At 40.1% G+C, this 72,089-nt stretch overlaps 2 gene segments (V, D, J or C); both read right to left on the reverse strand.

Annotated features, from left to right (window-relative positions):
• Nucleotides 1-29,794: 29,794 nt before the first annotated feature.
• On the reverse strand, nt 29,795-30,346 carry LOC121438475. The segment is given in 2 exon segments: nt 29,795-30,216; nt 30,301-30,346. Coding segments are annotated over 2 exon segments (468 nt in total).
• A 20,344-nt stretch (nt 30,347-50,690) lies between these two features.
• On the reverse strand, nt 50,691-51,216 carry LOC121438476. The segment is given in 2 exon segments: nt 50,691-51,072; nt 51,173-51,216. Coding segments are annotated over 2 exon segments (426 nt in total).
• Nucleotides 51,217-72,089: the final 20,873 nt, after the last annotated feature.

Consider the following 72,089-nt stretch of genomic DNA (forward strand, 5'->3'; position numbering starts at 1 on the left):
TCGGAGAATCATTTGGTTATGCTACAACAACCTGTACTTCACAAAATTGGAAATGTAATAGAAATGGATAAATTTCTAGATAGATACCATATACCAAAGTTAAATGAATACCAGGTAAACAATTTAAATAGACTGATAAACTGCTAGGAAATAGAAGCTGAAATCAATAACTTCCAAACCAATCAAAGCTCAAGGCCAGGTGGTTTTAGTGCAGAATTATACCAGAATTTCTAAAAAGAGCTAATAACTGTAGTCCTTAAACACTTCCACAAAATAGAAACAGAAAGAACTTTGCCAAACTCTTTTTATGAGGCTACAGGTACCCTGATATCAAAATTACACAAAGACTCAACCAAGAAATAGAATTATAGACCAATCTCACTCATGAACATGGATGCAAAAATGCTCAATAAAATACTGCCAAACCAAATCCAAGAACACAACAAAAAATTCCCCACAATGACTAAGTTGACTTTATCCAATAGATCATATTAATAAACTGAAAGAAAATATTATATGATCATTTCATTAGATGTTGAAAAAGCATTTGGCAAAATCCAATAACCTTCATTATAAATGTCTTGGAGAGATCAGTGATACAAGGAACTTATCTAAGTATAATAAAAGCAATATACAAAAATACAATATCAAATTAAATAAAGAGAAAATCAAAGCAATTCCACTAAAATCAGGAAAAAAACAAGGCTGTCCACTCTTCCATATCTCTTCAATCCATTTCTTGAAGTTTTGGCTATAGCTATAAAACAACAAAAGGAGATTAAGGGGATTGAAATTAAAAAGAAAGAAGGCAAACTTTTTTGTTATTTGCAGATGATATGACAGTATAATAGGTGGCCCCAAAAAGAATCAACAGCAAGACTTGTATATTAATCCACACACCTATGAACACCTGATTTTTGAGAAAAAGCTAAAATTATACAATGGCAAAAAAGTATCTTCAACAAATGGTGCTGGCATAACTGGGTGTTAACATATAGAAGATTGAAAATAGATCCATATCTGTCCCCGTGCACAAAACTCAAGTCCAAATGGATTAAAGAACCCAGCATAAATCTGACCACACTGAACCCAATAGGAGAAAAAGTGGGAAGTAGTCTTCAATGCATAGACACAAGAGACCACTTTCTAAATATAACCCAGGTAGTACCGACACTAAGAGTAACAAAAAAAAAGTGGGACCTCCTGAAATCGAGAAGCTTCTGTAATGCAAAGGACATAGTCAATAAGACAAAAAGGCAGCCAACTAAATGGAAAAAGATCTTCACCAACTTTATATCAGACAAAGGATTAATTTAAAAAATATATAAAGAACTCAAGAAATTAGACATTGAAATTCTAAATAACCCAATAAAAATGGGATACCGAACTAAACAGAGAATTTTCCACAGACAAGTCTCAAATGGCGAAATGGTACTTATGAAACTTTTCAACATTTTTAGTTATCAGGGAAATGAAAATTAAAACAACTCTGAGATGCCATCTTGCACCTGTCAGAGTGGCTAAGGTAAAAAACACCAATGATAACCTATGCTGAAGAGAATGTGGAGTAAGGGGAACACATATCCACAGCTGGTAGAAATAAAACTTCCACAAACACTTTGGATATCAGTATGGTGGTTTCTCAGAAAATACGAAATCAAATTACATCAGGATCCAGCAATATTACTCTTGGGTATATAGCCAAATGATAATCATACTACAAAGGCATTTCTTCAAATATATTCATAGCAGCATTATTTGTAATAGCCAGAACCTGGAAACAAACTAGATGCCCCTCAACTGAAGACTGGATAAAGAAAATATGACACATTTACACATTAGAGTACTACTCAGGGGTCAAAAATAATGACATCTAGAATTTTGCATGCAAATGGTTGGAATAATAAAACACTAACCTGAGAGAGATAACCCAGACTCAAAAAGATGTTATACACTCACTCATAAGTGGTGACAAATGATATTGAGACTATAGTTCATAATCCTAGAAAAGCTAAAAGCTCAATATCCTTTGTTTATGGCTAGAATCTGCTTATGAGTGAGTTCGTACCATATTCCTCTTTTTTTGGGGTCTGGGTTATCTCATTCAGTAGAGTGTTTTCTATTTCCATTCATTTGTATGCAAAGTTCAATATATCATTGTTTTTTTTTTAGCTCCAAGTAGAACTGTAAAGTATTTAAGTGCCACACCTTCTTTATCCAATATTTTATTGAGGAGAACCTAGGTTGTTTCCTGGTTCTGACTATTACAAATAGTGCTACTATGATCATAGTTGAACAAATACTTTTGTAGTATGATTGGGCATCTCTTGGGTATATTCCCAAGAGTGGTATTGCTGGGTCCAAGGGTAGGTTGATCCCGAATTTCCTGAGAAACTGCCACACTGCTTTCCAAAGTGGTTGCACAAGTTTGCATTCCTACCAGCAATGGATGAGGGTACCCCTTCCTCCACAGCCACTCCAGAAAAGGCTATCATTGGTGTTTATTTTTATTTTTTTTTGCCATTCGGACAGGTATAAGATGGTATCTTAAAGTTTGATTTGCATTTCCCTAATCGCTAAGGAAGTTGAGCATGACCTTAAGTGTCTTTTGGCCATTTGAAATTCTTCTGTTGAGAATTCTCTGTTCAGCTCAGTGCCCCATTTTATAATTGGGTTGATTAGCCTTTTTACGGTCTAGTTTCTTGAGTTCTCTATATATTTTGGAGATCAGACCTTTGTCAGTTATGGGATTGGTGAAGATCTTCTCCCAGTCAGTGGGTTGCCTTTTTGTCTCAGTGACAGTGTCCTTTGCTTTACAGAAGCTTCTCAGTCTCAGGAGGTCCCACTTATTCAATGATGCCCTTAATGTCTGTGCTGCTGGGGTTATACATAGAAAGTGGTCTCCTGAGCCAGTGTGTTGTAGGGTACTTCCCAATTTCTCTTCTATCAGGTTCAGTGTGTTTGGACTGATATTGAGGTCTTTAATCCGTTTGGACTTGACTTTTGTGCATGGTGATAGATATGGATCTATTTTCATTCTTCTACAGATTGACATCCAGTTTTGCCAGCACAATTTGTTGAAGATGCTCTCTTTTTTCCATTGGATACTTTTAGCACCTTTATCGAGAATCAGGTGTTCATAGGTTTCTGGGTTAAAGTCAGGGTCTTCTATTCGATTCCATTGGTCGACTTCTCTGTTTTTATGCCAATACCAAGCTGTTTTCAATACTGTAGCTCTGTAATAGTTTGAAGTTAGGGATGGTAATGCCTCCAGACGATCCTTTATTGTATGAGATTGTTTTGGCTATCCTGGGTTTTTTGTTTTTCCATATAAAGTTGATCATTGTCTTTTCCAGATCTGTGAAGGATTTTGATATGATTTTGATGGGGATTGCATTGAATCTATAGATTGCTTTTGGTAGAATTGCCATTTTTACTATGTTGACCCTCCCAATCCAAGAGCAAGGGAGATCCTTCCATTTTCTGGTGTCCTCTTCAATTTCTTTCTTCAAAGACTTAATGTTCTTGTCAAATAGATCTTTCACTTCCTTTTTCAGAGGTACCCCAAGATATTTTATGCTATTTGTGAAAGGTGATGTTTCTCTGATTTCCCTCTCTGCTTCCTTATTCTTAGTGTATAAGAAGGCAACTGATTTTTTTGGAGTTGATCTTGTATCCTGCCACATTACCAAAGGTGTTTATCAGCTGTAGGAGTTCTTTGGTAGAATTTTTGGGGTCACTTATGTATACTATCATATCAACTGCAAATAACGAAAGCTTAACATCTTCCTTTCCAATATGAATCCCCTTGATCCCATTATGTTGTCTTATTGCTATTGCTAGAATTCAAGCACTATATTGAAGAGGTATGGAGAGAGTGGACAGCCTTGTCGTGTTCCTGATTTTAGTGGGATGGCTTTGAGTTTTTCTCCGTTTAATTTAATGTTAGCTGTTGGCTTGCTGTAAATAGCTTTTATTATATTTAGGTACGTCCCTTGTATCCCTAATCGCTCCAAGACCTTTATCACCAAGGGGTGTTGAATTTTGTCGAATGATTTTTCAGCATCTAATGATATGATCATATGTTTTGTTTTTTCTTTCAGTTTATTTATATGCTGGATTACATTGATAGATTTCCATATGTTGAACCAGCCCTGAATCCCTGGGATGAAGCCTACTTGATCATAATGGATAATTTTTCTAATGTGTTCTTGGATTCTGTTTGCCAATATTTTATTGAGAATTTTTGCATCAATGTTCATGAGTGAGATAGGCCTGTAATTCTCATTCTTTGTTGGGTCTTTGTGTGGTTTTGGTATCAGGGTAACTGTAGCTTCATAAAAGGAATTTGGCAATGACTCTTCTGTTTCTACACAGTGAAATCCATTAAGGAGTATAAGTATCAGCTCTTCTTGGAAGTTCTGGTAGAATTTTGCATTGAAACCATCTGGTCCTGGGCTTGTTTTGGAAGGGAGATTTTTTCTTTCTTTTTTTTTAATTTTTTTATTGAGAAAAAGAAAAAAAAGTTTTTGCCTCACCCCTGCCTCCCATTTCCCTCCCCCTCCTCCAATCCTTCTCCCCCTCCCCCCACTCCTCTCCATTTCCCTCTCCAGTCCAAAGAGCAGTCAGGGTTTCCTGCCCTGTGGAAAGTCCAAGGTCCCCCCCCCCCATCCAAATCTAAGAAGGTGAACATCCAAACTGGCTCGGCTTCCACAAAGCCAGAACATGAAGTAGGATCAAAACCCCGTGCCATTGTCCTTGGCTTCTCAGCTGCCCTCATTGTTCACCATGTTCAGAGAGTACAGTTTTATCCCATGCTTATTCAGTCACAATCCAGCTGCCCTTGGTGAGCTCCCAATAGATCAGCCCCACTGTCTCAGTGGGTCCGTGCACCCCTTGTGGTCCTGACTTCCTTGCTCATGTTCTCCCTCCTTCTGCTCCTCATGGGGACCTTGGGAGCTCAGTCCAGTGGTCCAGTGTCGGTGGACACTGCCACTAAGACAAAAAGGCAATCTACTGACTGGGAGAAGATCTTTACCAACCCCGCAACAGACAAAGCTCGGAACTCCAAAATATATATTGAGAACTCAAGAAACTAGACTTTAAAATGCTAATTAATCTAATTAAAAATGGGGCACTGAACTGAACAGAGAATTCTCAACAGAAGAATTTCAAATGGCCAAAAGACACTTAAGGTCATGCTCAACCTCCTTAGCAATCAGGGAAATGCAAATCAAAACAACTTTGAGATATCATCTTACACCTGTCAGATTGGCTAAAATCAAACCTGTCACAATGGCTAAAATAAAAAAAACTCCAATGATAGCCTTTGTCGGAGAGGTTGTGGAGGAAGGGGTACCCTCATCCATTGCTGGTGGGAATGCAAACTAGTGCAACCACTTTGGAAATCAGTGTGGTGATTCCTCCGGAAATTTGGGAACAACCTACCCCTGGACTCAGCAATACCACTCTTGGGAATATACCCAAGAAATGCCCTATCATATGACAAAAGCATTTGTTCAACTATGTTCATAGCAGTATTATTTGTAATACAAAACCTGAAAACAACCTATATGCCCCTCAATGGAAGAATGGATGAAAAAAGTCTGGAATATATACACATTAGAGTATACGCTGTGGTCAAAAACAATGACTTCTCTAATTTTGCATGCAAATGGATGGAAATAGAAAACACTATACTGAGTGAGGTAACCCAAACCCAAAGAGATGAACATGAGATGTAGTCACTCATAAATGGTTTCTAGCCATATATAAGGGTCACGGAGTCTACAATTGGTGAACCTAAAGAAGCTAAGTAAGAAGGTGAATCCAAGGAAAAACATATAGTTATCCTCTTGCGTATGGGAAGTAGACAAAATTGCAGGGGAGAAAATTGGGATCTTGGGGATGGGGTGTGATGGGGGTAAGGGGAGATGGGGAGAGAAAAGTGAGAAGGGGAGGATGAGCGAAACTTGGGGAAAAAGGATGATTGGGAAAAAGGAAGTTTCGATAGGGGAGCACAGAAGCACAATTCTTAGTTAAGGGAGCCACCTTAGGGTAGGCAAGAGACTTGAACCTAGAGTGGCTCCCAGGAGCCCAAGGCAATGTCCCCAGTTAGTTCCTTGGGCAGCTGAGGATAGGGAACCTGAAATGACCCTATCCTATAGCAATACTGACGAATATCTTGCATATCACCATAGAACCTTCATCTGGTGATGGATGGAGATATTGATGGAAGGGAGATTTTTTTATAACAATTTCTAATTCTTTGCGACTAACAGGTCTATTTAGATTGTTCACCTGGTCTTGGTTTAGCTTTGGTATATGGTACTTATCTAAAAAAATGTCCATTTCTTTTGCATTTTTCAGTTTTGTGGCATACAGGCTTTTGTAGTAAGATCTAATGAATCTCTGAATTTCCTCTCTGTCTATGGTTATGTCCCCCTGTTCATTTCTGATTTTACTAATTTGCAAATTCTCTCTCTCTCTGTCGTTTAATTAGTTTGGAGAAGGGTTTGTCAATAGTGTTGATTTTCTCCAAGAACCAACTTTTTGTTTCATTGATTCTTTGGACTGTTTTCTGTGTTTTTATTTTGTTGATTTCCACCCTCAGTTTGTCTATTTCCAGGCTTCTACTACTCCTGGGTGCGTCTGCTTCTTCTTTTTTTTTTTTTCTAGAGCTTTCCAGTGTGCTGTTAAGTCCCCAATGAATGCTTTCTCTGTTTTTATTAAGTGGGCACTTAGGGCTATGAACTTTCCTCAGAGCCCTGCTTTCTTCGCGTCCCAGAGGTCTGATGATGTTTTCTCTTTATTTTCCATCAAATTCATTAAATTCACAGAAGACTTTAATTTCTTTCTTAATTTAAATTAATTAATTTAACCGAGGTGTGTTTCAGTAGTTGACTGTTCAGTTTCCATGAGTTTGTCGGCTTTCTGGGGGTAGCGTTGTTGTTGCCTTCTAACTTTAATCTGTGGTGATCTGATAAGACACAGGTGGACACTGATATTTTTTTTGTATCTGTGGAGGTTTCCTTGGTTTCTGAGTATGTGGTCCATTTTCGAGAAGGTTCCATGAGCTGCAGAGAAGAAGGTATATTCTTTCCTATTTTGGTGGAGTGTTCTATAGATGTCTGTTAAGTCCATTTGCTGCATTACCTCCAATAAATCTCTTAATTCTCTATTAGGTTTCTGTCTGATTGACGTGTCCATTGGTGAGAGAAGTGTGTTGAAGTCTCCTACTACTAGTGTGTGTGATTTGATGTCTGCCTTGAGTTTTAGTAATATTTCATTTACATAAGTAGGTGCTTTTATATTAGGGGCATAGATATTTGGGATTGATACTTCATCCTGATGAATTGTTCCTGTTATGAGTATAAAGTGTCCATCTTGATCTCTTCTGATTGATTTTAGTTTGAAGTCAGTTTTGTTAGAAATTAGTATGGCCACACCTGCTTTTTTCTTAGGACCATTTGCTTGAAAAACCTTTTCACAACTCTTTACTCTGAGTAGATGCCTGTCTTTGTGGTTGAGATGTGTTTCTTGCAAACAGCAGAATGTTGGATCCTGTTTTCATATCCAATATCTTAGCCTGTGCCTTTTTATAGGTGAATTGAGACCATTAATATTAAGTGATATTAATGACCAGAGGGGTTTTTTTTTTGTTTGTTTGTTTGTTTTTTTTGTTTTTGTTTTTCGAGACAGGGTTTCTCTGTGGTTTTGGAGCCTGTCCTGGAACTAGCTCTTGTAGACCAGGCTGGTCTCAAACTCACAAAGATCCACCTGCCTCTGCCTCCCAAATCCTGGGATTAAAGGCGCGCGCCACCACCGCCCAGTGTTGACCAGTGTTTTTTTACTCCGGATATTCTTTTTGTTTCTGGTAGTAGAGTTCCTGTGTCTCCCTTCTTTGAGTTGTGCTGGTGAAGGGTTGCTAGATGCCTGAGTTATTGTAGGCAGTGTTGGCTATGTTGGATTCCTTGGCTTGTGATTTTCCTTCTATTACTTTCTGTAGTGCTTGATTTGTGGCTACGTATTGTTTAAAATTGTTCGTATCCTGGAATGTCTTGTTTTCTCTATTGATAGTGAATGATAGCTTGGCTGGTTATAGTAGTCTGGGTATGCATCCATGGTCTCTTAGTTTCTGCAATACTTCTATCCCAGACCTTCTGGATTTTATGGTTTCCACAGAGAAGTCAGGTGTAAGTTTGATCAGTTTTCCTTTATAAGTTACTTGCCCTTTTTCCTTTGCAGCTCTTAATATTCTTTCTTTAATCTGTATATTTTGTGTTTTGATTATTATATGGCGAGAGGGTGTTTTTTTTTCCCAGTCTGTTTGGTGTTCTGTATGCTTCTTGAATATTCAAAGGAATATCTTTCATTATGTTGGGAATGATTTCTTCCATAATTTTGTTAAAAATATTTTCTGGGCCTTTGAGCTGTGACTCTTCTCCTTCTTCTATCCCTATTATTCTTAGGTTTGGTTTTTTTATTGTGTCCCATATTTCCTGATTTTTTTGTGATGAGAATTTGTTGGCTTTGCTGTTTTCTTTGATCAAGCGTTTATTTTCTCTATGGTGTCTTCAAAATCTGAGATTCTTTATTCTATCTCTTGTATTCTATTGATTATGCTTGTTTCTGTAGTCTCTCCTCGTTGACCTTGATTTTCCATATCCAGCTGGTCCTCAGTTTGTGTTTTCTTCCTTGCTTCCATTTAAGTTTTCAATTCTTGAACTGTTTCCATTAACTGTTTGATCATTTTCTCTTGGTTTCCCAGGGCTAATCAACCCAATTATAAAATGGGGCACTGAGCTGAAGAGAATTCTCAACAGAAGAAGTTCAAATGGCCAAAAGACACTTAAGGTCATGCTCAACCTCCTTAGCTATCAGGGAAATGCAAATCAAGACAACTTTAATATAACATCTTACACCTGTCAGAATGGCTAAAATAAAAACACAATGATAGCCTTTGATGGAGAGGTTGTGGAGAAATGGGTACCCTCATCCTTGCTGGTGGGAATGCAAACTTGTGCAACTACTTTGGAAAGCAGTGTGGCGGTTTCTCAGGAAATTCGGGATCAACCTACCTCTGAACCCAGAAATACCACTCTTGGGAATACACCCAAGAGATGCCCTATCATACAACAAAAGTATATGCTCAACTATTGTCATAGCAGCATTGTTTGTAATAGCCAGAACCTGGAAACAACCTAGATGCCCTTCAATGAAAGAATGGATAAAGAAAGTATGGAATATATACATATTAGAATACTATTCAGCAGTAAAAAACAATGACTTCTTGAATTTTGCAAGCAAATGAATGGAAATAGAAAACACTATCCTAAGTGAGGTAAGCCAGACGCAAAAAGAGGAACATGGGATGTACTCACTCATATTTGGTTTCTAGCCATAAATAAATGACATTGAGCATATAATTTGTGATCCTAGGGACGCTAAATAAGGTGAACATAAAGAAAAACATATAGGCATCCCCTGAATATTAACCTTCATCAGGTGATGAAAGGAGACAGAGACAGAGACCCACATTGGAGCACTGGACTGAAATCTCAATGTCCAAATCAGGAGCAGAAGGAGAGAGAGCATGAGCAAGGAACTCAGGACCGTGAGGGGTGCACCCACACACTGAGACAATGGGGATGTTCCATTGTTAACTCACCAAGGCCAGCTGGCCTGGGTCTGAAAAAGCATGGGATAAAACCGGACTCGCTGAACATAGCGGACAATGAGGACTATTGAGAACTCAAGAACAATGGCAATGGCTTTTTGATCCTACTGTACGTACTGGCTTTGTGGGAGCCTAGGCAGTTTGGATGCTCACCTTACTAGACCTGGATTGAGGTGGGTGGTCCTTGGACATCCCACAGGGCAGGGAACCCTAATTGCTCTTTGGGCTGACTAGTGAGGGGGACTTGAAGTGGGGGAGGGGGAGAGAAATGGGAGGCAGTGGCGGGGAGGAGGCAGAAATCTTTAATAAATAAATAAATAAAATTTAGCTCATTAACAATATACCTTGATAACATTAATATATCTTAGTACCCTTTCTCATCTGCATCTTATACCAGATGATGCTGTATTCCCTGAGGTTTGATTCCACAGGACCTCAGATGAGTGATAGAAAATGGTTGTTTCTGAGAAGAACAATGAGTCTGTTCTTTTGATGAGAAAAAGGTGTCCTAACCTTTAATACTGAGTAGTGATTATTCAAATACAGTATTTATTTTTCAAAACAAGGAATATAAACTTGAAATGGTACTTTTTGTATCAAAGTTTGTTATATACTACACCAGAACTCTCCCATTAAGCTAACTTCCAGCAAGGAATGAGAAACTTTTAAATAAATGCTTAATTTTTAATTAAGTGTTTTGTTTCTGTGTGGTTGGTGTAGTGATCGTGGAGAAAAACAAGAGGTTCCTGGGTCCTCTGGACTCACATGTGGTTATGAGCTGCCCTGAGTCCAGGATTTACATTATTTAGGTTTTTATTTAGCTTCTCCACAATCTTATGGTGATCACCACAGAATCACTCCTACCTTGTGTGATGATTTGCATTTCATTCATTTCAGAGCATATCCTAAATTTAGAATGTAACTTTATTGGAGCTGTGAAAACAGCTCTGTGCTTCAGGTTCTTGCCAAAGCAAAACCATTTACTGGGATCTAAACTATGAATTCAGGTCTCTAAGACTGTAAAAAGAGCTGTGTGGCAGCCAAAGAGTTATCTTATCTGAGGGATGGTGGGTGGTGTAATCATTGGGGCTCACTGGTTCACCAGTCTAGCCATTTGTGAGATCCAGGACAGGAAATAGAAGTTGTCTTTATAAATATTTTGTAGATGGAGGGCCCTTGATAGTCTGGACTTTTTATTTGGGGACTCCTCAATAAAGAGGGACCAGGAATAGAAATACAAGACAATGGTCGGACAGTGGATGGGAATTTGGAATTCTTTATAGGTAAGGGATCTTAGGAGAAGCAGGTAACTCTGGGAACCTTTGTTACCAGTAAAGGCATCAATAAATCACAAACTAAAACTCAGATTTCATAGAACTCAGATGCTATAGAAAGGGCTGGTGACAGTTGGAGGCAGTAATGAAGCTTATACCAGTAGGCATGTACATACTAGTGCCTAAGAATTTTGTACATTAAGGGCATGCAAATATGCCTACAGAGGAATAATACCTTGAAAATTAAGGTTCATACTTATTTTTAACAAGATACATACGTTTAATATTAGAACCGTTCACAAATTATAACCAGGTGTAATCTTTTAAGTTTTGTTGGTTTAGAAGAAGGAAATATTGTATATTTCATTTTCAAATCTACCCTTAGAAAAATGTATTTTACAGAGAAGCTGCAGTTTCTCCATCACATGTTCAAAGACAAAGAGAATAAATTACAAAATATTCAAAATTTCAAAGCTTTACACTGAAATTTAAGTCAACAAGTGTCACAATTACAGACTCCTTTTGAATTATTATTTCACACACACACACACACACACAATGCATTGAATGGAATTAAGTGAAAATGTATATGTAAATCCATGGCACATATAAAATTATAGGTCAATATGTCTGACAAGAAGAAGCAAATTTATAACTCTAATGATTTGATTTGTGAGTATAATCCATTGGTTTTAGCTGGGGAAAACAGGAAGCTTGATAGACTTGAATAGTGTAAAGAGACCTCTATTGTACTTCTTTGACAGAAAGAAAAAATTTCACATTTTAAAATTAAAGCAAGAGTTCATGCAGCATAGTCTATGACTTCCATATTTCTGATGTGACCCCTATTGGTCTTGGAACTCCTGTTGGTCTTTTGCATCCCATCTTAGTACCAAGTTTCTCTGAAGAAGGGCTCTCAGCAGGCTCACACTGGATTTCCCTCACTGTGTGTTAGTCACAGTAATACATACCCATGTCCTGAGTTTGCAGAGTGTTGCATGTTAAGAAAACTTGTTTCTTTGAGGTGTCCCTGCTGATGGTGACTCAGGATTTGAGAACTGAATTATATTTGCACAGATACAGAGATGTACAGGTAGATGTAAGGGGTGACTTTGATGGTGACCATCATTTTTTTTTATTGAGAAAAGAAAAAAAAACAAATTTACTCCTCCTCCCAGCCTCCCATTTCCCTCCCCCTCCTCCCACCCTTCTCCCCCTCCTCCCACCCTTCTCCCCCTCCCCCTCTCCTCTCCCCCTCCCTCTCCAGCCCAAAGAGCAGTCAGATTTCCCTGCCCTGTGGTAAGTCCTAGGTCCTCCCCCCTCCGTCCATTTCAAGGAAGGTGAACATCCAAACTGGCTAGGCTCCCACAACGCCAGTACATTACATAGGTTCAAAACCCCGTGCCATTGTCCTTGGGTTCTCATCAGCCCTCATTGTTCGCCATGCTCAGAGAGTCCAGTTTTATTCCATGCTTTTTCAGTCACAGTTCAGCTGGCCTTGGTGAGCTCCCAATAGATCAGCTCCACTGTCTCAGTGGGTGGGTGCTCCCCTCATGGTCCCGACTTCTTTGCTCATGTTCTCCCTCCTTCTGCTCCTCATTGGGACCTTGGGAGCTCAGTCCAGTGCTCCAGTGTGGGTCTCTGTCTCTGTCTCCATCCATCACCAGATGAAGGTTCTATGATGATATGCAAGATATTCGTCAGTATTGCTATAGGATAGGGTCATTTCAGGTTCCCCATCCTCAGCTGCCCAAGGAACTAACTGGGGACCTCGGCTTGGGCATCTGGGAGCCACTGTAGGTTCAAGTCTCTTGCCAACCCTAAGGTGGCTCCCTTAACTAAGAACCGTGCTTCCGTGCTCCCCCATCCAACCTTCCTTCATCCCAATCCTCCCCCTTCCGCCAAGCTCCCCCCATTCTCCCCCTATCCCCCCTCTCTCCCCATCTCCCCTTACCCCCATCCCACCCCACCCCCAAGATCTCAATTTTCTCCCCGGCAATTTGGTGTACTTCCCTGAGCCAAGAGGACAATTATATGCTTTTCCTTTGGTTCACCTTCTTACTTAGCTTCTTTGGGATCACCAATTGTAGACTCCGTGACCCTGGTTTAGGGCTAGAACCCAATTATGAGTGAGTACATCCCATGTTCATCTTTTTGGGTCTGGGTTACCTCACTCAGGATAGTGTATTCTATTTCCATCCATTTGAATGCAAAATTTGAGAAGTCATTGTTTTTTACCGCAGCATAGTACTCTAATGTGTAGATATTCCACACTTTCTTCATCCATTCTTCCATTGAAGGGCATCTAGGTTGTTTCCAGGTTCTGGCTATTACAAATAATACTGCTATGAACATAGTTGAACAAATGCTCTTGTCATATGATAGGGCATCTCTTGGGTATATTCCCAGGAGTGGTATTGCTGGGTCCAGGGGTAAGTTGATCCCGAATTTCCTGAGAAACCGAAACACCGATTTCCAAAGTGGTTGCACAAGATTGCATTCCCACCAGCAGTGGATGAGGGTACCCCTTCCTCCACAGCCTCTCCAGAAAAGGCTATCATTGGAGTTTGTTATTTTGGCCATTCTGATAGGTGTAAGATGATATCTCAAAGTTGTTTTGATTTGCATTTCCCTGATTGCTAAGGAGGTTGAGCATGACCTTAAGTGTCTTTTGGCCATTTGAACTTCCTCTGCTGAGAATTCTGTGTTCAGTTCAGTGCCCCATTTTTTAATTGGGTTAATTAGCATTTTAAAGTCTAGTTTCCTGAGTTCTCTATATATTTTGGAGATCAGACCTTTGTCTGTTGCAGGGTTGGTGAAGATCTTCTCCCAGTCAGTAGGTTGCCTTTTTGCCTTGGTGACAGTGTCCTTTGCTTTACAGAACCTTCTCAGTTTTAGTAGGTCCCATTTATTCAATGTTGCCCTTAATGTCTGTGCTGTTGGGATTACACATAGGAAGCGATCTCCTATGCCCATCTGTTGTAGGGCACTTCCCACTTTCTCTTCTATCAGGTTCAATGTGTTCTGACTGATATTGAGGTCTTTAATGCATTTGGACTTGAGGTTTGTGCATGGTGATAGATATGGATCTAATTTCATTCTTCTACAGGTTGACATCCAGTTATGCCAACACCATGTGTTAAAGACGCTTTCTTTCTTCCATTGTATACTTTTGGCTCCTTTATCAAAAATGAGCTGTTCATAGGTTGTGGGTAAAAATTCGGGTCTTCTATCCGATTCCATTTGTCGACTTCTCTGTTTTTATGCCAGTACCACACTGTTTTCATCACTGTAGCTCTGTAATAGAGCTTGAAGTCAGGGATGGTAATGCCTCCAGACAATCCTTTATTGTATAGGATTGTTTTGGCTATCCTGGGTTTTTTGTTTTTCCATATAAAGTTGATTATTGTCCTCTCAAGATCTGTGAAGAATTTTGATGGGACCCTGATGGGGATTGCATTGAATCTATAAATTTCCTTTGGTAGAATTGCCATTTATACTATGTTGATCCTCCCAATCCAAGAGCAAGGGAGGTCCTTCCATTTTCTGGTATACTCCTCAATTTCTTTTTTCAATGCCTTAAAGTTCTTGTCAAATAGATCTTTCACTTCCTTGGTTAGATTTACCCCAAGATATTTTATGCTGTGTGTGGCTATTGTGAAAGGTGAAGCTTCTCTGATTTCCCTCTCTGCTTCCATATCCTTTGTGTATAAGAGGGCAACTGATTTTTTGGAGTTGATCTTGTATCCTGCCACATTACTAAAGGTGTTTATCAGCTGTAAAAGTTCTTTGGTGGAGTTTTGGGGGTCGCTTTGTACACTATCATATCATCTGCAAATAACGAAAGTTTAACTTCTTCCTTTCCAATTTGAATCCCCTTGATCCCCTTATGTTGTTTTATTGCTATTGCTAGAACTTCAAGTACTATATTGAAGAGGTATGGCGAGAGTGGACAGCCTTGTCGTGTTCCTGAGTTTAGTGAGATGGCTTTAAGTTTCTCTCCATTTAATTTAATGTTAGCTGTCGGTTTGCTGTATATGGCTTTTATTATATTTAGGTATGACCCTTGTATCCCTAATCTCTCCAAGACTTTTATCATAAAGGGGTGTTGAAATTTGTCAAATGCTTTTTCAGCATCTAATGAAATGATCATATGGTTTTTTTCTTTCAGTTTATTTATATGATGGATTACATTGATAGATTTTCGTATGTTGAACCAGCCCTGCATCCCTGGGATGAAGCCTACTTGATCATAATGGATAATTTTCCTAATGTGTTCTTGGATTCAGTTTGCCAGTATTTTGTTGAGGATTTTGCATTGATGTTCATGAGTGAGATTGGTCTATAATTTTCTTTCTTGGTTGAGTCTTTGTGCGGTTTTGGTATCAGAGTAACTGTAGCCTCATAAAAGGAATTTGGCAATGACTCTTCTGTTTCTATATTGTGAAATACATTAAGGAGTATAGGAATTAGGTCTTCTTGGAAGTTCTGGTAGAATTTTGCATTGAAACCATCTGGTCCTGGGCTTTTTTTGGTAGGGAGATTTTTGATAACCTCTTCTAATTCTTTGCGACTAACAGGTCTATTTAGATTGTTCACCTGGTCCTGGTTTAACTTTGGTATATGGTATTTATCTAAAAAAGTGTCCATTTCCTTTACATTTTCCAATTTTGTGGCATATAGGCTTTTGTAGTAAGATCTAATGATTCTCTGAATTTCATCTGTGTCTGTGGTTATGTCCCCCTTTTCATTTCTGATCTTATTAATTTGCAAATTCTCTCTCTGCCGATTGATTAGTTTGGATAGGGGTTTGTCAATCTTGTTGATTTTCTCCAGGAACCAGCTTTTTGTTTCATTGATTCTTTGGATTGTTTTCTGTGTTTCTATTTTCTTGATTTCAGCCCTCAGTTTGATTATTTCCAGTCTTCTACTCCTCCTAGGTGAGTCTGATTCTTTTTTTTTTCTAGAGCTTTCAGGTGGGCTGTTAAGTCTCCAATGTGAGCTTTCTCTGTTTTCTTTAAGTGGGCACTTAGTGCTATGAACTTTTCTCTTAGGACTGCTTTCGTAGTGTCCCATAAGTTTAAGTATGTTGTTTCTTTATTTTCATTGAATTCCAGGAAGACTTTAATTTCTTTCTTAATTTCTTCCTTAATCCAGGTATGGTTCAGTAGTTGACTGTTCAGTTTCCATGAGTTTGTAGGCTTTTTGGGGGTAGCCTTGTTGTTGAATTCTAACTTTAATCCATGGAGATCTGATAAGACACAGGTGGTTACTAATATTTTTTTGTAACTGTGGATGTTTGCTTTGTTACCGACTATGTGGTCGATTTTTGAGAAGGTTCCATGAGCTGCAGAGAAGAAGGTATATTCTTTCCTATTTGGGTGGAATGTTCTATAGATGTCTATTAAGTCCATTTGATTCATTACCTCCATTAATTCTCTTATTTCTCTGTTAGGTTTCTGTCTGATTGACCTGTCCATTGGTGAGAGAGGGGTGTTGAAGTCTCCTACTATTAATGTGTGCGGTTTGATGGCTGCCTTGAGTTTTAGCAATGTTTCTTTTATGTACGTGGGTGCTTTTATATTAGGGGCATAGATGTTCAGAATTGAGACTTCATCCTGCTCAACTGTTCCTGTTATGAGTATAAAATGCCCCTCTCCATCTCTTCTGATTGATTTAAGTTTGAAGTCAACTTTGTTAGAGGTTAGTATGGCCACACCTGCTTGTTTCTTAGGTCCGTTTGCTTGATAAGCCTTTTCCCAGCCGTTTACTCTGAGTAGGTGCCTGTCTTTGTGGTTGAGGTGTGTTTCTTGTAAACAGCAGAATGTTGGATCCTGTTTTCGTATCCAATCTCTTAGCCTGTGCCTTTTAATAGGTGAGTTGAGTCCATTGACATTAAGTGATATTAATGACCAGTGGTTGTTAACTCCGGTCACTTTTTTAGTAATAGAGTTTGTGTGTTTCCCTTCTTTGATTTGTGTTGGTGAAGGGTCTCTAGATGTCTGAGTTATTGTGGTCATTGTTGGACTCCTTGGTTAGTGATTTTCCTTCTATTACTTTCTGTAAGGCTGGATTTGTGGCTGCGTATTGTTTAAATTTGTTTTTATCCTGGAAAATTTTATTTTCTCCATTTATAGTGAACGAAAGCTTGGCTGGGTATAGTAATCTGGGCTTGCATCCATGGTCTCTTAGTTTCTGAAGTACATCTATCCAGGACATTCTGGATTTCATGGTTTCCATGGAGAAGTCAGGTGTAAGTCTGATAGGTTTACCTTTATAAGTAATTTGGCCTTTTTCCTTTGCAGCTCTTAATATTCTTTCCTTATTCTGTATGCTTTGTGTTTTGATTATTATATGGCGAGGGTATGTTCTTTTTTGATCCAGCCTATTCGGTGTTTTGTATGCTTCTTGAACCTTCATAGGTATATCTTTCTTTAGGTTGGGAAAGTTTTCTTCTATAATTTTATTAAATATATTTTCTGGACGATTGAGCTGCACTTCTTCTCCTTCTTCTACTCCTATTATTCTTAGGTTTTGTCTTTTTATTGTGTCCCATATTTCCTGAATATTTTGTGATGACAGTTTGTTGGACTTGCTGTTTTCTTTGATCAGAGTGTTTATTTTCTCTATGGTATCCTCAGAATCTGAGATTCTTTCTTCTATCTCTTGTATTCTGTTTGTTATGCTTGTTTCTGTAGACTCTGTTTGTTTACTTAAATTTTCCATGTCCAGCCGGCCCTCTGTTTGTGTTTTCTTCTTTGCCTCCATTTCAGTTTTCAAGTCTTGCACCATTTCCATTATCTGTTTTTGATTGTTTTTCCTTGGTTTTCTAGGGTATCATTCACTGATTTATTCGATTCGTCAAACTTTTTGTTATATTTCTCATCCATTTCTATAAGGGCGTTTTTTACATGCTGTTTCAGGGCGTCAATCACTTTCATGAAGTCAATCTTTTCTACTTCTCCTGATTAAGGTTTTCATGTCCTCCCGTTGTGAGGTCGCTGTTTTCTGGTGGCTTCATGTTGCTTTTCAGCTTGTTGGGTGAATTCTTGCCTTGGCGTCTACACATCTCTTCTTCCAAATGCTCCCTTATGGATCTTCTTTACCGGATCAGGTCTCCTTGCCTACCCAATGCTGGCTCTCCCCAATGTTGTCTCTCCCCAAAGCTGGGTCTCCCCAAAACTGGGTCTCCTGGTGCCGCGAGATCAGGCCTCTGTGCTGATGGGCAGGTGGCAAACAAAGTGCCTACCCTGCTTGGTGCAGGCAGGCCAAAGTAACAAAGGAACTCCCACCCGCTTGGGTGCCCCGAGGATTGGGACCCAGTGCCCAGACAGGCTGGGCTGGGTGATGTTATGTGCAGAAAGAGGGTAGTGGGGCAAAGTGGGGAGGGTTCTGGATGGAAGCTGGGTGAGCTAGGAAGAAACAGGAGGTATGCAGGTAGTGGGGGCCCTGCAGAGAGCTCAAGAAGGATAGGGGGCCAAGGAAGCTCTGAACTCCCCTTCCCGGGCTGGCGCCGCGGGGCCAGAAACTCACCCCAATGCTGGGTCTCCTGGCGCCTAGAGATCAGGCCTCCGTGCTGGTGGGCAGGTCACAAACAAAGCGCCTACCCCGCTTGGTGCAGGCAGGCCATAGAAACAAAGAGACTCCCGCCTGCTTGGGTGCCCCGAGGATTCGGACCCATTGCCCCGGTGACCATCATTTTTGAGTTGGTGGCACTGTAGGATGTTCTCAATTTTGAGACTATGATGAAGAGGAAATGTCAGCTTCTCAACTCTCTAGTTAGTGGGTTGCCAGCTCAGATTCTGGCTTCCGAGTCTTTAATGGGAAATAGAACATTAGAGATTCAGTTACAAACTAAATTTTGTGGAAGTGGCAGGTTTGGATCTCATTGACTCAGACATGGGCTGGCTAGTAACCATGGAGTCACAATTACTTTCTGAAACATTAGTAGCTGCAGATGCAATCACTGTGAAGGTGTTAAAAAAACAAGTTTTTATTTTATATACATGAAAGTAAAGAAGATGTTAAAATTAAAGTGAACATGGCAAAAATTAGCAGTTTCAAATGTATTTTAGATGACAAATCAAGAATCATTAAAATCACCTTAACTTAAAACATGGAGAAGCTTCCTTGTTGAGAAAAGTGAGGGGGTAGCAGTTACAAAATTTATAACCACAAAATGTTATATCTTGCATCTTTAATAGAAACGGAATGTATTTTGGCAATGGGAATCCGAACATGATATTTCAAATTTTCTGGATAAGTTTGACTCATGTGAATAAACAGGACTGTCTCTAAACTGTCTGAGAATAAGTAAAACATAAGAACTGGTGCCTAACCTTGACCAAATTGCAGCCCAATATTTACAGCATGGTCTTCTCTGATAAAGTCTGCAAATAGGACACAGTGTCCACATCCTACAATTCATTCTGAATACAAGTATTTCATTGCATTATGACAAATCCTAGGGTTTTTTTTGTCAGAGTGCCCCAGGTTGTGGACAGTAGGTGGGGATTTCAGGATTTCCCATTGGTAAGTGGCAACAAAGAGACTTAGGATGTTATCTCTGTTGCCCAGGCTTATGGAGCAGTTGGAGGTTGTCTTGCAGATGGACAATAGCAACATGAAGATTTTTATATTCCATGTATCTTTTAAATTTATTTTAAATTTACTAATAAATAAATTCAACAGATACATGATTTGTGGTTATTATCAATACCATGGGATACAAAAAGATATTGTATAAGAGATATTCCTTATGCCTGAAGACAGAGGATAAATATGAGAGCTTGGAGAAAAATAATCCATTAGAATGGAAAACACAGTGACTCAGAGAGTCTGCTTCAATTAGAAAAAAAATCAGTCAATGTCAGTTCAATTGCAACAAAGGCCAATAGCCAGTGAGCAATGCAGCGAACTCATGAAGTGAGCATAACTGTTGTAAGTAAAAATGCCCCTTGTTCACTAAAATAATCATATGAGGCAATCATGAAAGGGGCTTCAAGGGAACAATGAATAGTTTTCTTTTTCCTGTCTTACAGTATAATATTTTCATAGGTGTTTACTCACTTGAAAACTTTGCAGGATACCGATATTTGATTGCACAAATTATTATATGGCCACATTAATTCAATAAATTAATTCACAGAAAAATAACCAATGTAACTTCTGTGCCCACTTTTATTTATGGATAATTGCCATACTGAAAACAATTAAGTGAAAATTATAGGGATATGATCACTACAATCACAATTGTGGGCATTTCTGTGAGATGTGACACCTCAGGTTTCACTTATAGAGAGTCCAGCTGTGAAAGACAGTATAACAGTGGGATATGGAAATAATCATTGCAATTCAATATTCTATTTTAATTGAAAATGTCATTTTCTTCAGATTCTCACATAGAAGTGAGAATGTTGGGCATGTGTTCTTCTATACAAAATTTTTGTGGTTCACCCAAACTCCTTTACAGTAAAGTAACAGAACCATGTTCCATTTTACAAGGCACAGGGCCCATTTCTATCCATCCTCATAGCACTGTGATTTCATTCTTTCCATTAGTAAATGGGTCTTGAATTATTGGTTACAGGCAACTTATTCTTTGGCTTTATTTTTCATTTTTATGTTGATCAAAGTTGCTTGTTTTATATAACCTACTCTGCTCACATGAATTGGCCAAGATGAAAGAACCAAAGGAGAGGATGGCATGCTGGAAAATGTCAGTTCATGAGGGCATTGGAGTTATGTGCTATCCTTAGAATCAAACTTCAGACAAGTGATAGAAATGAGTTATATTTGAGAAGAAAAATGAGACTTATCTCTTGAATGAGGCAAAAATATTAGGAGTTAAAGGTCTTAAAGTTTTACTTTCTGAAATTTTCTATATGCATAAAAGGGTCATATAAACTATGGAGCACTCACATTGTTTTAAATCTTAAGAGTGGGGGAGAAATGAAATATTTTGCTTTTAATTATGTGTGTATGTTTCTGTGTGTATAGTGTAGTGTCGCGACTACCTCTACCAGCAAGGAAGATGCAACACTGGACTCTTCTTTCGGTAGTTTTTTCAGGAACCTTGAACAATCTTCAAATTTCAGGGAAAACCAACCCACTGCTAAAATAGCCTCTGGGTAGCCAGCCCCAGAAAGCTATGTGGGAAATGCGGATAGGTGCAGGTTCACAGAAGCAAGCCACATTCTCAGTCTAGGCCATATATGATGGAGGAAGGCCATTGGTTAAGTAATAAAGAAACTGCTTGGTCTCACAGGTTAAAACATAGATGGGAGGAGTAAACAGAACAGAATGCTGGGAGGAAGAGGAATTGAGCTCAGAGACAACATGCTCTCCTCTCCCAGCCAGACGCGATAGCTCTGCTCTCTGAGGCAGACGCATTAAACTCAGACCCAGGATGGACGTAGGGTAGAATCTTTCCCGCTAAGACTGATGCTACACAGATTATTAGAGATGGGTTGATCGGAATATGAGAATTAGCCTGTAAGGGCTAGAGTTAATGGGCCAAGCAGTGTTTAAATGAATACAGTTTGTGTGCTGTTATTTCGGGGCATAAGCAAGCCAGGCAGCCGGGGTTCTGGGGACCCAGCCCCGCCGCTCCTATTACTACACATATATGGGATAGTATGTGACTGAGAGCACACTCTTAGTCTTACCATATATGGGATAGTACGTGACTGAGAGCACATACCCACGAGGGGGTGGAGGGCGGAAACCAGTGCCATCTTCAAGGCACGGTACAATACAGCTCTCTACAGTCCCCCCCCCCTTTGTTTTAATGCTACAGGTAAGAGCAGTGGCCTGCTCTCTGCGAAAAAAGAGCCTTGCAATGATTTTCCCTGAGTGTCTTCCACGCAGGGAGTACCATACCAGCTCGATGCCATTTTCCAGAGGTGGGGTCTTGGGCATCAACCCACATGCAGCAAGCGTGCTCTTCTCAAGGTTGGTGGACAGCCTTCCTTGAGTGTAGTGCCTTGCATCACACCCTGAATGCATCAAATTAATGTTTCATGGTAACTAACCATGCATGTGGAGATTGGCCAGCCTCTAGGGCTGCAAAGGCTTGAATGATCATGGCTGCTTCGCGAATCTGAGAGCCTCTAATCCAACAAATACACCACAGAGAAGCCAGGGAAACTATCACCATGAGACTAGTTAATGCTCCTAAACCCGCCCATTCCTTCAAATGGTTCATCACTGCGGAGATCCAGGTAGAAAGTCCTTCAGCCATCCCTGCATCCACTAGGGTAGAATTCACGGTGACAATGGCTACCCTTAGCTGTTCCATCATGGTATCAATTTCTCCAGTCCAATTACCTAAAAGATAACTAGACAATTGTTTAGACAAAAATGCAGCACGGGTAAAATTCTCGTATTGTATGCTAGTCACACAAGGCCCAGCATTTTTCCATTGGCAGCCTAGTTGAGCCAACTGCCAAAGAACATCAATTTGCTCCTGTATGAAATCAATTCTTTGATTAATCACCATCAATCCTCCTTTTAATTGTGCATTAATGTTCTTTTGAACATCCAGGGCCAATGCAACATTGGCTGAAAGATTATTCAAAGTATGTGCAGTCTGCACAGTATGGCTCATGGCAATTGCTGCCGTGGAAGCCCCAGCCGCTGCCAAGGAAATGGCAGTTATGATGGCAGCGATAATTCCACAATCTCTTCTTTGTCTGAATAAAGTCACGGTATGAAGAGCATCCACAGGAACGGGTATCTGTCGTGGCATAGGGGGGACAACCATGTATTTAAACCAACTGGCATTCCAACATTGGGCATAAAAGCAAATATCACTATTGCAATAAGTTGGCTCTGTTTTGTTTACAATAAACATATTAATTACACACAGTAGCAAATTATCAAAAGGATTAGACACATAGTTTTGAAAAGGATCTTGATCACTAAAATTAGACCCTGCAGAACTTTTATTAAACCCGGTGCTTATCCAGGGGAAAAAGGAAAAATGTTGCACTTTGTCGACCCAAGTTACTGTGTGGAAATGACAACCAGTCCAAGGCCAGATTTAGCATCGTGACGAATTGGCATTGGTCGTGGAAACACGGAAAGAATCCCCCATCTCAGCTTCATCCATCCGTTCAGAGTCATCATTAGGATGAGCCATAGTACGATCAGCGCCAGTCTTCTGATCCTCATGGTTCTGGACTCGCCTGATCAATCGCTCAGGGATCCACACGGGATCCTGCCGGTCCTGGGGAAAAACACAGACGGAACCTCATGCCCATGCCAGCACGGGATCAGGCCCTCCTGTGCCAGAGCCCTGTTAGGATATTTTTCCATTTTACCGTCCCTTTTACAGGACTGTGGGGTTCCTGATGTCTATCAGCTGCAGAGCAACCGTGAGCATCCAAATTTTTAAAAAAAATTAATGGTAAATAAATCAAGGGAGAGTCTCTCCTTTGGGGTATGGCCGTGGCCTATTCCCCCTTTTTGTTTTAGCAGGCACTGCTTGAGTGTACGATGAGCGCGCTCCACAACGCCTTGACCATGAGGATTATAAGGTAGGCCATGAATAAGCTGCACCTCCATTTGGAGGCAAAAGGAGGAGAAACTTTGACCTGCCTAAGCAGGTCCATTATCAGTCTTTAATTGAAAAGGTTTGCCCCAAGCTGCCCGTGCCTCTAGGCAGTGGGTAATCACATTACGTGCCTTTTCTCCTGTGGGAGGCGTGGCATGTATCACACCTGAGCAGGTATCCACCGAAACATGCATGTATTTAAGATTGCCAAATTCTGAAATAGGCGTTACATCCATTTGCCAGATCTTAAGAGGTAGAAGACCTCGGGGATTTACCCCAATGCAGGGCAAATGCAAATGAATCACACATCGAGGGCAGTCTAAAACCACTTGTTGAGCATCTGCGAGAAAGACAAAATTTTTGTTGTAATGCTTTTTCATTAACGTGAAAAGTCCTGTGAAAAGCCTTTGCTTTCTCCAGAGTGGAACTCAGGAATATACATTCCTTCCTAGTCCACAGGTCCACTACATTGTTCCCCTCATACAGGGGACCTGGTAGGCCTGTATGGGCTCTAATATATTGAATGTAAAAACAATTTTTTCTTTGCCAAATTAGATCCTGCAATTGTTGAAACAGAAGGCAGACTGCACTGGAGCTTTTGATAGGACCAGCTACTTCTAGAATCCTAAGGGCATTTACCACATAAGCAGAATCTGATATTAAATTAAAGGCAAAGGGGCAAGCCTTAAAAACTTCAACTACAATTTTTAACTCTAATCTGAGATGAACCAGGTTGAAATTGATGCATTATAGGTTCTTGTTTATCTACCATATATACCCCACAGCCTGGCTTAGATCCATCTGTAAACACATTTGGGGCCATGGGAATAGGCTGTGAAGACTTTATTTTAGGAAATATCACAGGATGCTCCTTAAAAAGTCCCAACAATGGATGTTTAGGATAATGATTATCTATATTGCCATCAAAACTACATTGCAAGGTAGCCCAATCATCTATCGTAGCACACAAAATCTTAACTTGATGGCTGGAGGAAGGCACTATAATGGTTGCGGGTGCAACCCAAAATTATTGTAAACATTGCTGAATTCCGGCCAGGGCTAAAATCTCTACAGCGGTAGGATAATGTTCAAAAGATTTAGCTGGAGATATCTTAGGATAGATCCAAAGCAATGGCCCACTCTGCCATAAGAGTCCTGTAGGCTGGTAATACCAGGGAAGAATGCATAAAGCAACATCTTGATCCTCTTGTATCCTTTGTAGGAAGGCATCTTGTAACCTGTTTTCTGATGGAGGAAGGCCACCCTTATTACTACAGTTTTCCACCCTTTTTAATGCTTCTCATGACTCAGTAGTCAATTGCCTCGGGGAATCCAAAGTGGAGTCTCCATGTAAAACACTATACAGGGGTTTTAACTTGTAGTTCGGTAACTTCAAATAACATCTAATCCAATTTATATCACCTAACAGCTCTTGAAAATCTTTTAGCGTCTTTAAACTATCTTTCCTTAATTCTATCTTTTGAGGGATAATCTGTTTCTCACAAATTCTTACTCCTAAATAACTAATCCTTTTGTACCTTTTCAGGGGCTACATGCAGCCCTCTCCTTTCAAGTAGCTTAATAAGCTCCACATAGGCCTGATCTAACATTTGCTCATTCTTGGCAGCCAGTAGTATATCGTCCATATAATGAATGCATCTTAGAGTGGTAAATTTTTCTCGCAGGGGCGCAATAGCCTCCCCCACATACAGCTGGCACATAGTAGCGCTATTGGCCATGCCTTGTGGCAAAACAACCCACTCATATCTTTTGTCTGGTTCTTCATGATTACGAGACAGAACCATAAAGGCAAATCTCTCTCTGTCTTTATAAAACAAGGGAATGGAGAAAAAACAATCTTTTATATCTATCACAATAAAAGGCCAGGAGGCAGGCAAAGAGGATATCAGCGGCAACCCATGTTGCACTGGTCCCATGACCTGCATTTGATTGTTAACAGCTCGCAAATCATGTAAGGCACGGCTTTCCCAATTTTTTCTTGATTACAACAATAGGCATATTCCAGGGGGAAATGGATGGTTTAATATGGCCCAGGGTTAACTGTTCCGTTATAAAATCATTGGCAGCCATGAGCTTCTCGGAGGAAAGAGGCCACTGAGGAACCCACACTGGCTCCTCTGTTTTCCAAGTAATGGGAATTTTTTCCCCAGTGGCCCCTAGGACAAACCCAGCCCTTGTCTAAAAGAGTGTTGTCATACTGATACAGGATCCTTTTCCCCTGCAATCTCTTTCCTAATCCAAAGCTTGGATGATAGCCCATCCTTGTCATCATCTGTTGTGAGGCTGGGGAATATTCATTGCTATGCTTAAATCCCATGCCTTTTAGCAGATCCCTCCCCCACAGTGAAGTAGGGAATTCTAATACATAGGGCTGAATACTGCCTGAATGACCTTCATCATCACTCCATTGCAAATGCCTAGCACTCATGTCTGGGGCCTTAGCATAGCCCAGGCCTTGCAGGGTCTGTGAGGAGGATTGAATAGGCCAACCTGATAGCCAATCCTTTTTTGCTATAACACTTTTATCAGTGCCCGTGTCCAACAAGCCAAGTATACACTTCCCATCTATCTTGAGTGACAAGACTGGGCATCGATCCAAATCAAGGGACAGGAAAGCTAAATCCGTGCCTGAGGAGCCAAAGCCTTTCTCTCCCCTTTCCGTGGGGCAGGCTTCAAACCGTCCATGAAGGCTGGAAGGAGAATGAGCCGAGCAATCCAATCTCCAGGAGAAATTGCAGAAATGCCTCTTGAGGACTCTACCATAATTTTGACTACCCCGGTATAATCCGGGTCTATAATTCCAGGATGAACTCTTAGGCCCCTCACTGTTGTGGAGGACCTTCCTATAAGTATTCCCACTGACCCTTGGTCACAAGGCCCCCTAAAGTCTGAATCCACCAACTGGACCCCCATCTGGGGGGTGGTGGCATGGAGGTCCAGTCCTGCTGAGCCTGCAGTGGCTCTCCGTGGTCCTTCGGATGTCGGAGAGAAGGCCACACCCTCTGGTTCTTGTCTTGGTTCTGACTCTCGACCACCCCATATATTTGCGGGCCCTTGGGGCTGGGGCCCTGCTGCCCGTTTTTTGGACGGGAGTAGGAGCCTATAGTAGTTTGAGGTAAAGGTTGGCCATTTATATCTTTCACCGACTGGTACTCATTTGCCCAATGCTTCCCCTTCTTACACCTAAGACAAATGTCCGGTTGAGCTAGACGTTGGCCAGTGGGCCCCTGAGAGGAACCTCCTCTCTCTGGGCACTGTTGCTTTAAATGTCCTACTTGGCCACATTTAAAGCAGGCGCCAGAAACTGATCTTTTTCCTTGTGTTAGTTGAACTACCGCTGCTGCTAGGCCAGCGCTGGTAAGCGGCCTTCCTAATTTCCTACAAATCTTCATCCATGCCTCAAGGCCTCGGCTTTTGTAAGGAGTTATAGCATTTCTGCATTCTTTTGTACATTGCTCATATACCAGTTGTTTTATCAATGGCATGGCCTGATCAGGGTCCCCAAAAAGTCTGCCTGCGGCCTGAACCATGCGAGTGACAAAATCGGAGAATGGTTCAGTAGGGCCTTGTATGATCTTGGTAAGATTGCCATTTACTTCTCCTTTGTTAGGCAAAGCCTTCCAGGTTCTAATGCCAATTCTATTGACTTGTTCGAAAACTTGAACCGGATATCCGGTCTGCTGATTGGCAAAACGACCCTGACCCAACAACATATCTCTGTTCCAAGCAGCATTCCCTGCTGCTTGATTGGTGGCAGCCTCCTCATTTGCGAACTCTATTAAAAAAGCTCTCCAGTCTAAATATTGTCCTGGGCTCAGATTAGCACGAGCAAGTCCACTCCAGTCACTGGGAGTCATGCAATATTGATTCAAGGCTTCTACTTGTGCCACCGTAAAGGCAGCGTTAGTCCCATAAGTTCTCATGGATTCAGCCAAGGATTTAATAATCTTAAAGTCTAGAGGTTCCGCATATCTGTTTCCCTGCGGATCTAGAAACACTGGGTATGAAAATCGCAGCTCAGTTCTCACGGCCTTCCAGATGCCAGGACAGAACTTGCATCCGGAGCCACCTCAATCCCCTCCCACATAAGGTGGTGGGGCAGAGGGTGTCGATGGGCAAGGCATTAGGGCTCTCAGAACCCTTTCTTCCTTTTTTCTTTCCCTCTTTCTTAATTTTGCCTTAGTCATTTTTTTTCTATGAGCGCTTGTAGCTCTTTTTCTGACTCAGCCTATTCTGGATCTCCCTCCTCTGGCTCCTCTAAGTCTGCAAGGTCTGTGTACAGTGTTCCTCGCTTTTGACGATTCTTTTCACTGCCTGCTTTCTCTGACTATTCTGATCGTTCTTCCTGCAGCATTTCCAATGCTGCCTGTCCGTTTTCTACTGCTTCACTGCAACGCTGGTCTTCAATACAGCCTCTAACTAGTTTCCAAACCAGCCTAACCCCACCTTTAAGGGTCCCCTGTTCAAATGCAAAGTCTAGGTCTCTCCCTAGCTTTTCCCAAGACAACATTGAGAGGCTCCCTGAAATGGCGAACCAAGGGGCAACGGTAGCGCACTCGTCCAGGAATCTCTCTAAGGTACTCCTTTTAATTTTTAAATTCGTAGAACGAAGCAGCTCATTAAGAGCCAAAAAAATGGGTGCGAGTGGGAAGTGCCCATAGCTAAACCAGTATTGTTTTCTTTTAGATTCTTACTTTCGGTTTGCCTCTCCACGAACTCACCCCGCCCTCTCTTTATCTTTGGAGGAGAGCGAACTGCCCACTTTTGTCATGGATTCCCACATTTCCTGGGAACTTTCCAGCGTGCTGCCCTGACTGCAGAAAGTTCTGAGTCTTCAGTGAGAGGAGTACCCCTTACGGGCCACCACTTGTCGCGACCAGCAAGGAAGACACCGGACTCTTCTTTCAGCAGTTCATTCAGGAACATTGAACAATCTTCGAATCCCTGGGAAAACCAACCCACAGCTAAAATAGCCTCTGGTTAGCCAGCCCCAGAAAGCTACATGGGAAATGTGGATAGGTCCAGGTACACGGAAGCAAGCCACGTTCTCAGTGTAGGCCATATATGGGATAGTACGTGACTGAGAGCACATACCCATGAGGGGGTGGAGGGTGGAAACAATGCCATCTTCAAGGCACGGCACAACACAGCTCTCTACAGTGTAGTACATATGGGGACAAGTAGAGACTAGGGGTTCTCCAGACTTACAGGTAAGTATGATGTAACCATTGTGAGTGCCAGAAATTAAAACTGTTTCCCTGAAAGAATAGTATCCTCTTTGAACCTCTGAGCTACTTCTCCAGTGCACAGATAATCAGTGGCAACCTTTCCTGTCATGTTTGCTACAGCTCAGTTCTCAACAGTTGAAATATCAAACCAATCTGCATGAACATGGAGGGCCTTGTATCACTAATATCCAGGCATCAAGAGTACAAGATGACCACTTACCCTTGCAACTTAAGAAGCTCATCTTAGGAGAAGTAAAATTAGGGCAGTCTGTTCATGGCTTGGACAGCGAGAAGATTAATCAGTTAGTTGGGAAAGATTATCCCAAATAATGAGTTATATAAAAGTTGACCAAAGTTAATAAGAACACATCCTGTTCTCATATACCGAGAAAGTCAGTATTAAAGTTAGACAGATTCTGAAACAATAACTATTAGTTTAGCCTGAGGAACAACTGCTTATACATCTGATTGGAAAGCTAATTTTTACCAAGACACAAATGCATGAAATGGGATCTGTCAAAAGCTATAATCAATTCTATCCTTTTACGGGACCTTCTTGGTGTAGAAGGAAACTACAGATATTTCAGTTTCAGGGAGATGTGTGAAAATGATTTTAAATAAGGGAAGCTGTGGTTTCTCTATCACAAGTGCAAAAACAGAGGACAAATTACAGATCTTTTAAAGTTCTCTAGCTTATAACTGAACCTAACATCAACAAGTGTCATAACTGCTGACTCCTTTACAATATCTGCATATATAAGAAAATGTGTGAATATGTATGCATATATGTGTGTGTGTGTGTAAAACATGTAAAGTTATATGTCATTCTATCTATAACAAGAAGCAGATTGTTATCTTACAGGACTTGTGGGAAAAGCTATTTGTTATAGTATTTGAACAAATAGGAAGTTTATTAGACTATGACAGTAAAGAGACACCTCTAGAGAATTTTTTTTATATGTGTTTGGAGAGGAAAACACAGATTCCAATATTGAAATATATTCTCATGCAGCACAGTCTAGAATTTCCTATCTTATTAAGCAACCACATACTGCTCTTCAGAGACCCTGTTGTTCTCCAACACCCCCTGCTGGTCGTGAGTGTCTCCCTTTGGAGGTTTTTGTCCAAGCTCACAGTAGAATTCTCTCACTGTGTCTCTGGCACAAAAATACATGGCTGTGTCTTCAGTTTGCAGACTGTTCAGTTTTAAGAAAACTTGGCTCTTGGAGGTGTCCCTGGTGATGGTGATTCGAGACTGGAAAGCTGAATTATAACCTGTGCCTCCATGATTCCACATTGCTCCCATCCACTCTAGACCCTTTCCTGGAGGTTGGCGGACCCAGTGCATATGGTAGCCGGTTAATGAGAATCCAGAGACAGTGCAAGTGAGTGACATACTCTGTGATGGCTGCACTAGGCCAGGTCCTGACTCCTTCAGCTGTATCTGGGACAGGGCACCTAGGGACAAGCAACATCACCATCAGTCATAAAACCTATAGATGAAAAACCCGGGTCCCTTTCCTGAAACCCTGAAGCACTTACAGCTTGGAAATGTCACCAGGCAGAGGAGCAGCACCAGGACAGCCATGCTGTGTTGGAGGCTCTAGTCAGAAGGAGATGGGGCCTCTCAGCTTGGCCTTGGATTTCATCCTGAGCTTGAGGACTGCTTTGCATTGGGGGAGGTCCCAGAGTGGTTAAAAGGAAACAAAGGCAATGTTTTCAATTTTTCCTCCAGGAAACTGAGATTTGCTTTATGCTTCTTAGAGGTACTGAATATTGAACCTCAGTTACATTGCATTGATACTATCAGGATTTCCAATTCCAGAGAAACAGGAAATATTAAGAGTAATACTGTACAGGCCTTAGAAGCAAAACATGAAAGTGTTTACGTTAACTAGGTCTACATGCATTTTGTGAAGGCAGAAGAGGATACCAGATTCTCAATGGATTTATATATCTTTGTATCTTCATATCTTCCAGTAGAGAATTTAAATGGTATTGGTATATTGGTGATCAGAAATCCTCTTTATGGAACTACTTAAAATTCTTTCTATTGGTGTCTGTGGAGTTGTCTCTTTCTTATAAATATTCAGGAAATAACATGTGAGGAAGCAGCTCAAACACAATTCATACATGTGATTTCACATGTTTATCTGTAAGGAAATCTGTGGGACTGATTTGGGTCCCATCTTATTAGGCTCAGATTTCACATTCTCACTTAGGAACATCCTAACTGGATACTAGATTTCATTTCTCTTAATTTATGTCAGTCTATCCATGAACTTTATTTATCTTTCTCTGTCACTCTCCTCAGCTTGTAGTCATTCACAGTTTCATAAATATGATTGTTGCTTTGGTAAGTTATGGGAAGCTCAGCTACCCATAACACTTTATTAAAAGCAAGAGCATACAACCAGTTTTGAGAGTTATGGTCACTGAAGTAATAACAAGACAGAGAACTTTAAGTGATGACAAGAAGTGCACTAGAAGTCACTTATAAACATGGGGAACCCTGTGACTTGAATGATAGTCAAGGAAGAGATAACAAGAGTTTCTAGTGTCTTTTCCTTTGTCTTGGTAGTGAAATTAACAGGGAATGAAAGTGCAGAGTTAGAACCAACCTGGTCAGTCAAGACTCAGGAAATGTCTGTCTAACTTGGCATTAGAGACATCATGATTTGTCTCCATTATTTCTTTATGCATAGTCTTTTCACTTTTTACTGTGAATTTCAGTGGTAGAAACTGCTCTTCACTTTAATGAGACAGCCATCCTGTGAAAGCCCTGATCACCATATGTGGTATGAGTTCAATGTTCCCTGTGTTTTTTATTGCTTCAGGGTTATAAAAAGATTTTTTTTTAGACATAATGCTTGGTATGTTTCATCTTGGGCTTGTTTGATATTTTCATTATGGTTACAATAATCTGGAAAGGAATATCTTGGAAATAAATGCACATTTCTTATACTGTATTGGGGAACTAGGTATAAATTCACTTATTCAAATATTTTTTATCCTTAGTTAATTCAGAGATATTGTCTAAGGTTTCTATTTCTGTGAAAAGACACCATGACTCCAGCTGTTATAAGGAAACTGTATAATTTAGGGGACTTTCATGCAGCTACAGAAGTTCAGACCATTCTTATCATGGCACAAAGAAAGGCAGCGTACAGGAAGTTATGATGCTGGAGGAATAGTTGAGAGTCCAACACCTTGCAAAAAACAAGAACTCAGCTGACAGACAGGGCAGCACCCTGAGCATAGAAAGCCTCAAAATCTACCCTCCACAGTGACACATTTCCTCCAACCAGGCTGTGCCTACACCAGCAATGGCACATATCTGAAATGTGTTACTCTCTTTGAGACTATGTGGGCCAATTTCATTCAAACTCCCACAGAGAGTTAGTGTCCATATCCCATACTCTCTTTTTTTGTGGCAAAAATATTTTCCATTTATTTTAACCGAAAAAAGTTATAGACTATATATTTTTTTATTGAGAAAAGGAAAAAAAAAGTTTCAGCCTCCTCCCAGCCTCCCATTTCCCTCCCCCTCCTCCCACCCTTCTTCCCCTCCCCCCACTCCTCTCGCCCTCCCTCTCCAGTCCAAAGAGCAGTCAGGGTTCCCTGCCCTGTGTAAAGTCCAAGGTCCTCCCTCCTCCGTCCATGTCTAGGAAGGTGAGCATCCAAACTGGCTAGGCTCCCACAAAGCCAGAAAACAAAGTAGGATCAAGACCCAGTGCCATTGTCCTTGGCTTCTCATCAGCCCTCATTGTCCGCCATATTCAGAGAGTCCGGTTTTATCCCATGCTTTTTCAGTCACAGTCCAGCTGGCCTTGGTGAGCTCCCAAAAGATCAGCTCCACTGTCTCAGTGGGTGGGTGCACCCCTCGTGGTCCTCAGTTCTTTGCTCATGTTCTCCCTCCTTCTGCTCCTCATTGGGACCTTGGGAGCTCAATCCAGTGCTCCAGTGTGGGTCTCTGTCTCTATCTCCATCCATCATCAGATGAAGGTTCTATGATGATATGCAAGATATTCGTCAGTATTGCTCTAGGATAGGGTCATTTCAGGTTCCCTAACCTCAGCTGCCCAAGGAAATAACTGGGGACATCGCCTTGGGGTCCTTGGAGCCACTGTAGGTTCAAGTCTCTTGCCAACCCTAAGGTGGCTCCCTTAACTAAGAATTGTGCTTCCGTGCTCCCCTATCCAACCTTCCTTTATCCCAATCATCCTTTTTCCCCATGTTCCCCCCATCCTCCCCTTCTCACTTTTCTCTCCCCATCTCCCCTTTCCCCCATCCCACCCCACAGCCAAGATCCAAATTTTCTCCCCGGCAATTTTGTCTACTTCCCATAGGCAAGAGGATAACTATATGTTTTTCCTGGGTTCACCTTCTTACTTAGCTTCTTTAGGTTCACCAATAGTAGATTCTGTGACCCTTATTTATGGCTAGAAACCAATTATGTGTGAGTACATCCCATGTTCATCTTTTTGGGTCTGGGTTACCTCACTCAGGATAGTGTTTTCTATTTCCATCCATTTGCATGCAAAATTTGAGAAGTCATTATTTTTTTTTACCGCAGCGTAGTACTCTAATGTGTATATATTCCACACTTTCTTCATCCATTCTTCCATTGAAGGACATCTAGGTTGCAAACCGTATCCAAGAACACATTAGAAAGCATGCCATACTCTCTTACTGCTTGTGTTTCTCTTTTTCCATTAGACTCTCAAGAAGGAAGTCACTGGGATAATAGCATTTGCAAAGGGAATTCATTCATGGTGAAGCCACACATTGTTCATTATTATCTTCTATTTTAGAGCTGTATCCTTATTCTTAAGCGTTTATTCAGTCATTTGTTTAATTACGTAAAGTAGATAGATGGATACTCATTTAATGGATCAAGCAGAATTAACAATACCAGCCTTCCACCTGTGTAGTGGTCAGAATCTCTTTACATGATAAAAACTAGGGTCATCATGGAAAAAGGAACCTTATTTGGAAAAAAATACCTACATTATATTAGTATGCAGGCAAGAATATGATGTCATTGTCTTGATTAATAACTGATGTAAGGGGGCTCAGACAGATAAGACATTGCCATCCATAGGCAGGTGTTTGTGCATTTTATAAGGAAGCAGGCTGTACAACCATGGAGAGCAAGTTTATGAATTGAGATTATTTGTGATCTCTGATTCAGTTTCCACTTTCAGTTTTTTTTTCTTATTTGACATCCTAATTTTCCTCCATGGTTGTCTGTAATATTTAAGATTACACAAACCATTTCCTTTCCATGTTGCTAACTACATTCATAGGTAGCAGACTGGGATAGTTTAAAATTTTTCTGATGAGAGAATGGGTTGAGAATGGTGACAGTGTGTATAACTGCAACCATAATCACAGATACAGTCACACTTTTAGGTAGAGCCACACTCTGCATCACACACTCACAGAGAATCACACTTACGATATGGTCACAAATAAAATTATGTGGGGACAAGCCATGATAATTTAAGTCTGGGCAGGTCACCCAAAGGAAGTTCTTCCAGTCCAAATCACCTGGGACTATGACCACTGAGAAATTTAAAAAAGAGGCCTGAGTCTCAGTAGTTTACCCTGAAGCAATACCTGGTAGCAGGAAAGAACCACAAGCTGAGATAATCCAACCTCCTCCCAAGGGTAGACCATTCAAAGATAATGCCTGACATTCCAACCACTGTAGATAGAACCACCTGCCAGAGCACCTCACCAGGACACCTTTACACAAATGTCAGCCAATCAGGGGTCCTAAACCTCACAAGCCCATCACCCCCACCTCTATTGCTTGATTCTACTGCACATACTGGCTTTGTGGGAGCCTAGACAGTTTGGATGCTCACCTTACTAGACCTGGATGGAGGTGGGTGGTCCTTGGACTTCCCACAGGGCAGGGAACCCTGATTGCTCTTTGGGCTGATGAGGGAGGGGGACTTGACTGGGGGAGGGGGAGGGAAATGGGAGGCCATGGTGGGGAAGAGACAGAAATCTTTAATAAATAAATAAATTAAAAAATAATAAAAAAGAAAAAAAATTGAAGAAATAAAAAATAAAAAGAAAAGAAAAGGAAAAAAAACCCTGTTCTAATTGAACTCAAGGCTCTCTGGATAGTCCAATATCTTGGACATAAGGAGAGACAGAGTTTGGAAACTTGATTAAAATAAAGGCTAGGTCTCCTTTGTTGGCTTTTGTGGGACCCAGAGGATTTGGGCATAACAATTACACATTCAAACACACACACACACACACACACACACACACACACATGCACAATCACACACACACAAACACACACACACACTACCACCACCACCACCACCACTACCACATCCACATGTAGAAATAATTATTCATAAGCAGGGGGGCTGAATTTCTTTCTTTTTGTCTTTTTCACAGGACCACTCTGGTTGGCTTGGTCTCACTATGTAGAACAAACTGATACTGAACAATGTCCTTTGTTTCTATAGCCTGCCTGCGCCAAGCAAGGTAGGCGCTTTGTTTGCGAGCTACCCAACCAGCACGGAGACCTGATCTCTCGGCGCCAGGAGAGCCAACATTGGGGGGAGTTTCTGACCCCACGGCACCAACCCGGGACAGGGAACTCAGAGGTTCCTCAGCCCCCTGTCCTTCTTGGACTCTCTGCAGGGCCTCTACTCCCTGCATACTGACTCTTTATTCCTATCCCACCCAGCTTGCATCCAGAGCCCTCCCCACTTCAGCCCCACTGCCCTTTTTGGACACATAACATCACTCAGCCCAACCTGTCTGGGCACTGTGTCGGAGTCCTCGGGGCACCCAAGCGGGCGGGAGTTCCTTTGTTTCTGTAGCCTGCCTGCACCAAGCAAGTTAGGCGCTTCATTTACGAGCTACCCAACCAGCATGGAGAATTGATCTGGGTGCCAGGAGAGCCAGCATTGGGGAGAGCCATAATTGGGCATGGAGATCTGATCTCGGCACCAGGAGAGCCATCACTGGGGAGAGCCATACTGGGAACATACATCAGTAGGCAAGGAGACCTTGATGGAGGAAGGTCATTGGTTAAATAAAAAGAAACTGCTTGGCCCCCATTGGTTAGAAGAAAGGTGGGAGGAGTAAACAGAACAGAATGCTGGGAGGAAGAGGAAGTGAGCTCAGTCTCCACAGCTCTCCTCTCGGGAGCAGATGCCTCAGAGAGACACCATGCTCCCAGCTCTCAGGCAGACGCACACGATGAAGCTCTGACCCAGGATGGACATAGGCTAGAATCTCCCCAGTAAGCACACCTAGGGGCGATACACAGATGATTAGAAATGGGCTAAATTAATACGTGAGAATTAGCCTAGAAGAGGATAGATAGAAATGGGCCAAGCAGTGATCAAATGAATACAGTTTGTGTGTTGTTATTTCGGGCATAAACTAGCCAGGCAGCCAGGGTGCTGGGGATGCAGCCCCGCTCCCTTATTACTACAAGACCTGATCCTGTAAAAGAAGATCCATAAGGGAGCATTTGGAAGAAGAGATGGGCAGACGCCAATGCAAGAATTCACCCAACAAGCTGAAAATCAACATGAAGCCACCAGAAACCAGCGAACTCACAACAGGAGGACATGAACACCTTAATCAAGAAGAAGTAGAAAAGATTGACTTCATGAAAGTGATTGATGCCCTTAAACAGCATGTAAAGAACACCCTTATAGAAATGGATGAGAAATATACCAGAAAGTTTGATGAATTGAATAAATCAGTGAATGATACCCTAGAAAACCAAGGAAAAACAATCAAACAGATAATGGAAACAGTTCAAGACTTGAAAACTGAAATGGAGGCAAAGAAGAAAACACAAACAGAGGGCCGGCTGGACATGGAAAATTTAAGTAAACAAACAGAGTCTACAGAAACAAGCATAACCAACAGAATACAAGAGTTAGAAGAAAGAATCTCAGATTCTGAAGATACCATAGAGAAAATAAACACACTGATCAAAGAAAACAGCAAGTCCAAAAAATTCTCATCACAAAACATTCAGGAAATATGGGACACAATAAAAAGACCAAACCTAAGAATAATAGGAGTAGAAGAAGGAGAAGAAGCGCAGCTCAATAGTCCAGAAAATATATTTAATAAAATTATAGAAGAAAACTTTCCCAATCTAAAGAAAGATATACCTATGAAGGTTCAAGAAGCATACAGAACAACGAATAGGCTGGATCAAAAAAAAAATCCCCTCGCCATATAATAATCAAAACACAAAGCATACAGAATAAGGAAAGATTTTAAGAGCTGCAAAGGAAAAAGGCCAAGTCACTTATAAAGGTAAACCTATCAGACTTACACCTGACTTCTTCATGGAAACCATGAAAGCCAGAAGGTTCTGGATAGATGTACTGCAGAAACTGAGAGACCATGGATGAAAGCCCAGACTACTATACCCAGCCAAGCTTTCGCTCACTATAAATGGAGAAAATAAAATTTTCCACGATAAAAACAAATTTAAACAATACGCAGCCACAAATCCAGCCTTACAGAAAGTAATAGAAGGAAAATCACAAACCAAGGAGTCCAACAATGACCACAATAACTCAGACATCTAGAGACCCTTCACCAACACAACTCAAAGAAGGGAAACACACAAACTCTATTACTAAAAAAGTGACCGGAGTTAACAACCACTGGTCATTAATATCACTTAATGTCAATGGACTCAACTCACCTATAAAAAGGCACAGGCTGATAGATTAGATAAGAAAACAGGATCCAACATTCTGCTGTTTACAAGAAACACACCTCAACCACAAAGACAAGCACCTACTCAGAGTAAAGGGCTGGGAAAAGGCTTATCAAGCAAATGGACCTAAGAAACAAGCAGGTGTGGCCATACTAATTTCTAACAAAGTTGACTTCAAACTTAAATCAATCAGAAGAGAGGGAGAAGGGTATTTTGTACTCATAACAGGAATAGTTCATTAGGATGAAGTCTCAATCCCGAACATCTATGCCCCTAATATAAAAGCACCCATGTACATAAAAGAAACATTACTAAAACTCAAGGCAGCCATCAAACCGCACACACTAATAGTAGGAGACTTCAACACTCCTCTTTCACCAATGGACAGGTCAATCGAAAGAAACCTAACAGAGAAATAAGAGAATTAATGGAGGTAATGAAGCAAATGGACTTAACAGACATCTATAGAACATTCCAACCAAGTAGGAAAGAATATACCTTCTTCTCTGCAGCTCATGGAACCTTCTCGAAAATCAACCACATAATCGGTAACAAAGCAAACATCCACAGTTACAAAAAAATATTAGTAACCACCTGTGTCTTATTAGATCTCCATGGATTAAAGTTAGAATTCAACAACAAAGCTACCCCCAAAAAGCCTACAAATTCATGGAAACTGAACAGTCAACTACTAAATCATACCTGGATTAAGGAAGAAAAAAAGAAGGAAATTAAAGTCTTCCTAGACTTCAACGAAAATAAAGAAACAACATACTCAAACTTATGGGACACTATGAAAGTAGTGCTAAGTGGAAAGTTCATAGCACTAAGTGCCCACTTAAAGAAAACAGAGAAAGCTCACATTGGAGACTTAACAGCCCACCTGAAAGCTCTAGAAAAAAAAAAGAATCAGACTCACCTAGGAGGAGTAGAAGACTGGAAATAATGAAACTGAGGGCTGAAATCAACAAAATAGAAACACAGAAAACAGTCCAAAGAATCAATGAAACAAAAAGCTGGTTCCTGGAGAAAATCAACAAGATTGACAAACCCCTATCCAAACTAATCCAACGGCATAGAGAGAATTTGCAAATTAATAAGATCGGGAATGAAAAGGGGGACATAACCACAGACACAGATGAAATTCAGAGAATCATTAGATCTTACTACAAAAGCCTATATGCCACAAAATTGGAAAATGTAAAGGAAATGGACACTTTTTTAGATAAATACCATATACCAAAGTTAAACCAGGACCAGGTGAACAATCTAAATAGACCTGTTAGTTCCCAAGAATTAGAAGCGGTTATCAAAAACCTCCCTACCAAAAAAAGCCCAGGACCAGATGGTTTCAATGCAGAATTCTACCAGAACTTCCAAGAAGACCTACTACCTATCCTCCTTAATGTATTTCACAATATAGAAACAGAAGAGGCATTTCCAAATTCCTTTAATGAAGCTACAGTCACTCTGATACCAAAACCGCACAAAGACTCAACCAAGAAAGAGAATTATAGGCCAATCTCACTCATGAACATCCACGCAAAAATCCTCAACAAAATACTGGCAAACCATATCCAAGAACACATTAGAAAAATTATCCATTATGATCAAGTAGGCTTCATCCCGAGATGCAGGGCTGGTTCAACATATGAAAATCTATCAATGTAATCCATCATATAAATAAACTGAAAGAAAAAAACCATATGATCATTTCATTAGATGCTGAAAAAGCATTAGACACAATTCAACATACCTTTATGATAAAAGTATTGGAGAGATTAGGGATACAAGAGTCATACCTAAATATAATAAAAGCTATATACAGCAAGCCGACAGCTAACATCAAATTAAACAAAGAGAAACTCAAAGCCATCCCACTAAACTCAGGAACACGACAAGGCTGTTCACTCTCGCCATACCTCTTCAATATAGTGCCTGAAGTTCTAGCAATAGCAATAAGATATCATAATGGGATCAAGGAGATTCAAATTGGAAAGGAAGTAGTGAAACTTTTTTATTTGCAGATGATATGATAGTGTAGATAAGCGACCCCCAAAACTCCACCAAAGAACTTTTACAGCTGATAAACACCTTTAGTAATGTGGCAGGATACAAGATCAACTCCAAAATATCAGTCACCCTCTTATACACAAAGGATATGGAAGCAAAGAGGGAAATCAGAGTAGTTTCACCTATCACGATAGCAACAAATAGCATAAAATATTTCGAGGTAACTCTAACCAAGGAAGTGAAAGATCTCTTTGACAAGAACTTTAAAGCATTGAAGAAAGAAATTGAAGAGGATACCAGAAAATGGAAGGACCTCCCTTGCTCTTGTATAGGGAGGATCAACATAGTAAAAATGGCAATTCTACCAAAGGCAATTTATAGATTCAATGCAATCCACATCAAGGTCCCATCAAAATTCTTCACAGATCTTGAGAGGACAATAATCAACTTTATATGGAAAAACAAAAAACCCAGGATAGCCAAAACAATCCTATACAATTAAGGATCTTCTGGAGGCATTACCATCCCTGACTTCAAACTCTATTACAGAGCTACAGTGATGAAAACAGTATGGTACTGGCATAAAAACATAGATGTCGACCAATGGAATTGTATAGAAGACCCAAATTTTAACCCACAAACCTATGAATGAAATGGTAAAAAATAACAATGTACTGTGACATGAAAACACATTGTCTGCAACACACTGAACTGAGGAAGGCAGGGGCTACTGAATTGTGCTCTCAGTCATTGGTGTTCTGATTGTCACTTTGGATCTTAGACAGAAAGTGGATCTGGGTTGAGTTTAGAGCCTTTGTAATGGGAAGAGAGGCCCCAACTGTGCAGTCAACCCCCAAAGGCTCCTAGGGCACCTGACACCGTTTTTTGGCCCTGTGGTCAGAGGATGCTATATTGCAAACTATTAACACAGTATAAGAAATATGCCTCTTTTAAGCAAACACATAAATTCCCAGACATAGACACAAACAGACAGACAATTAACAACAGAGACAAACACAAAGGCAGATATACTAGAACAGACAGATATATGTATGTCAACATGTTATTTGAATGTCATTCATTTTACTTAAAATATCATGTTTATTTACAATATAGCTTGATAATATTGATCCATCCCAGTACCCTCTCTCTCCTGCATCCTATTCTATATGACTCTATGTTTCCTGAGCTATGTATTGTCCTGTGGACTGAAATCTCAGAGAAGTGATTGAAATGAGCTGTTATTGAGAAGAAAAATGAGACAGTACTTTTCTAAAGAAAAGTTTTCTAACCTTTAACAGTGAGTAGTGATAAACAGCATTTATCAATTAAAATGAGGAATTAATATTTGAAATGGTTCTTTTTGAGTCAAAACAACTTTTTACTACACAAGAACTCTTCCATCAAAGTAACTCCCAGCACTAGCTGAGTAATTTTTTTAAATAAATACATTTTTGTTGTTTTTTTTTCAAGACTGAGTTACTCTAACTCTCTTTGAACTGGCTCTGAAGACCAGGATGATTTCAAAATCTAATGATTAGCCTGCCTTTGCCTCCTGAGTCCAGGAATTAAAGATGTATCCTACCACCACCAGGCAAATACATTATTTTGAGTTATACATAAGTGATTCTGTATGGATGCTGTAGTGATCATGGAGACAAACAAAGGTCACAGTGTCCTCTGAACTCACCTGTGGTTACGAACTGCCCTGAGTTTAGGGTTTACAATCTCCAGTTTCTCTAGCTTCGTTCAGATCTAATGCTGATCACCACAGAATCAGTTCCACCCTTTATGACAGCTTTCATTTTGTTCATGTCTGAATACACCCTATTTCCAGAATACATTGGGGCAATGGAAATAGCTCTGCAGTTCATGTTCTTGCTGAAGCAGAATCTTCAACTGGGATCTTAATTATAAGCTCAAGTCTTCAAGGTTACAAAAAGAGCTGTGTGTCAGACAACAAGTTTTTCCATTCATGGGATGTGGAGACAGCATAATCACTGGAACTCACTAAAACTGGTCTAACCATTTGTGATCTCCAGGCCATGGTGCAGGAAGTTCTTCTGTCTATGTGTTGCTTTTGATGGTTAATAAATGAGGTGCTTTCCACCTATGATTTAACAGAATATAGCCAGAGTGGAAGAGATATATATGTAGTGACTGACGGTAGACAAAGTTAGTGAGACTCCATGTTGTTGCCAATAAGAGAAAGATATGAGCCACCTGCCTGAATCTTAAGGCATGAGCATCGTTGTAAAATATAAAGTAAATAGAAATATGTTAACCAAAATATAAGAGCTAACTATAACATGCTTAAGTGATTGGCCAAGTAGTAATTGAAATAATACAGTTTCTGTGTGATTATTTTGGGAGTCTGGGAGACTGGGAAATGAACAAAAAGCCTCTGGCAAAAAGGCTATATGATAAAGCTTGTATTTAAAATAAGGTGCAGATTGATAGATGAATGAATCACATGTCAAAATGTACACAAATACACATATATATGGAGGTCGGGTTAGACGTAGAGAAAATAAGGAAGAAAAGAACAGTATAACAAATACTTACATATAAAATATAATTTTATAAAATAAAAATGAATAAAATAATTAAAAAACACTTATCCAACTGAAAAACAGAAATTTAAAGTAATATTTAGCCACTTCAAGGATTGCTGCACACCAAACCTATAGAGAATATCCTGAGTGTGATTTGGAGAAGCAGCAGAGACACCTTTTTACCTCTCTCAACAGGCTCTCTGTGACCCAGAGCTCTGTGTGCTCTTACCGCCCCCTGCTGGTTTTTAGGTACCTGCAGGGAGGTTCGCATCTGAGCTCACAGTACTATTCATGAACTGTGTACTTTGCACAGTAATACATGGCTGTGTCCTCAGACCTCAGACTGCCTATTTCCAGGTACAGAGTGTTCTTGTCCTTGTCTCTGGAGATGGTGAATCAGATCTTCATGACATCAGCATAGTAGTTGTTGAACTATTACCACCCTTAATGCACGGAAACCACTCCAGCCCCTTTCCTCATGCTGGGCAGACCCAGTTCTTGTTATAGTTACTGAAGGTGCAACTATAGAGTCTCGGGAGCTCTTCAGGCTTTACTAAGAATCCCCAAGACTCCACCAACTGCACCTCTCACTAGACACCTGAAAGCGCACAGAAATGTGATCATAAAACTGACCAAAATCCATTTTTCATTCTCAAGCACACACGTGACACACTTTCTCATCTCTATAAATTACCTTTCAAAATAATGACAAGAAAAAGTGAACTAAGCCTCAAGTTCATGGTGAGTGGTCTGTTTTTAGTGCTAATCACTGAATGGGATGACCTGGAAATTCAGGGCTGGGCTCCTTTGCCAGAGCTGCAGGATCAGGGCAGTGCTGGTTTTCATGGGCACAGAGAAGACTTATTTGCATGTCTTCTTGGTATAGGAAGCACTGGAGTTGGATCTCATTGGAAGGCATCTCTCAGAGCAGATAATAGTCATCAAAGACAATGACGACATTTATAGAAATTGACACAGTATTGTAATTCAGTATTCATCCTTTCCTGGTTAAGAATTCATCGGCTTTTGTTCTCTTTTGTGCAAATTCACAGAACCTGAGTCCTTCCATGATATATGTCTCTTTTGTATAAATATATAATTTTTTTTTAATTTTTCCATTCAAAAATTTACACTTCCTCCCCTCCTCCCATTCTGCTCTCCCACTCACCCTCCTCCCACCCCCTTCCTCCTTAAGGCAGAGCAGGGAAACCTACCCTGTGGGACTCCAAGGCCCTTCCCACTACATACAGGCCTAGGAAGCTGTGCATCCAAACAGACTAGGGTCCCAAAAGCCAGCACATACAGAAGAGACAAGTCCCAGTACCTTTATCAATGGCTTCCCAGTCAGCCCCCATTGTCAGCCACATTCAGAGTCCAGTTTGATCACATGCTCGTTCAGTCCAGGTCCAGCTGTATTTGATGAGCTCCCTTTAGAACAGGCACACTGCCTCAGTGGGTGGGCCAACCCCTTGTGGTCACGACTTCCTTGCTTTTCTTCACCCCCCTTCTGCTCTTCAACTGGACCTTGGGAGCTCAGTCCTTTGCTCTGATGAGGGTCTCTGTCTCTATCTCCAGAGTTCCACACATATCTCTGTTTTTATACCGGAGATCATTCTTTCCCATTATCTGGACTGGACATTGCCATTCCCTGATGTTTCTCCTAGATAGGGTCAGACATTTAATGTGATCTTTGCAGAACTCCTTGCATGTTATGGGAATACTTGGAAATTTTCTGAATTTTACTCATTTCTGAGACAATGTTGTTTCCAGGCAACTGGAGACTTACATATGAGACAAGTCTTGTCATTGTCTCGCTACCACTTTGCAGTTACATATTTCTATTTTCATCAAACTCACATTCTACATCCTTATGTTCTCTCTTTGATTCACTTAAACTTTCTACCATTATCATTTTTTATGTTTACACCAAGCAATTCATGACTGCTTTTATGTTGTTTTAGCCTGGTTTTTATTTCATCCAATTAATATAATTAGCATATCCTGCGATTTTGATTAAGTTTTAGGATGACCTTGCTTTTTTTTAATTTTTAACATTTTTTTAATTCTCCTGTTTCCTCCCTACTCAGTCCCTTTCTCTCAGCACACCTCACTTTTGCTTTCACATCATCAGTATAACTCTGCCTTTGGTTCTCTTTGGTTCTCTCATAAAATATTTTCCCTTCCTAGGGTTTTCATTCTAGTTCCAAAATCTACAAAACAGAAGTGAGAACACCAAACACATAATCTAGGTTCTAAAATGATCAAAACAAGCAGTGTTCCTCCCCCATCAATCTCTATTCTACTGTTTGACACATGAATTTCTAGTGTCTTTCATGTTCCTCCTAGGCTGAATAAACACAGAGGAAAAGGAGACAAAAAGAATATAAAGGTGGAGCATTGGGGAGCAGTGCTGTGAAATCCTGTGTACTGGATGTGACATGGTAATTACACTCATGAACTCATAATCGCTGCTGTTTTGTGTATAAGCCCTACATAAGACGAAGTCTGCCAAAACCCTAGTGGAGATTATTTTTACCTCTTATTGAGGAGCTGTTGGATGTAGAACATTCCTGTAGAGGAAGAATGCTTCTCATCTGAGACAGTAGTCATCGGTAGTTTCCTATATTACAGTGATTGTCTCCATACTCATGCACATATGGCCAACATTAAGTGCCCTTCTACATGTCATGAAGTGTTGAGTGGTGAGAAACTTACATAGGGGAGGATATGGAAGGGAGTTGAGTAGAAACAGCATAGAGATGTGATCATATTTAATTGTATACAAGCAGAGTATACAATTCTTTAAAAGAAAGAAAAATTGTACCTACTGAATAACAAAATGGTTTAAAGAAGCTTTTGCTAAATGTGATATGCAGGGGGTAGTCAAGACAACCCTCAGTAAAAAGAATGATGATGAAGGTATAATACACATTATCTCAGGTACTACACTGCAGTTACCATGATAATAAATTCAGCTTGGAACCAGTACAAAATCAGAGAGAGAGAGAGAGAGAGAGAGAGAGAGAGAGAGAGAGAGAGAGAGTGTTTGGGTGAAGAAGTAGAGACCTAATGAGGTAGATGAGGTGTCAAGAGTAAAATGAGTATTAGCTACGTCACAAAATGGTTTATTTTTGCCTTCAAGGGGCATCAGGACAGGCTGAAATCAGGAAGTTGGGATATTTGGAATTCAGAAAACCAATAGAATTTGTGCAGGGTAAAGGCTAATGGCTAAGTTTGGAGAAGAACACAGGGGCCAGGAGGAAATAAAAATTTACTTCTTGCTTTTTTTTTTGCCATATCATGCAACTGAAGGACAAATGGTTGATGAAAATATAACTGTAGAGAATCTTATCTGAGAGGGCCTGACACTGAATAGTGCAGTTCAGCACTGGCAAGGGCTTTATGAGATTCCTTAGTGTAGATGTGCACAGAGTAAAATGTGCATGACCATTCATTGTATTGTTGTGCTGACTTAGTGAGACAAGTGCAGGGACCATGATAGTTTCTTCTTATTATATAGGGAATCCTCAATAGAGAGGTACCACGAAGAGAAAGTTTGATATCTACTCATTCCTTTAAAAATTGCTTCTCCTACCCAGAATTCAACATTAAGTCAAATGTTGCAACATTCACTGTATGCAGAACCCATTTATCCGTAGGTGCTGAACTAACCTTAAAAAGCCAAACTATCTTTTTGGATTCTAAGTCTACATTTTCAAAAGCTAGAAATTCAAGGAGTACTCATTTAGCCTCTGGGTCTGTTACAGCCTTACTTAATCTTTTTAAAAAGTAAGTAAATGGTTCTCTCTGTCTCTGTCTAACCATGGTATATGATTCAATTCTTGTTCATAGTTCTTGATTCTTTTCCCAAATATATAAGGCTGCTTCGTGGTATAGGGACAAGATTTCTTCTTCATAAAGTGCTTGAACCTGTGGGCCAACATAAGGGCCCTCACCAAGAATTTGATCTTGGGACATCTTAATGCCTTTTGTTTTTCACTGTTATTCCAAAATTTTGACTCCCTCTCTGAAATAAATTTTAAATATCAATAGATGTCCATCATCCAGGACTGCTGGAACTAAATGAAAAAAAAAATCACGTGGGGTTGCCCTGAATGTAGATGCCCAACTCTATCATCTCCTTAACAAATGTGGAATGAAAGCCATAAGTTTCAACAGCTTCTTAATTTCTTTTAGATCATTCATTCTTATAAGTATCCATCTATGTTCTTTGGATCCTTTTGAGCCTTTAGAACCTGATGCTTTGTAGATTTGTAGATTACAGGGTCAAAAACTAAAACGCTGGGTAAGCCATCTTTGACAGCCATTGATGATGTTGAATCCTGTCCTTGTGGCTTCTTTCTCTGTTCATCAGCTCCAATAATTTCCTTAATTATTTCAAATCTTTTTATTATTTTCTTTTGTAAAGAAGGAATCTCCTGGCCTGTACACATTTCTTATGATTTCATTGAGGCACCTCATCTCTGGTCCTCATTCTGCATATGGGATTCCAGGATCTGAAGTTTCTCCTTTAAAGGTAACATTTCATTCTTGGACTTTACTTGAATAACATGCAGATTGCCATCTTGGAGAGATAGTTTTTTTGTTAACTTATCATGACTTTTTGACAACAAATTCAACAGTATGAATTCTTTCAGATAACTTCTTAGTATACTTAATTATAGATTTAATTTTCTCTGTAATAGTATTAACTTTTTCAGGTAACCTTTGATTTTTGATGATATTAATTCTGTCAATTAGATGTTCATTATTAGTCTGCAAAGACTGTATCATTCCTAAAAGTGCCATATTCTTCCTTAATCATAGAACATGGAGAAGAAAACTTAAACCTAATACTCAATAAACTGAAGTATAGTCATAGTCATATAAGCTTTGCATAACACAATCCATAGTATTAGCCAAAAAGTTACTAAAAGTTACATCGTTAATGAAGTCTGCCATAATGATTTATGTATTACATGTTATATCCAGCAGATGTCATGGTTGCAGAGTTGCAGCTAGAAGCAATGCAACTGTTGACAACAGGAATGGTTTGGGACTTTTTTAGTTTTCATCTTGGTACTGTTTAAATACTGAAAAATATGTCTTGCTTGACAAATGAAAGGCAATTAAATCAATTACATACACAGAGCAAGAAACCCAGAACCCAGGGGCAGGGAGCAGAAACTGGAAGCCGTACAAGTCATCACATGGCAAAGAATCAATCTGGGGAATGCAGCAGTCATGTGTGCATGGGCTTCGGAAATTTCAAACTTGCCACACACAGTAAACTCTGTTATGGCAGGGATTCTACAAAAAAACACTTAGGCAAAAGCAAGCCTGTCTGGACCATGGAACCGCTAGGCTGTTAGGCCGTCCACCCGGTAGGTGTGAAGTTTGAATTCACATGGGAGCCAAGTGTGGCACAAATGCTTTTTAAGACATCCCACACTAGTTCAGAATTGAAATTAGATGGTTATTTATATAGGAGTAAACTTACAAATTTGAATTCTTTGTTTGATCGGAGAACAGAGATCGAATTCAACAATCCAGCAATCTGAAAGAGCAGCCAGCAAAAAAGAGGAAGGGGCTGATAGAGGCTCTGCATCAGCATATATGGTCTAAGAGGTGACACCTAAATAAGCGGGTAAACCATAAGCTGTAACATTTAATACAACAATGCCAGCACTATTTGTTGAAGATGGTTTCTTTATTTTATTGTATAGTGTTAAATTCTTTGTCAAAAATCAGGTGTTCATAGCTGTGTGGATTAATATCCAGGTCTTCAATTTGATTCCTTTGTTAATGTCTCTGTTTTTATGCCAAGACCAAGCTGTCTTCATTACTGTAGCTCTGCAATAGTGCTTAATGTCAGGGCTGGTAATGCCTCTGGAAGTTCCTTTATTGTATAGAATTGTTTTGGCTATCCTGATTTTTTGTTTAAGTTGATTATTGTTCTTTCAAGGTCTGCATTTCCTATTCTGGGGACTTACATTCCTTTCCCAGCAATGAGAATAGCTCATTTAAGTCTCTGAAAGTAAGAAATGATATTTGTCTAAGTGCTTAATTCCTATTTTTAAGAGAGTTTGGTTCTTAAACTGAAGACATTTCACATGGTCCCAACACACTCTACCACAGAGCTACAAGCCTAGCTTAGTCTTTTAAATATCACATTATTCTACATAAAATATTTTTTGAAGACTGCATTTATGCACTACTAACAAATACACTAGGAACCACAAATTCTTTTTCCTTGATGCCCAGCACTTATAACTGAATATGTAAAGAATCAATTTACTAAGCATGGATCTCAAAAAATATTTGGGTAAATAGGATAAATCAAAGCAAATGAAGAAAACAGAAGGAACAGGACAAGGAGTAGAGGGAAACTTCTCCCTCAGCTGGTGACCCCTATTCTGAGCCTGGACTCCATGACCTTTTCAAGACTACTGTGTAGTTGAACCACAGCATGTGCTGGAATCTCACTACTCTTGTTCAACACTACACTCCTGAATGAAAATGTAAAATAAGAACAGACTACATAGATGAGTAACAGTGTCTGTCACAGACTGTAAAGAAGAAGGTAGAGGCTGCTGAGCTGTGTTCTCTGCCTCTGGTGTTTTGGAATTCACTGGGATCTTAAAGAAGAATTGTAACTGGGATGTCTTCAGAGTCTTTTTCAGGGTAAGGAAGTCTCTGAGCCTAAAGTCTAACCCAGAATCTCAGCCTTGTTGCTCACCTGACCTCAGAGCAACTATCTGTGATCAGATGATGCTGTGGTAACCCTCACAATTTAAATTATTTATATTTGATGAGAAAGTATGCATCTCTGAAGCCAGCATACAGATACCCAGACATATGCACAGACAGACATATAACAATAGAGACAACCCTTCACAAAGACACACTTACAAGTGCAGATGGGTATATATATATATATATATATATATATATATATATATATATATATTAATATCTTATGCTATTTGAAAATTTTCTTTTTCCACCTTGCCATAATTCTACTTATAAACAAATCACAATGCTCATTTAGAATGTACTGTGATTACATTGATTCATTCCACTACGCTCTCTTCCCCTTTTTTCTCTCCGTTGACATTTCTGGCCTCTCCTACTCTCATATCTTTCTTTTTTCTCCTCCCTCATTTCCTACATTACTGAACCAAATCTTCTTTTGTCTGCTCATCCAGAAGTGAGATTACAGGGTCACATAATCTTTTGTAATTGTTTGAGGGACACCCACAGTTTTTATAATGTCTTAGTAGAACCACATTCCCATTTCCACAGCACAGGAATCCATTGCCATCTACTCCCATAACAGTTGGTCTCATTATTTCCTTGGGTAAATGACACTCATATCAATGGTTACAGGCATCTAATTCTTTTTGGTTTAAGATCCATTTCTTTGGTTATCAGAATGTTAACTTTATGCTACCTATTCTGACCACTTTCACTGGTCAATATGAAGCTTCCAATCAGGGGAAGAGGGCAGAACAATGTTTGCTCATGAGGATGTCAGCTCTCAACTCTGCATTCCTGGAGCTATCTGCTAACCTACTCTCTCAGAACTTGGGAAATGAGAGAGATGAGTTTTCCTAGAAAGAAAAATTAAGCTGTTCTCTTGGATGACAGAAGCCATGTTATAACCTTTAACAGGAAGTGGTGATGTTTCAAACACAGTATTTATTATTCAATATGAGAAATAAAATTTTGAAATATTACCACTTTAATCAAGGTTTCATATAAACTTTACAAGAACTAAACCATTGGGTTTAATCAAAACATTGAATGAGAACTTTATAAAAAATACACTGTTTTAATTAGGAGTATAAGCTTCTGTGTGGGTAGTGTATTGTTCATAGAAATAAACATATGGCACAGGGTCTTCTAGATTCATGTGGTTCTGAGCCACCTGTGTATTTTAGAGTTTATAGTCTTCTTTGTTTCCTTCTGGAATGGATGCTGGCCACTACACAGGATCACCTTGGACCAGTGTGATGTTCTGCATTTTGTTCAGGTAAAAGCACATTCTAAGTTTAAAAGCAACTATAACAGGGCTGTGAAAATCATGTTTTTGCCACACAAGGAGCCTTCAGTGGGTTCTAAAGAAAGAACTCGGAATCCATAGCTAAAAAAAGAAATGGGTGTGGTAGCCAACCAGGCATATTGTATAGGAAATATGGAGACAGACCAGTCACTGGGACTCACTAGACAACCAGACTATCCAGTCGTTGAGATCCAGGCCCATAGAATTTGATAGAATTTGTATTACTATATGTGGTATAGTTTATTAGAGAAATGTATCATATGTCAACACACACACACACACACACACATACATGGTGAGGAGTGAGAAGGAAAGAAAAAGGGAGAGAGAGTGCGACATAGACAGAGACAGGTAGACAGAAAGATAAAGGGAAACAGAAAAACACTGTAATAAATAAACACACACAACACAACAGGAAACAAAAATTGGAATTAACATTTGGACTTTCAAGGAGTACTACACTCTACACCTGTAAGGAAAATCCAAGGCTGTGCAGCCACTGCGGAGTCCAGTCTTCCTTGCTTCTCTGAGCAAGCTCTTTTCTGACCCAGTTTTCTAAGCCCCCTCAGCGCCCCCTACTGGTCCGTGTATCCCACAGCGCTGTTTTTTGTTTGAGGTCACAGTAACATCCACTCACTGTGTCTCTTGCACAGAAGTACACTGCTGTGTCCTCAATCCTCAGAATGCTCATTAGCAGGTACAGAATGTTCTTGCTATTGTCTCTGGAGATTGTGAACCGGCCCTTCAAAGAGTTCGCATAGTAGGTGGTACCTCTATTACTAATGGCTGCTACCCACTCCAGCCCCTTCCCGGGAGCCTGGCGGACCCAGCTCATGTAATAACCACTGAAGGTGAATCCAGAAACTGCACAGGAGAGTTTCAGGGACTTTCCAGGCTGCACGAAGCCTCCCCCAGACTCCAGCAATTGCACTTCACACTGGACACCTGTAACCACAAAGAATTCTGGTTAGAAAACTGACACAGAAGACATTTTTTCTGTTTCTCATGTCCACACAACACACAGCATCTCATCTTTATGAATTAACTTTTAAAATAAGGGCAGAGAAAACGAATATGAGCCGTAAGTCCATGGTGAGTGTCCTGTGTTCAGTGGTGAACCCTGACTGGGAGGATTTGGCAATCCAGAGCTAGTCTCTTCAGCCAAAGCTGCAGGGTCAGGGCAGGCCTAGCTTTTATGGGCACAAAGAAGCCTTATTTGCTTATCTTCCTTCCATAACAGGCTCTGTAGTTGGACCTGGCAGAAGGCAATACTCAGAGCAGATATAAGACATCATACACACTGATGACAGTTACAGAAATTGAAGCATTAACATAGCTCTGAGTACACATTTTCCTTCTTTGGGATTCACCACACACTATTTAGTTCCCTTTTCACCATATGCATAGAAAATATTGTGCTATGATCAAGTAGGCTTCATTCCACAGATCATATATCTTTAGGATCAATGTGAAATTGAAAAGTTCCACACTGCTGTGTTTCTAGATATTATCTCCGTCTGTCCCTTTGTCTCTGCTGGACATGGCTTCTTCTTGAGGTGGATCTTGGGTAGGATGACATCTGCCTCTAAGTGGAACTCCATTTTTATGATAGGAACACATGAGATTTTTCTGAATTTTCCTCAGTTCTGAGAGATCCTGTCCTAAGGACTCAGGATGTTTGTAAAGGAGACATTTCTTGTTGCTGTCTGTCTTCCTCTCAGTGATTGCTATAGAGACATATTTATATTTGCAGCACTCCATTGTTTTCATCCTGAAGTTCTCCCTATGATCACTTTTACTCCTCACTGTGCCTTTTCTTTTCCAAACCTGATGCCAGGCAACACATGGCTGCCTTCATGTTGACTTAGGTCAGTTTTTATGTCTGCATATTTATGTAGTCAGCATAATGGGACATTTAATAAATTTTTATAAAAAAACACAGAACTTTGGCATCAATTTGGTATTTTCAGAAGGCTCTGTTTATTTTTCCAAATTTTTATGCTTTCCACCCACTCAGCCCTTTTTTTCTCACTACACCCAAATTTTCCTATGAAAACCCTTGTATTACCTAGTGTTATTTCCCTTTTGTTCTTCACTTAAGATGTCTTTTCCTGTCTTGTCTTCCACTCTAGTTCCAAGCCTACAAAACAGAAGCCAAAACACCACATACACAGAGTCTCAATTATACAATCTGGATTCTACATAGGGCAGAAAATGTCCTTCCCCATCTTCAATATGTTGTGCGATATAAGATTTCCAGTATCATTCAAGTTCCTCCAAGGCTCAGAGAACACGGAGGAAGAGGAGGCAGGAAAAATGGAAGGAGTAGAGCACGGGGGGGGGGGTGTACTGTGAACGCTGTCTTCTGGATACGACAATCATGAACTCATAATGGCTGCTTTTGTCTTTATAAATGTAAGTAGAGACAAGTCAGCTAAAACCCTGATATAGATTGTGCTGATAATTCCTTGTCCCTGCTTATTACTGAGGAGCAGTTGGAAATGTATTTTTCTGGACAAGGGATATAGTCACTTTTTTTGAGGGTTTGGTCACTGGTATGTTTGCAATAACGCACTGCTTGAGTTCACACTCATGCACCTATGGACAGCACTAACTGTGCTTAAATACATGTAAGGTTGGTAGAGGCCCATGTTTAGAATATGCAGGAGGAGCTTGATGGAAAAATACCACATGCAGAGATCCTAAAGAATAAAGAAATATAGTAAAACCAAAAAAAAACTGAGGTTCAAAACAATAAATTTAGAAGTAAAATAATTAAGGAACACTGGTCAGATTCAAATAACTTGGTAGGCAACTTTATCGGCGACATCTTCCCATCCAACTGGTGGTGTCCTTCACTTATTTCTAAAAAAATCCATTTGCAGATAATTTTATGTATCATTTGTAAAATTCTTTTCACATTTGTTCAGCTATTACTTTATTCTAAGGTGACATTATCTCATCATCCATCAGAATTAGGAGAAAAACATATAATTCCTGCTACTATTTCAGGGCTCATGTTGCAATAACAGTTATTCTGACATTAGATTCCCTTTTTTATTAATATTATCAGTAAAAAATTAGAGGACATACTGAAGAGAAGAGAATTTCAGGGGCATCTCTATAAGCAACTGTTACTTTTTTTCTACTCCAGAGGGAAAACTTTGCCTGTGCCTATTTGTTCAATAATTTTTTACATTAATATAGATATGTAACATCTTTTAATTCATATTGGTAGACTCTCCATAAAACATTCTGGAGATTTTTGGTCAAATGTAAAATCCTTGTTATTAAAATAGAGGTATTGGTTCTGATAATATTTTATGCCCAACAAACTCATTAAGAGTTTTACCCTGTTAATCCATTTCAGGAGCAACAATGTAAGCTGATCCTCACACTGACCCTGGAAAATATGACAGTGGAACCTGTGGGTTCAACATTGTTTGCAGTATTCAATTCATGGTTATGCGTTCTGCTGTCAGGATTCTAAGGATGTAGTCAATGAGGTCTCCAAAGCTTTGTCACACACTATTGGTGTCTATGCGTAAATTTCCAGAGAAGCCTCAGCCTCAGAGGAAAAGATTCTTTTTTTTTTCCTTTTTAAACCTGCCTCAAGCTTATGATCCATTAACATGGAGCCTACAGGCAACACGGCTTTTCTGAAGGACACTTCTCTAGCTCAAATATGAGACATCAGGCTCTTCTTGTCAGTAACATCAGAGAGTGCAGAGGAGTAATTCTGAGAACAAACAAAAGTACCAACAAAAGCAGAAACTGTGAACATTATAGAACTCAGTTGTCTGTGGTAAGGGTTGGAGAGAGATGGACCAGGGACTGGAGCTGTTGTCTGCTGGGATGTGCTGAGAATTTTGTGGTCTGAATTGCACAATATGTCTATAGAGAAATCATTAGCTTGGAATTCAAGGTGCAAGCTCAGTTTTACCAAAATGTAAAGGCTCAAAAATAAAATCTTGGAACAATTTTAACAATTGTACACTTTTATAAGGTCCTATTAGTTTAGAAATAGAAATCTGTGGATGGTTCATTTTCTAAGCTAACTGTGGAAGTTAGCATCAGTTCAGGGAAGTTGTGGTTTCTCTACCACAAGTTTAAAATAAAGAGGATGAATTAATGATTTTTCAAAATTCTGAAGCTGTCTTACAAAATTTACAATCAACAAGTGTCATAATTTCAGACATCTGATGTACATATATGTATATATAAAATATATAATTAATGTGCTCATTTGTCTGACAAGAGGCAATTAGACACCTTAGAGTATTGTGGGGGAACAAAGAAGTTTAGTGTGCAATTAAAAAGCAAGATTAATATGTCATTATGAGTAAAGGGTACTCTAGAAGATTTCATTCTTTGAAAAAAAACAAATATGACATCAAACAAGTGTAAATGTGCATATTCCTGAACTTCCTAGTTTCTAAAGTGACCACCACTCTTTCTGGGAGTACCTGTTGGTCCTCAGTGTTCCATGCTGGTCTGAGTATACAGGTTTCTGTCCAAGCTCACACTGGAGATCTCTCACTTTTTCTCTGGCACAGTAATACATGGCTGTGTCTAAAGTTTGCAGGTTTATTGTTCAGGTTTATGGAAACATAGCTCCTGCAGGTGTAATGATAATGTTTGTTATATTACAAATAAAGTTTCCTGAAGATCAGACTGCAGAACAAAGACACTAGTTAGCCATAGAGGCCAGGAAACGGTGGCACATACCTTTAATCCCAGCACTAAGAAGACAGAGCTGAATGGATCTCTGTGAGTGAAACCCTAACCAGGGCTACAAGAAATTGAATCTGCTCGAAACAGAAACAGAGTTCAAACAAAGGTGATCCCAGCACCTGGGATCATATGTCTTTAGTCCTAGCAATAGGGAGGCAGAGACAGGAGTGACATGGATGGGTAGAGGAAGGACTATAAGTCAGGAGGAGACAAGAGCTCAGATGTAGTCTGAGGGCTCAGTAAGAGAGGCTGTCTGAGGTTTTGGAGAAAAAACATTCAGTGAGAACATTTGTAGAGACAGGATCTTCCCCCATTTAGTCTGAGACTGGTAGAGATAAGAACTCCCTAGGGGCATCTGATTTTAAATTTTTATCTGAAAGGAGATTCAAAGGATTGATTTTTATACACATAAGTGGTCTCACAGTATTCACCTGCCCACTCAGGAACACCAAACCTGGATATTTCCTAGTTCCTGTTTTCTGTTTGTCTGTGTCTCTGTCATTATGTTCCTTGTCTTTTTACCACTTGAAGCACATTGTAAAAGCAGGTTCCTAAATCTGATTGCTGCATTGATGAGGGATAGAGGGTCACCTCTTCATGACACCTCATTAAAAGCAGTTACATGGAACCAGTCTTCAGGCTTATGTTACCTGAAGCAACAAAAAGATGAGAACCATAAGTGATGACAAGAAGTGGAGAGGAGGACTTGCATGAACAATGGGAACTGATTGTCTTGTGGTGAAGATCACCATAGAAAAAAGGGATTTAAGGCTTTTCTCAATGCCTTGGTAATGTAAATCATCAGGGAATGGCAGAGAATAGCTCAAAACAATCTGTCAGTAAATCCCAGAGAATATCCACCATTTCTTTCACATTGGACATCCCACATATTGTATCCCTTATTCCTCTGAGCATACTCTGTACTGTGAGTAGCCATGGTGGAGACAGGTCTTAACCACGGGGAGCCTGCCATCCTGTCCCAGCTCTGTTGGACATCTACCCCTGTAAGTGCTTTGTCAACCTTGTTCAGGATGCACTGTTTGTTAGAGCATTTTAAGACATTATGCCCAGTGTGCCTCATCTTTGCTTTGTCTGATTTTTCATTGTGCTTTTTGGATCTTGCAAAAGATCACAAGAATATTTTTCATACCATATTGAAGGAGTGGTATGTGACCCCTTCCTCAAGAATTTTTTTCTATTGTCACATCAGAGTTTGTGTCCACATTTTGTTCTCTCATGCTTCTAGGAATTCCCTTCTCTATGAAACTCTCTAAGAGGAATCACTAAAAAAAGTGTTTAAGAAAATGCCTTCAGCGTAAAGGTGCACCTTACTTACAATTATCTTCTATTTGAGAGCTGCATCCTTATACTTGATTTTCTCCAGTCATTTATTCACTCATATCTCCTAGATTCATGGACATTCAATTAATGGCTCCTGTTACAATGACAACACAAGATATTTTGTTTGAATGGTCTTTGTAGAAAAATCTGATCATCTGGGAACTGAAAACCTCAGTTGGAAGAAAATGCTCCCACCAGAATGGCCTGTAGGCAAGCCACTAGTGTCATTTTAGCCACATTGGAATGATAAATTCCCTTTATATTATTGAGGAAGTAACTGGAGAATATTTTAATTGAAATAGGAAAAGGAAATTTGTTGCAGAAGCAGAAATTTTTTATAGATTTAGGCAGAATAAATCTTATTCAAGCTGATCTATGAATCAGGCATTCCTACTTCCCTCTTTCCTCTGCTATTTACTTCTAATGTCCTTCCATGGACACACCTATACTTATGAGTTTTTCTGTTTTATTATCCCCTTCTTCCCTGCTTCCTCATTTACTTTCCCCTCTTCCCTCTCACTCTTTCCCATATCTTTCTTCCATCACATCCTTCAGTTCCTTTGTTTCTTGCTACATGCATCAAGTTGTTTCTGCTATATGTACATACTTGTTATGACTACACTGTATCTAAAGAAAATACCCAACTGTATCACATTCTTCCAGAAGTCTCTTGCTACCTTTCTTGGGCTTAAAATACATAATATGTATATTTTGAGGTGAGTATTTTGTAGTCACTTATTTTCAGTATTAGGGCAGTCATAGGTACATACTTTACATATCACACACTTCAGAAAGGCTTCACTGACCAAGGCTGAGAGAAGCACTAACATATTGGTAAGAGTATAGAAGACCGTGTTAGTATATGCTCCTCGGTTAAAAACAAATAGTAGATTTTATTGTATAGGATTGTTTTGTGTATCCTGGGTTTTTTTTCCATATAATGTTGGTTAATTTTCTCTAAATGTCTCTGAAGAATTTTTTTGGGGATTGCATTGAATCTATAGACTGCTTTTGGTAGAATTTCCATTGTTACTACGTTGATCCTCCCAATCCTAGAGAACGGGAGATCCTTCCATTTTCTGGTATCCTCTTAATTTCTTTCTTCAAAGCCTTAAAGTTCTTGTAAAATACATCTTTCACTTCCTTGGTTAGTGTAACCCCAAGATACTTTATGCTACTTGTGACTATCATGAAAGGTGAAGTTTCTCTGATTTCCCTTTCTGTTTCTTTATCCTTTGTGTATAGAAGGGCTACTGATATTTTTTGATTTGATCTTGTATCCTGCCACATCACTGAAGTTATTTATCAGCTGTAGGAGTTCTTTGGAAGAGCTTTTGGGGTCACTGATGTACACAATCTTATCATCTACAAATAACAAAAGTTTGACTTCTTCCTTTTCAATTCGAATCCCCTTGATCTCCTAATTTTGTCTTATTGCTATTGCTAGAACTTCAGGCAGTATGTTGAAGAGATATGTTGAGAGTGGAAAGCCTTGTCTTGTTCCTGATTTTAGTGGAATGGGTTTGAGTCTCTCCATTCAATTTGATATTACCTGTTAGTTTGTTGTATATTGCTTTTATTATATTTAGATATGATCCTTGTATCCCTAACCTCTCTAAGACCTTTATTATAAAAAGTTGTTGAACTTTGTCAAATGCTTTTTAGCATCTAATGAAACGATCACATGGGTTTTTTTTTTCAGTTTATTTATATGATGGATTACATTTATAGATTTTATATGTTGAACCAGCCCTGCATCTCTGGGAATCAATCTACCTCAGGACCTAACAATACTACTCTTGGGAATATACCCAATAAATGCCCAATTATACTACAAAAGCATTTGTTTAATTATGTTCATAGCAGCATTATTTGTATTTTCCAGAACCTGGAGACAACCTAGATGCCCTTCAGTGGAAGAATGGATAAAGAAAGTACGGAATATATAAACATTAGAGTCCTATTCAGTGGTAAAAAAACAATGACATTTTGAATTTTGCATGCAAATGGAAGGAAATAGAAATCCAGACCCAAAAAGATGAATATGGTATGTACTCACTCATTAGTGGACTCTAGATGAAACAAAGGACATTAAGCCTATAGTTCCCAAGCCTAGAGAAGCTAAATAACAAGCAGAACCCAAAGAAAAACATATATAGATCCTTCTGGAAATTGGAAGCCAGCAAGATTGCCAGGCAAAAGTTGGGAGCTTGGAGGAAGAGGTAGGAGTGGGGCAGTAGGGTTTGTAGAAGGGGAGAAGGGGAGAGAGAAGGGAGAAAGGAAAGACTGGAGAGGGGTTGGGGAAGTGGGAGGGTGGAGATGGAGGAAGTGTGGATATAGGAGCAGAGAAGAAGATATCTACATTAAGGGAGCCATATTAGGGTTGGCAAACTTGGCTCTAGAGGGGATCCCAGGTGTCCACGGGGATGCCCCAGGCTAGGTTCTTGGACAGCAGAACAGAGGGTGCCTGAACTGGCATTGCCCCACTATCATACTGATGTTTATCTCGAATATCACCATAGAATCTTTGTCTGGTGAGGAATGGAAATAGAGTCAGAGACCCTCATCAGAGCAATGGACTGAGCTCCCAAGGTCCAGTTGAAGAACAGAAGGAATGAGAAGATGAGCAAGGAAGTCTGGACCGCGAGGGGTTGGTCCATCCACTGAGACAGTATGCCTGTTCAAATGGGAGCTCACCAAATCCAGCTGGGCTGGGACTGAATGAGCATGTGATAAAACCGGACTCTCTTAATGTGGCTGACAATGGGGGCTGACTGAAAAGGCATTGATAAAGGCACTGGAACTTGTTTCTACTGCATGTATTGGCTTTTTGGGACCTTAGTCTATTTTGGATGGAAAACTTCCTAGGACTGGATGTAGGGGGGAGGGGCTTGGACTTCCCACAGGGCAGGGTTCCCTGCCCTCTCTTAAGGAGGGAGTAGGAGGGAGGAGGGTGAGTGGGGGAGCAGAAGGGGAATGGGAGGAGGGGGGAAGTGTAAATTTTTGGACGGAAAAATAAATAAAAAAATAAATAAAATAAATTTTAAAATTATGATTTAAAAATATCACACACAAGGGCAGATAGTTATATGTATATTAGCATCACATGATACTTGAAAATATTCTTTTTCCAGCCTATGTTATTTATTCTACTTAGAAAAAAAAATCACTGTGCTCATTCATAATGTATTGTATTTTTTTGATTTATCCTACTACTGTCTCTCCTCTTTCTCTCACTTCTTTAACCCTCTGTCCTCTCCTAGTCTCATGTCTCTTCTTTTCTCTCCTCCTTTCTTTCCTGATTTATTGCACCAATTCTGCTTCTTTTTCTGCTCATTCAGACGTGAGATTAACCATGTGTAATTCTCTGAGGGGCCCCACAGTTTTCATGAAGTCTTACTAGAACCACATTCCCATTTCTACAGCACAAGCGTCCCTTCCCATTCATTCCGATAACACTTGGTCTCATTCTTTCCTTGGGTAAATGGCACTCATATCATTTGTTAGAGGCAACTAATTCTTTTGGGTTTAAGATACATTTCTGTGGTTATGAAAAATGTTACCTTTATGTAACCTCTTCTGCCTACTTTCACTGTTCAAGGTGAAGCATCCCAATCAGAAGATGGAGGACAGAACAATGTGTGCCCATGTGGATGTCACCTCTCAGCTCTGGGTTCCCAGAGCTCTCTGTTAACTTCCTGACTCAGAACTTAGAGAAGTGACAGAAAGGAGTTTTTCTTGGAAAGAAAATTTAAACTGTTCTCTTGGATGACAAAAATCTTGTTATAATTTTTAACAGAGAGTACTGATGTTTCTACTCAGTATTTTTAATAAAAATGATAAATATATTTTGAAATATTGACATTTGAATCAAGGTCTTATATAAACTATACATTGGGCCATTGGGCCAAAACACAACATTGAATGAGAGCGCTTTAAAAAATACACTGTTTTAATTAGGGGTATATGTTTCCGTGTGGGTAGTGTAGTGCTCATGAAGATAAACAGATACCACAGGGTCTCTAGACTCACATGTGGCTCTGAGCTGCCTTCACCTTCTAGGTTTAACAATCTTCTTTGACTTCATCGGGAACATATTCTGGTCACTGAACAGGATTATTTTGCTCTGTGTGATGATCTGCATTTTCTTCAGGTAAAAGCACATACTAAATTTAAAATTTTAAATTTATAATGGGGCTGTGAAAAATGAATATTTTTTTTGCAACACAAGAACCCTTCAGTGGGTTCTGAACACAGAATTCAGAATCCATAACTAGAAAAAGAAATGAGTGTAGCAGCCACGCAATATACTATTTAGGAAATGTGGAGTCAGAACCGTCACTTGGATTCAGTAAACAACCAGACTACTCAGTCATTGAGATCCAGGCCCTGTGATAGAAACTGTCTTAAATCAAGTGGTGAAGATTTTTAAAGAAATGCAACATATGTCATCACACACACAAACACACACACACACACACACACACACACATGTACACACACACACAGAGAGAGAAGTAAGAGAGATAGAAGGAGAGAGTAAAGAGGGAGAGGGAGAGGGAGAGAGACTGTGACATAGAGATAGGGATAAAGGGAAACAGGGAGAAACACTTTAATAAATCAAAACACACAACACAACTGGAACTACAAATTTAAATAATAATTTGGACAGTCAAGGATTATTACACACTATACCTTAGAGAAAATCTCTAAGTGTGATAAGGAGAGGCAGTGCAGACATAGAGAAGTCCATGCTTCTCTGAGCAGGCTCTTCTGTGACCCAGATCTCTAAGTGCTCTCAGCGCCCCCTGCTGCTTCTGTGTTCCCATAGGGAGGTTTTCGTCTGAGCTCACAGTAGCATTCACTCACTGTGTCTGCTGCACAGTAATACATGGTTGTGTCCTCAGACCTCAGACTGCTCATTTCTATGTACAGAGTGTTTTTGGCATTGTCTCTGGAGATTGTGAACCGGCCCTTCACAGCGTCAGTATACCAGGTGCTACCACCATTTGAATTAATACATAGGAGCCACTCCAGCCCCTTCCCTGGAGCCTGGCGGAACCAGTCCATCCAGTAGTTACTGAAGGTGAATCCAGAGGCTGCACAGGAGAGTTTCAGGGACTTTCCAGGCTGCACGAAGCCTCCCTCAGACTCCAGCAATTGCACCTCACACTGGACACCTGTAAACACAATGAATTCTGGTTAGAAAACTGTCACAGAGCCTGGTCTACAAGAGCTAGTTCCAGGACAGGCTCCAAAACCACAGAGAAACCCTGTCTCGAAAAACCAAAAAAAAAAAAAAAAAAGAAAAGAAAACTGTCACAGAAGACATTATTTTTCTTTCTCATTTCCACACAACACACAGCGTCTCATCATTATGAATTACCTTTTAAAATAAGGACAAAAGAAATCAATATGAGCCATAAGCACATGGTGACTGTCCTGTGTTCAATGCTGAACCCTGACTGGGAAGACTTGGAAATCCAGGGCTTGTCTCCTCTGCCAGAACTGCAGGGTCAGGGCAGGGCTGGATTTTATGGCCACAAAGAAGCCTTATTTGCATATCATCCTGCTATAACAGGCTCTGTAGCTGGACCTGGGCAGAAGGCAGTATTCAGAGCAGATATAAGGCATCATACACATTGATGGCAGTTATAGAAATTGAAGCACTAATGTAGCTCTGTGTACACATTTTCCTTGTTAGTCATTCACTACACTTTATTTAATTCTCTTTTCACCATATGCATGGAAAATGTTCTTGTTGCTGTCTGTCTTCCTCTCAGTGATTGCTGTAAGAACACACACACACACACACACACACACACACACACACACATATATATATATATATATATATTTGCAGCACTTAATTGTTTGCATCCTGAAATTCTTCCTATGATCACTTTTTACTCCCCACTCTGCCTTTCCCTTTCCCATCTCGGTACCAGGGAACACATGGCGGTCTTCATGCTGTCTTAGGTCAGTTTTTATTTCTGTATATTTATATAGTCAGCAGAATGGGGACATTTAATGCATTTTTGTAACAAAACACAAAATTTTTGTGTCAATTTTGTATTTTCAGAAGGCATTGTTTTTATTTTCCCCAATTCTCATGCTGTCTACCCATCAGTCCCTTTCTCTCATTACACCCAACTTTTCCTTTCACAACCTCTGTCTTACCCTTTGCTTTTTCTCTCTTGTTCCTTCACTTAAAATGTCTTTTCCTCTCGTGACTTTCATTCTAGTTCTAAGCCTACAAAACAGAAGCCAGAGCACCAAACACACAGAGTCTCAAATACACAATCTGGATTCTCTCTATAAGGCAGAAACTGTCCTTCCCAATCTTCAATATGTTGTGTGATATAAGATATCCAGTATCATTCAAGCTCCTCCAAGGCTCAGAGAATACTGAAGAAGAGGATGTGGGAGGAATGTGAGGAGTGAAACACAGGGAGGGTGCTGTGAAATGCTGTCTCCTGGACATGTCATGAATATTGAAATCATGGATTCATAATGGCTGCTGTTGTCTGTATGAACCCAACTAGGTTCAAACCATCCAAAACCATGGTATAGATAGGGGTGATAATTATTTGGATATATTTCTTACTGAGAGCAGTTGGAAATTTATTTTTCTGGACAAGGGACATAGTCACCCTTTTTTGATGATATGGTCACTGGTATTTTCCTATGTTTCAGTGCTTGGGTTCAAACACATGCAGATATGGAAAACACTAACTAGGCTTAAATAAGAATAAGATTGGTAGGGACCCATGATTGGAAGATGAGGGAGGAGATTGATGGAAAAATATCACATGTAGAGATCCTATAGAATAAAGAAAAATAGTAAAAGATGTATAACTGAGGCTCAAAACAATAAATTCAGAAGCCAATTAAGGGAAACTGGTAAATATCAAATAACTTGGTAGGCAACTTTATCAGGGACCATCTTCCCATTCACTCTGAACTTTTGGGGTCCTTCACTTATTTTTTAAAAAATCCATTTTCAGATAATCCTATTCATGATTTGTAAAATATCTTTCCATATTTGGTTAGCTGTTACTGTTCTCTATGGTGAAAATATCCCACCATCAATCAGAGTTAGGGGAAAAACATATCATTCTTGTCATACCCTTGAAGGGCTCATGCTGCAGGAACAGTTATTCTTGTGTTTGATTATACATATGTGTCTTTTAGGTATCAACTTTTCTTTAAAATTATCTAGAACAAATCAGAGGACATACTGAAGAGAAGAGAATTTCAAGGGCATCTCTATAAACATTTGCTGCTTCTTTTCGATGACAGAGGGAAATCTTTGCCTGTGCCTATTTGTTCAATAATTTATTTACCTTAATGTGAATATGTGAAGCCTTTTCATTTTTATTGGCAAGCTCTCCAAAAAAGTTCTGGTATTCTTGGTCAAAAGTAAAATTCTTAGGATGAGAATAGAGTTATTGGTTCTGATATAGACTAAGACTAACAAACTCATTAAAATTTTACCCTGTCCATCCATTTCAGTAGCATTTATGTACTCACATTGACCCTGGAAAATATGACAGAGGAACCTTTGTGTTCAACATTGTGTGTAGGTATTTAATTCACTGTTATGCGTTTTTCTGTCAGTATTCTAAGAATGTAATCAATGTGGTCTCCAAAGTTTCATCACACACTATTAGTGTCACAGCCTGATATTCCAGAGAATTTTCAGCCTCATATGAATAGATTCTCTTTTCCTTTTTAAATTGCCACAAGCATATGGCCTATTTACATGGAGTCCCTAGCCAACATGGCTTCTCTGAAGGACACTTTTCTTGCTCACAGATGAGACACCAGTCTCTTCCAGTTAGCAACTACAAAGAATGCAGAGGAATAATTCTGGTAGCCTTTGTATGCAACAAAAGCACAATCTGTGAAAATCATAGAATTCAGTTGTGTATGTGAAGGGATGAAGAGAGATGGACCAGAGACCCTAGGTGATTTTTGCTGGGATGTGCATATTTGTGGATGAGAATTTTGTGGTCTGATTGCACAATATGCATAAAGAGGAATCATTACCTGTGATTTTGACATGCAAGCTAATTTTTACCAAAATGCAAATGTTCAAAAATACAATCATGCAACAATTACAACAAATGTACACTTTTATCAAGATCCTATTAGTTTAGAGGTAGGAAACTGTGGATGGTACACTTTTTTAAGCAACGTTTGAAAAGTAACATCAACTCAAGGATGTTGTGCTTTATCACAAGTTTAAAAATAAAGTGGATGAATTAAAGATTATTAAAAATTCTTACAAAGCTATCTTACAAAGTTTCATAATTTCAGACTCCTATCTATCTATCTGTCTGTCTGTCTGTCTGTTTATCTATCTATCTACCTCTGTCTGTATAGATATAAATATAGATATAAATATAAATAATGTGCTGACTTGTTTGACAGAGCAATTATACATCATAGAGGATTGGGTGGGAACACAGATGATTAGTGTATAATTAAAAAAGCAAGCTTAAGAGGCTAGGACAAATATACTGTACTCTAGAGGATTACCTTGTGTAAAAGGTAAAAAGCAAAGGTTTGACATCAAACAGTTGCAAATGCTGCATATTCCAGATGACGACTGTTTCTGGGAGTACCTGTTCATTCTCTACATCCCATGCTGGTCTGAGTAGAGATGTTTCTGTCCAAGCTCACAATGGAGTTCTTTCACTGTTTCACTGGCACAGTAATACATGTCCAAAATTTGAAAATTGTTCAGTTTTATGAAAGCATAGCTCTAGGATGTGGAGTGATATTTTGTTTGTGATCTAACAAGTAAAGCATCCTGAAGATCAGAGTTCAGAGCTAAGACATTTCCTAGTTACAGAGGCTAGGCAATGGTGGCAAATACCTTTAATCTGAGCACTAGGAACACAGAGGTGGAGGAATCTCTCTGAGTGGAAAACTATACTGGGCTAAAAGAGATTTAATCTGTGCAAATTAGAAATAGAGCTCACACAAAGTTGATACCAGCACCTAAGATCATATGCTGTTAATTTCAGCACCAGAGAAACATACGCAGGAGTGATATGGATGAGCAGAGAGAGGAATATTATAGAGGAGGAGACAAGAACTCAGATGCAGTCTGGGAATTCACTCTGAGAGGCAGTCTGAGGTTTTGGAGAGACAGCATTCATTCAGAGACTTTGTAGAGACTGGATCTTCCCCATTTGGTCTGAGCAATGGTAGAGGCGAGAACTCTCTAGTGGCTTAATACTCTGCTTTTCTGATCCTTCAGGTTTTGCCCCTGATAGCTAACTCAGGATTTTTATCATTAAAAACAATTAGAACTCATGAAACAGGAGGTGTCTCTACTGATGTTGACTTGGGATTTGAGATCAGAATTATAATTTGTGCTTCCACCACTCCAGATTCTTCACATCCACTTCAGACACTATCCTGGAGGTTGACAGTCCCAACTTACCCCATAACTTGTTAATGAGAATCCAGAGACAGTTCTGGTGAGGGACAAGGTGTGTGAGGGCTGTACTAGACCAGTTCCTTACTCCTTCAGGTGCTCCTGAGACAGGGAACCTAGGAACAGGTACAATCATCATGGTACATGCATCCCACAGATGACATGCTTGGGTCACTTTTCTGAAACCCTGAAACATTTACAGCTTGGAAAGGTCTTCATGCAGAGGAGCAGCATGAGGACAACCATGCTCTACTGGATGCTTTAGTGAGAAAAAGATTGGGCCACTCATCTAGAAAGAGATGGGGACACTCATCTAGGCCTGGATTTTTAGCCTGAGCAGAGGGGTGCTTTTTCATTGAAGGGGGTTCCTGAGAGGATAAAAAAACAACAGGGCAAGGTTTACACATTTTTTTCTCAGGTTTCATAGAATTGCCCTTGTGTTTCTCAGAGGACCTGGTGATAGAAAATGAGTAACATTTTTCCGACACTGGATTCCCTCTTGCAAATAAATAGGAAATTGTATGATTCACACTGTGCAGACCTTGGATGGAAAACATTAAGTGACTCCACATTCATGCTGTGCAGATAACAGAGGATACCACATCCTCAGTGCATATCCCTGTAAATTACAGCAGAGTGTTTAGATGCAATTTAGTCATAAGATGCACTTCAGCCTCTTCCTGATGTGAAATCAGGATTAAGGAACTATTTAAAATATTTTCTGTTGTCATTGAAGTTAATTTTTTTTCACTCACCTAGAAAATCCATTTGACCATTGGGCAAACCTGCCTTTCATCTAAAGTAAAGACCTCTAGACGTGGACGGAATCACTGGAATCGACAGCCTAGCTGCTCAGGTCAAGGTAGGCCTGTCTTCCTACAGATTTCTTAGCCCACAGGATCTTCTGCAGTCTGGCAGGCCCTGCGCTAAACAGCAAAGGTCAAGTGCAACCTTCAGTGACCATGGAGGACCCAAAAAGAGTAGCTCTGGCTGCCAACCAAGTAAGTTCTCTGTCATTTTTTAATCAGTAACTCAAGTAAAATCTTATCCTTCTCAAAGATCTCTGACAGTTTGACAGCTAAGAGGTTTTGCAAGATGACCTCACCAAACAAATTTCAAACCAAATTTATCTCTTATGCTACAGTCATTATGTGTCTAAAACTTCTGTTTTCACAAACCAAGGAGTTCTCATGAGTTCCAGGGAGCCGAATTAAAGAATCCATTTTAAACAGGTCAGATACCCCCTCAATCCCCTGGTCCTAAAATTTTTTTCCCTTAATTTAACTTTTTTCTTTGTTCTGCAAATCCCTTAAACAGGGTAAGAGATACCAGACATTTCCATGCCACAGACATCGGTCAAAAGCAAAGAGACCAGCTATGCCAGGATGTTCTCAGCACCCAGCCTTCTCTCATGCCCCCCCCAAAGACAACGTCCACAATCAGCCAGAAGCAGTCTTGAGAATTCACCGCCCCAATTCCTTCAAACTGGAGTGTTTAATTTGCTTTTCATTAAAAGCAAGATGTGGGAATGTTATTCTTTTGGTCCCTGCCCTAGCCACGCCCACTCCTTTTTAACCTCTGCCCTTTGCCGGCCATTGGTCTCTCCCTGTGTTCTCCCCCGTGTACACACGGGGCTCTGCCTCTCTCCTCCTCTCTCTCCCTTCTTCTCTTTCTCCTCTCTCTCTCTCTCTCTCTCTCTCTCTCTCTCTCTCTCTCCTCTCTCTCTTTCCCTTTCTTTCTTTCTCTCCTTGTTAATAAATTCTTATATGGCTATTTCCTGTGTTTATATGTCTGTTACTGCCGCCACCGCCAGCGCAGCGCTGGCCCTCCCGGTGCCGCTTTTTCTCATGGCGGGCTCCGACAGCCCTCCATGCTGCAGAAGGATGTAGTTCTGAGCGTGTCCGTCTTCTGTCTTCTTTGGAGGGAGCAGAGAGCTGCTGCTAGGAGCCAACCTGTCTCTTCTTTATTGTTGTGAAAAGTTGTTAATAATTAAGTACTTAAATATCACATTCCCCAGATCTCTGAGCAGTTGAGGGCTGTTTATCAGGTATAACTATAGTATAGAATTCGTTTGGAAAGTTGGGTCTGAGCTTGACCACACTGGCTCTCAACAGGTAAGATTTACGTTTGTAAAAAGGCAGATAGAGGGAAAAAACTGCTTGTAATATAAGGTTAGTGGCAGAACTGACAATGGTAGAGAACAGCTTAAGAGACTTAAGGGTACATAGCAGTTTAAAATATATGTATTATTATGTATAGAAAGAGTGAACAGGAATTGGGCAAGTGGACAACTCTGATGGGCACTATCAGAGACATGCCACTGCTCAAAACACATGTAACAGAGTTAACAGGAGGATTTTAGTGAAAACCAGGTGAGAAGGCAGGGTAAAACCGGGAGTAAAACCGGGAGAGTGTGATCACGTGGTCTGGCCCTCAGCCAAGATGGCGGAAAAAGTCACCTGACCCATCTGGCCTTCAGCCAAGATGGCGACCGCTATGTGTAGTCTGCTCTGTTAGAGAGCCCGCCATGCCACAATAAAAGCCACACAGGGAAGGGGCAAAAGGCTGGAACCATAAAACAGTGTGTAAGTGTAAGGCATTAAAGCATGAGGCCAGAGTGATAGGTCTGGATGGCTTGCCTCCCATGGTGAAGGCCGTGCAAACACCCGCAAAAACCGTGGCACCTCAAGCCTACAACGAGAATGGCTCCCCGTTAAGGCAAGATGCAGATGGCACGAACCTCCAGGCCCTATGAAAAGGCGTCTGATTCCATGGGGGGGGGGAGCTATAACCTAGCTGAATCGACTGGCAGGCAAGAGGGATCCAGCCTAGGTCAGGCCACACTGTAGCGGCGTGCTGCACCATAGCAGCGGTTACACCGAAAAGAAGGAAGAAAAAGAATGAAAAAAGAAAAAGAGAAAACTGGAGGCCCTGGGCCTCCAGGAACGGGTGGGCTGAGGGGCTGCCTAAGGCCAGCCGTCTCAGGCACAGGCATAGCACAGGAAACAAGCCAGATTGAATGCCAGTGAAGGGAACAACCGAGGCCCTGAAAGCCCGCGGTTGGAGGTCCCCCCATCCCTAAAAACCGTGGAGGGTTGACAGGAGCTCAACAGACAATCCCTTGGGTTAAAAGAGATGGTTAAGCTGGCCTAGATGGGGACACTCACAATTAGTTGATTTGTTGTTTGGAGGAGCTGCATCCAGGCAGATGGAACACGTGGTCGTACTCAGGTCCTGATTCTGCCCCAGAGGGAGTTGAGTCCCGGACGGCGCCTGAAAGCTGGAACTCCGGCCCCAGGTGGAAGTCCGGGGAGGACAAATCATCCGAGTCACACAGCACCAATCTTATTCTTAAAAAATATTCCTTGGGCGGGCTGTCGGAGCCCGCCATGAGAAAAAGCGTTGCCGGAGGGCCAGCGCTGCGCTGGTGGTGGCGGCAGTAACAGACATATAAACACAGGAAATAGTCATATAAGAATTTATTAACAAGGAGAGAAAGAAACAAAGGGAAAGAGAGAGAGGAAGAGAGAGAGAGAGGAGAAAGAGAAGAAGGGAGAGAGAGGAGGAGAGAGGCAGAGCCCCGTGTGTACACGGGGGAGAACACAGGGAGAGAGCAATGGCTGGCAGAGGGCAGAGGTTAAAAAGGAGTAGGCGTGGCTAGGGCAGGGACCAAAAGAATAACATTTAGTACATGTGATTTTAATTTTTTATCTGAGAGGAGATTCATGGGATTGATTTTCATACACGTTAGTGGTCTCAGATTATTCACCTGCCCACTCAGGAACACCACACTTGGATATTTCCTAGTTCATGTATTCTGTTTGTCTGTGTCTCTGTCATTATGAAATTTTATATTTCCTTCCTTGTCTCTTTACCACTTGAAGCACATTGCAAAAGCAGGTTCCTAAATATGATTGTTGTGTTGGTGAAGGATGGAAGGTCAACTCTTGATGACAGCTCATCAAAAGCAATAGCATGGAACCAGTCTTCAGGGTTATGTTACCTCAAGCAATAAAAAGACAGAGAACCCTAAGTGATGACAAGTAGTGGAGAGGAGGACATGCTTGGACATTGGGAACTGTTTGTCTTGCTGTGAAGATCACAATAGAGAAAGGGGATGTGGGGCTTTTCTCCATGCCTTGGTAATATAAATCATCAGAGAATGGCAGGGAATAGTTCAAAACAATCTGTTCAGTAAATCCCACAGAATATCCACCAGTTCTTTCACATTGGACATCCACATGTTTTGTTCCTTTTTCCTCTGAGCATATTCTGTATGTGAGTAGTAGTGGTGGAGACAGGTCTTAAAACTGGGGAGCTCACCATCCTGTGCCAGCTATGAAGGGCACCAATCCCTGTGTTTTGTCTCCCTTGTTCAGGATGCAGTCTTTGTTAGAAGAACATTTTTGGACATCATGTTCACTGTGTCTTATCTTTGGTTTGTCTGATTTTTCATTGTGCATTTTGGATCTTGTGAAGGCTCACAAAAATAATTGCATATATTTATACCATTTTGGAGTATGAGTGTGTGGCCCCTTATTCAAGATTTTTTTTTTTACTTTTGTTACATCAGACAGAGTTTGTGTCGACATTTTGTTCTCTTATGCTTCTAGGGGTTCCTTTCACCATGAAACACTCTAGAAGAAATTACTAAGAAATAAGTTTTCAAATGGAATGCTTTCAGGATAAAGCTGCACATTGCACTTAAAATTGTCTTCTATTTGAGAGGTGCATCCTTATACTTGAGTTTCTTCAGTCATTTACTTAGTCATGTCTAATGGACACATGGATGTTGGGTTAATGGTTCCTGTTACAATGACAGTATGATATTTTATATTAGAATCATGGTTAGAATTTTGTCAATGTAGAAAAAGCTTTGATCATCTGGGAACTGCAAATCTCAGTTGGAAGAAAATTCCCCCATTGGATTGGCCTGTAGGCAAGCCTCTGGAGGCATTTTAGCAACATTGGAATGGCTCAATTTCCTTTATATTTTTGAGGAAGGACCTGGAAAAATATATTTCATTTTAAACAGGAAAAGGGGATTTATTGCAGAAGCAGAAATTTTATGAAGATTTAGATAGATAAAACTTATTCAAGCTAATCTATGAATCAGTCATTCCTTCTTCCCTCTTTACTCTGCTACTCACTTCTGATAACACTTTCTGGTCCCTTCTACTCTCATGTCTCTTCTTTCTTTTTCTTCTTTTCCTCTCTCCCTGCCTCCCTGATAAATTTCTGCTTCCTCCTTTCCTCTCTCCTCTTCCCTCTCACTCTCTCCCACATCCTTTCTTTGATCACTTCCTTCCTTTTCCTTGTTTCTGGCTATATACAGCATGTTGTTTCTGTTATATGTGCATAATTGTTATGGCTACCCTGCATCTAAAAGGCAGCATCCAACTCTACCACATTCATCCAGCAGTCTCTTGCTACCTTCCTGGGGCTTCAGAACATACATAATATGTTTGTTTTGGGATAAGTATTCAGCAGTCACTTATTTTCAGTGTTACAGCTGTCATGGGTCAATGCTTTACATATCACACACTTCAGAAAGAGGCTTCACTGACCCAGGCTGAGAGAAGCACTAATATATTGGTAAAAGTATAGAAGACATTTTTAGTATTTACTCCTTGACAAAAACCAATAATAGATTTCCTTATGTTACTGTGACCTTTGTACACTTGGTTTTTTAACATTTATGTGTTCTAATTTTTAAAAATATTGAAACATGTTTTAATTTTGAAGTATGACTATGAAAGTGAATATGTTGAGGTTCTCGGGTGGATGTGGCATATACTGTGCCTCTTCTCTACATGCTGGACCATTTAACTTGCGTGGTTTTGTACATATTTTGTAAAGGACCACATAAAAGTTCATGTGTATAATACCCTGTGATGTCCAGAGGTAACCATCTCACAGAAATCCTCCCCATTTTATGATATTTTCATTCTTTCAGCCCACTCTTGATATTCCTTGTGCTTCATGGGAGGAATATAGAGGGGTATGGCAGTGGGGTATGTAGGAGTTCTGATATAAACATTCTGTCTGTAGACAAGCACTCACACAGTTGTCTATTCTTAGCAGGGAACAGTCACTGACTCTCTGCATTCAGTGATGGCTGATGGAGGATGGAGATTCATTTTATTTGTAGGTGTAGCTATTGATTTGTTGCCTTTGCCCATTAGGGGACTCCACACTCATGGGCATATGGGCAATACTATTTTGACTTTTTGAGTTACAAAAAGAAGATATGAATTTGGGAGTAAAAGGCCTTGGGATGACCAAGGAGAGGGAATTGGAAGGAAAAAGTTGAGTGAGAATATGACCAAGGTATGGTGCAGATTTGTATGAATTCTCAAAAAATGGTTTCAAATATTAAAATGTACTTAATGCTCATCACTGGAGAATTCTCAACGGATCTGGTGCCTTGAGGACAAT

Source organism: Microtus oregoni, unplaced genomic scaffold (genome assembly GCF_018167655.1).
Source record: "Microtus oregoni isolate MIOR12 unplaced genomic scaffold, Mior012 000056F_ref0000123, whole genome shotgun sequence".
Taxonomy (NCBI): Eukaryota; Metazoa; Chordata; class Mammalia; order Rodentia; family Cricetidae; genus Microtus; species Microtus oregoni.